This window comes from Cyclopterus lumpus, chromosome 9 (genome assembly GCF_009769545.1).
Source record: "Cyclopterus lumpus isolate fCycLum1 chromosome 9, fCycLum1.pri, whole genome shotgun sequence".
Classification (NCBI taxonomy): Eukaryota; Metazoa; Chordata; class Actinopteri; order Perciformes; family Cyclopteridae; genus Cyclopterus; species Cyclopterus lumpus.
Genome location: NC_046974.1, coordinates 4688445 through 4755360, shown reverse-complemented (window position 1 = coordinate 4755360; position 66916 = coordinate 4688445). Strand labels below are relative to the sequence as shown.

Here is a 66916-nt window from a genome sequence, read left to right as displayed (position 1 = left end):
GGGTTGCAGGGTGGGGGGTTGCACGGTGCAGGGTGGAGTGTTGCAGGGTGCAGGGTGGAGGGTTGCAAGGTGGAGGGTTGCAGGGTGGGGGGTTGCAGGGTGCTGGCTTACACCCAGCACAGTGCTGGGTGGGGGGTTACAGGGTGGGGGGTTGTGCCTGTTTGGCTGCACGGTGCTGGGTGGGGGGTTGCAGTGTGGAGGGTTGCAGGGTGCAGGGTTGCAGGGTGGAGGGTTGCAGGGTGGAGATTGGAGGGTGGAGGGTTGCAGGGTGGAGGGTTGCAGGGTGCAGGGTTGCAGGGTGGAAGGTTGCAGGGTGGAGGGTTGCAGGGTGGGGGGTTGCAGGGTGGAGGGTTGCAGGGTGGAGGGTTGCAGGGTGCAGGGTGGAGGGTTGCATGGTTGGGGGGTTACAGGGTGGGGGGTTGCAGGGTGCAGGGTGCAGAATGGAGGGTGGAGGGTTGCAGGGTGCAGGGTGGAGGGTTGCAGGGTGGGGGATTGCAGGGTGCAGGGTTGCAGGGTGGAGGGTTGCAGGGTGGAGGGTTGCAGGGAGGGGGGTTGCAGGGTGGAGGGTTGCAGGGTGGAGGGTTGCAGGGTGGGGGGTGGGGGGTTACAGGGTGGGGGGTTGCATGGTGCAGGGTTGCAGGGTGGAGGGTTGCAGGGTGCAGGGTGCAGGGTGGAGGGTTGCAGGGTGGGGGGTTGCAGGGTGCAGGATGCAGGGTTGCAGGGTGGAGGGGTGCAGGGTGGAGGGTTGCAGGGTGGGGGTTGCAGGGTGGGGGGTTGCAGGGTGGAGGGTTGCAGGGTGGAGGGTTGCAGGGTGCAGGGTCGAGGGTGGAGGGTTGCAGGGTGGAGGGTTGCAGGGTGGGGGGTTGCACGGTTCAGGGTGGAGTGTTGCAGGGTGCAGGGTGGAGGGTTGCAGGGTGGAGGGTTGCAGGGTGGGGGATTGCAGGGTGCTGGGTTACAGGGTGGGGGTTTGCAGGGTGCAGGGTTGCAGGGTGGAAGGTTGCATGGTGCAGGGTGGAGGGTTGCAGAGTGGGGGGTTGCACAGTGCAGGGTGGAGGGTTGCAGGGTGGGGGGTTGCAGGGTGCTGGGTGGGGGGTTACAGGGTGGAGGGTTGCAGGGTGCAGGGTTGCAGGGTGGAGGGTTGCAGGGTGCAGGGTGCAGGGTGGAGGGTTGCAGGGTGGGGGGTTGCAGGGTGCAGGGTGGAGGGTTGCAGGGTGGGGGGTTGCAGGATGCAGGGTTGCAGGGTGGAGGGTTGCAGGGTGCAGGGTGGAGGGTTGCAGGGTGGGGGGTTGCAGGGTGGGGGGTTGCAGGGTGGAGGGTTGCAGGGTTGCAGGGTGGAGGGTTGCAGGGTGCAGGGTCGAGGGTGGAGGGTTGCAGGGTGGGGGGTTGCAGAGTGGAGGGTTGCAGTGTGCAGGGTTGCAGGGTGGAAGGTTGCAGGGTGCAGGGTGGAGGGCCGGTGAGGTTTATTTTGGGGTTGCAGTGTGGAGGGTTGCAGGGTGCAGGGTGGGAAGTTGCAGGGTGCAGGGTTGCAAGGTGGAGGGTTGCACGGTGGGGGGTTGCAGGGTGCAGGGTGCAGGGTGGAGGGTGGAGGGTTGCAGGGTGCAGGGTGGAGGGTTGCAGGGTGGGGGATTGCAGGGTGGGGGGTTGCAGGGTGGGGGGTTGCAGTGTGGAGGGTTGCAGGGTGCAGGGTTGCAGGGTGGAAGGTTGCAGGGTGCAGGGTGAAGGGTGGAGGGTTGCAGGGTGGGGGTTGCAGGGTGGGGGGTTACAGGGTGGAGGGTTGCAGGGTGGAGGGTTGCAGGGTGGGGGGTTGCACGGTGAAGGGTGGAGTGTTGCAGGGTTGGGGGGTTACAGGGTGGGAGGTTGCAGGGTGCAGGGTTGCAGGGTGGAGGGTTGCAGGGTGCAGGGTGGAGGGTTGCAGGGTGGGGGGTTGCAGGGTGCAGGGTGCAGGGTGGAGGGTGGGGGGTTGCAGGGTGGGGGGTTGCAGTGTGGAGGGTTGCAGGGTGCAGGGTTGCAGGGTGGAAGGTTGCAGGTTGGGGGGTTGCACGGCGCAGGGTGGAGGGTTGCAGGGTGCAGGGTGGAGGGTTGCAGGGTGGGGGGTTGCACGGTGCTGGGTGGGGGGTTACAGGGTGGGGGGTTGTGCCTGTTTGGCTGCCGGTGGTCAAACTCTGCCACAGCCTCTGTGTCTCCAACACCGTCTCTGGGCCGGTGAGGTTTATTTTGCTTCACACATCTGGAGTTGGAGGGTGCAGGGTGGGGGGTTGCAGGGTGGAGGGTTGCAGGGTGAAAGGTTGCAGGGTGCAGGGTGGAGGGTTGCAGGGTGGGGCGTTGCAGGGTGGGGGGTTGCAGTGTGGAGGGTTGCAGGGTGCAGGGTTGCAGGGTGGAGGGTTGCAGGGTCGAGGGTGGAGGGTTGCAGGGTGCAGGGTGGAGGGTTGCAGGGTGCAGGGTTGCAGGGTGGGGGGTTGAGGGTGGGGGGTTGCAGGGTGGAGGGTTGCAGGGTGCAGGGTGGAGGGTTGCAGGGTGGGGGGTTGCACGGTGCAGGGTGGAGGGTGGAGGGTTGCAGGGTGCATGGTAGGGGGTTGCAGGGTGGGGGGTTGCAGGGTGGAGGGTGGAGGGTTGCAGGGTGCAGGGTGGAGGGTTGCAGGGTGGGGGGTTGCAGGGTGGAGGGTTGCAGGGTGAAGGGTGGTGGGGTTGCAGGGTGGGGGGTTGCACGGTGAAGGGTGGAGTGTTGCAGGGTTGGGGGGTTACAGGGTGGGAGGTTGCAGGGTGCAGGGTTGCAGGGTGGAGGGTTGCAGGGTGCAGGGTGGAGGGTTGCAGGGTGGGGGGTTGCAGGGTGCAGGGTGCAGGGTGGAGGGTGGGGGGTTGCAGGGTGGGGGGTTGCAGTGTGGAGGGTTGCAGGGTGCAGGGTTGCAGGGTGGAAGGTTGCAGGGTGGGGGGTTGCACGGCGCAGGGTGGAGGGTTGCAGGGTGCAGGGTGGAGGGTTGCAGGGTGGGGGGTTGCAGGGTGCTGGGTGGGGGGTTACAGGGTGGGGGGTTGTGCCTGTTTGGCTGCCGGTGGTCAAACTCTGCCACAGCCTCTGTGTCTCCAACACCGTCTCTGGGCCGGTGAGGTTTATTTTGCTTCACACATCTGGAGTTGGAGGGTGCAGGGTGGGGGGTTGCAGGGTGCAGGGTGGAGGGTTGCAGGGTGGGGCGTTGCAGGGTGGGGGGTTGCAGTGTGGAGGGTTGCAGGGTGCAGGGTTGCAGGGTGGAGGGTTGCAGGGTCGAGGGTGGAGGGTTGCAGGGTGCAGAGTGGAGGGTTGCAGGGTGCAGGGTTGCAGGGTGGGGGGTTGAGGGTGGGGGGTTGCAGGGTGGAGGGTTGCAGGGTGCAGGGTGGAGGGTTGCAGGGTGGGGGGTTGCACGGTGCAGGGTGGAGGGTGGAGGGTTGCAGGGTGCAGGGTAGGGGGTTGCAGGGTGGGGGGTTGCAGGGTGGAGGGTGGAGGGTTGCAGGGTGCAGGGTGGAGGGTTGCAGGGTGGGGGGTTGCAGGGTGGAGGGTTGCAGGGTGAAGGGTGGTGGGGTTGTGCCTGTTTGGCTGCCGGTGGTCAAACTCTGCCACAGCCTCTGTGTCTCCAACACCGTCTCTGGGCCGTTGAGGTTTATTTTGCTTCACACATCTGGGGTTGGAGGGTGCAGGGTGGGGGGTTGCAGGGTGGAGGGTTGCAGGGTGGAAGGTTGCAGGGTGCAGGGTGGAGGGTTGCAGGGTGGGGGCTTGCAGGGTGCAGGGTGGAGGGTTGCAGGGTGGGGGGTTGCAGGGTGCAGGGTGGAGGGTTGCAGGGTGGAGGGTTGCAGGGTGGGGGGTTGCAGGATGCAGGGTTGCAGTGTGGAGGGTTGCAGGGTGCAGGGTGAAGGGTTGCAGGGTGGGGGGTTGTAGGGTGCAGGGTGGAGGGTGGAGGGTTGCAGGGTGCAGGGTGGGGGGTTGCAGGGTGGGGGTTTGCAGGGTGGAGGGTTGCAGGGTGCAGGGTGGAGGGTTGCAGGGTGGGGGGTTGCACGGTGCAGGGTGGAGGGTTGCAGGGTGCAGGGTGGAGGGTTGCAGGGTGCAGGGTGGGGGGTTGCAGGGTGGGGGATTGCAGGGTGGAGGGTTGCAGGGTGCAGGGTGCAGGGTGGAGGGTGGAGGGTTGCAGGGTGCAGGGTTTTAGGCTGGAGGGTTGCAGGGTGCAGGGTGGAGGGTGGAGGGTTGCAGGGTGCAGGGTGGGGGGTTGCAGGGTGGGGGATTGCAGGGTGGAGGGTTGCAGGGTGCAGGGTGCAGGGTGGAGGGTTACAGGGTGCAGGGTTTTAGGGTGGAGGGTTGCAGGGTGCAGGGTGGAGGGTGGAGGGTTGCAGGGTGCAGGGTGGGGGGTTGCAGGGTGGGGGGTTGCACGGTGCAGGGTGGAGGGTTGCAGGGTGGGGGGTTGCAGGGTGCTGGGTGGGGGGTTGCAGGGTGGGGGGTTACAGGGTGGGGGGTTGTGCCTGTTTGGCTGCACGGTGCTGGGTGGGGGGTTGCAGTGTGGAGGGTTGCAGGGTGCAGGGTTGCAGGGTGGAGGGTTGCAGGGTGGAGATTGGAGGGTGGAGGGTTGCAGGGTGCAGGGTGGAGGGTTGCAGGGTGGAGGGTTGCAGGGTGGGGGGTTGCAGGGTGCTGGGTGGGGGGTTACAGGGTGGGGGGTTGCAGGGTGCAGGGTTGCAGGGTGGAGGGTTGCAGGGTGCAGGGTGCAGGGTTGCAGGGTGGAGGGTTGCAGGGTGGAGATTGGAGGGTGGAGGGTTGCAGGGTGCAGGGTGGAGGGTTGCAGGGTGCAGGGTGGAGGGTTGCAGGGTGGGAGGTTGCACGGTGCAGGGTGGAGGGTAGCAGGGTGCAGGGTGGAGGGTTTCAGGGTGGGGGGTTGCACGGTGCTGGGTGGGGGGGTTACAGGGTGGGGGTTGTGCCTGTTTGGCTGCACGGTGCTGGGTGGGGGGTTGCAGTGTGGAGGGTTGCAGGATGCAGGGTTGCAGGGTGGAGGGTTGCAGGGTGGGGTGTTGCAGGATGCAGGGTAGAGGGTGCAGGGTGGAGGGTTGCAGGGTGGGGGGGGGTTGCAGGGTGCAGGGTGGAGGGTTGCAAGGTGGGGGGTTGCAGGATGCAGGGTGGAGGGTTGCAGGGTGCAGGGTGGAGGGTTGCAGGGTGGGGGGTTGCAGGGTGGGGGGTTGCAGTGTGGAGGGTTGCAGGGTGCAGGGTTGCAGGGTGGAGGGTTGCAGGGTGGAGGGTTGCAGGGTGCAGGGTGGAGGGTTGCAGGGTGCAGGGTTGCAGGGTGGAAGGTTGCAGGGTGCAGGGTGGAGGGTTGCAGGGTGCAGGGTTTTAATGTGGAGGGTTGCAGGGTGGAGGATTGCAGGGTGCAGGGTGGAGGGTGGAGGGTTGCAGGGTGGGGGGTTGCAGGGTGCAGGGTTGCAGGGTGGGTGGTTGCAGGATGCAGGGTGGAGGGTTGCAGGATGCATGGTTGCAGGATGCAGGGTGGAGGGTTGCAGGGTGCAGGGTGGAGGGTTGCAGGGTGGAGGGTTGCAGGGTGGAGGGTGGAGGGCCGGTGAGGTTTATTTTGCTTCACACATCTGGAGTTGGAGGGTGCAGGGTGGTGGGTTGCAGGGTGGGGGGTTGCAGGGTGCAGGGTTGCAGGGTGGAGGGTTGCAGGGTGCAGGGTGGGGGGGTTGGAGGGTGGAGGGTTGCAGGGTGCAGGGTGGAGGGTTGCAGGGTGGGGGGTTGCAGGGGGGTTGCAGGGTGGAGGGTTGCAGGGTGCAGGGTGGAGGGTGGAGGGTGGAAGGTTGCAGGGTGGAGGGTTGCAGGGTGGAGGGTGGAGGGTTGCAGGGTGGGGGGTTGCAGGGTGGGGGGTTGCAGGGTGGAGGGTGGAGGGTTGCAGGGTGGAGGGTTGCAGGGTGGGGGATTGCACGGTGCTGGGTGGGGGGTTACAGGGCCCACCCTGTAACCCCCCAGGGTGTGCCTGTTTGGCTGCCGGTGGTTGCAGGGTTGCAGGGTGGAGGGTTGCAGGGTGCAGGGTGGAGGGTTGCAGGGTGGGGGGTTGCAGGGTGGGGGGTTGCAGGGTGGAGGGTTGCAGGGTGGGGGGTTGCACGGTGCAGGGTGGAGGGTTGCAGGGTGGGGGGTTGCAGGGTGGAGGGTTGCAGGGTGGAGGGTTGCAGGGTGCAGGGTGGAGGGTGGAGGGTGGAAGGTTGCAGGGTGGAGGGTTGCAGGGTGGGGGGTTGCAGGGTGGAGGGTGGAGGGTTGCAGGGTGCAGGGTTGCAGTGTGGAGGGTTGCAGGGTGGAGGGTTGCAGGGTGGGGGGTTGCAGGCTGCAGGCTGGAGGGTTGCATGGTGGGGGGTTGCAGGGTTGAGGGTTGCAGGGTGCAGGGTGGAGGGTTGCAGGGTGGGGGGTTGCAGGGTGGGGGGTTGCAGGGTGGGGGGTTGCAGTGTGGAGGTTTGCAGGGTGCAGGGTTGCAGGGTGGAGGTTTGCAGGGTGCATGGTGGAGGGTGGAGGGTTGCAGGGTGCAGGGTGGAGGGTTGCAGGGTTGCAGGGTGGAAGGTTGCAGGGTGCAGGGTTGCAGTGTGCAGGGTTGCAGGGTGGAAGGTTGCAGTGTGCAGGGTGGAGGGCCGGTGAGGTTTATTTTGGGGTTGCAGTGTGGAGGGTTGCAGGGTGCAGGGTTGCAGGGTGGGGGGTTGCAGGGTGGGGGGTTGCAAGGTGGAGGGTGGAGGGTTGCAGGGTGGAAGGTTGCAGGGTGCAGGGTGGAGGGTGCAGGGTGGAGGGTTGCAGGGTGGGGGGTTACAGGGATGGGGGGTTGCAGTGTGGAGGGTTGCAGGGTGCAGGGTTGCAGGGTGGAAGGTTGCAGGGTGCAGGGTGGAGGGTGGAGGGTTGCAGGGTGGGGGGTTTTAGGGTGGGGGGTTGCAGGGTGGAGGGTTGCAGGGTGGGGGGTTGCACGGTGCAGGGTGGAGTGTTGCAGGGTGCAGGGTGGAGGGTTGCAAGGTGGAGGGTTGCAGGGTGGGGGGTTGCAGGGTGCTGGCTTACAGGGTGGGGGGTTGCAGGGTGCAGGGTTGCAGGGTGGAGGGTTGCAGGGTGCAGGGTGGAGGGTTGCAGGGCGTGGGGTTGCACGGTGCAGGGTGGAGGGTTGCAGGGTGCAGGGTGGAGGGTTGCAGGGTTGCACGGTGCTGGGTGGGGGGTTACAGGGTGGGGGGTTGTGCCTGTTTGGCTGCACGGTGCTGGGTGGGGGGTTGCAGTGTGGAGGGTTGCAGGGTGCAGGGTTGCAGGGTGGAGGGTTGCAGGGTGGAGATTGGAGGGTGGAGGGTTGCAGGGTGCAGGGTTGCACGGTGCAGGGTGGAGTGTTGCAGGGTGCAGGGTGGAGGGTTGCAAGGTGGAGGGTTGCAGGGTGGGGGGTTGCAGGGTGGAGGGTTGCAGGGTGCAGGGTGGAGGGTGGAGGGTTGCAGGGTGGTGGGTTGCACGGTGCAGGGTGGAGGGTTGCAGGGTTGGGGGGTTACAGGGTGGGGGGTTGCAGGGTGCAGGGTGGAGGGTTGCAGGGTGGGGGGGTTGCAGGGTGCAGGGTGCAGGGTGGAGGGTTGCAGGGTGCAGGGTGGAGGGTTGCAGGGTGGGGGATTGCAGGGTGCAGGGTTGCAGGGTGGAGGGTTGCAGGGTGGAGGGTGCAGGGAGGGGGGTTGCAGGGTGGAGGGTTGCAGGGTGGAGGGTTGCAGGGTGGGGGGTTGCAGGATGCAGGGTTGCAGGGTGGAGGGTTGCAGGATGGGGGGGTTGCAGGGTGCAGGGTGCAGGGTGGAGGGTGGAGGGTTGCAGGGTGGGGGGTTGCAGGGTGGGGGGTTGCAGGGTGGAGGGTTGCAGGGTGGGGGGTTGCACGGTGCAGGGTGGAGTGTTGCAGGGTGCAGGGTGGAGGGTTGCAGGGTGGAGGGTTGCAGGGTGCAGGGTGGAGGGTTGCAGGGTGCAGGGTGGAGGGTTGCAGGGTGGGGGGTTGCACAGTGCTGGGTGGGGGGTTACAGGGTGGGGGGTTGTGCCTGTTTGGCTGCACGGTGCTGGGTGGGGGGTTGCAGTGTGGAGGGTTGCAGGGTGCAGGGTTGCAGGGTGGAGGGTTGCAGGGTGGAGATTGGAGGGTGGAGGGTTGCAGGGTGGAGGGTTGCAGGGTGCAGGGTTGCAGGGTGGAAGGTTGCAGGGTGGAGGGTTGCAGGGTGGGGGGTTGCAGGGTGGAGGGTTGCAGGGTGGAGGGTTGCAGGGTGCAGGGTGGAGGGTTGCATGGTTGGGGGGTTACAGGGTGGGGGGTTGCAGGGTGCAGGGTGGAGGGTTGCAGGGTGGGGGGGTTGCAGGGTGCAGGGTGCAGAATGGAGGGTGGAGGGTTGCAGGGTGCAGGGTGGAGGGTTGCAGGGTGGGGGATTGCAGGGTGCAGGGTTGCAGGGTGGAGGGTTGCAGGGTGCAGGGTGGAGGGTTGCAGGGAGGGGGGTTGCAGGGTGCAGGGTGGAGGGTTGCAGGGTGGAGGGTTGCAGGGTGGGGGGTGGGGGGTTACAGGGTGGGGGGTTGCATGGTGCAGGGTTGCAGGGTGGAGGGTTGCAGGGTGCAGGGTGGAGGGTTGCAGGGTGGGGGGTTGCAGGGTGCAGGATGCAGGGTTGCAGGGTGGAGGGGTGCAGGGTGGAGGGTTGCAGGGTGGGGGTTGCAGGGTGGGGGGTTGCAGGGTGGAGGGTTGCAGGGTGGAGGGTTGCAGGGTGCAGGGTCGAGGGTGGAGGGTTGCAGGGTGGAGGGTTGCAGGGTGGGGGGTTGCACGGTTCAGGGTGGAGTGTTGCAGGGTGCAGGGTGGAGGGTTGCAGGGTGGAGGGTTGCAGGGTGGGGGGTTGCAGGGTGCTGGGTTACAGGGTGGGGGTTTGCAGGGTGCAGGGTTGCAGGGTGGAAGGTTGCATGGTGCAGGGTGGAGGGTTGCAGAGTGGGGGGTTGCACAGTGCAGGGTGGAGGGTTGCAGGGTGGGGGGTTGCAGGGTGCTGGGTGGGGGGTTACAGGGTGGAGGGTTGCAGGGTGCAGGGTTGCAGGGTGGAGGGTTGCAGGGTGCAGGGTGCAGGGTGGAGGGTTGCAGGGTGGGGGGTTGCAGGGTGCAGGGTGGAGGGTTGCAGGGTGGGGGGTTGCAGGATGCAGGGTTGCAGGGTGGAGGGTTGCAGGGTGCAGGGTGGAGGGTTGCAGGGTGGGGGGTTGCAGGGTGGGGGGTTGCAGGGTGGAGGGTTGCAGGGTTGCAGGGTGGAGGGTTGCAGGGTGCAGGGTCGAGGGTGGAGGGTTGCAGGGTGGGGGGTTGCAGAGTGGAGGGTTGCAGTGTGCAGGGTTGCAGGGTGGAAGGTTGCAGGGTGCAGGGTGGAGGGCCGGTGAGGTTTATTTTGGGGTTGCAGTGTGGAGGGTTGCAGGGTGCAGGGTGGGAGGTTGCAGGGTGCAGGGTTGCAGGGTGGAGGGTTGCACGGTGGGGGGTTGCAGGGTGCAGGGTGCAGGGTGGAGGGTGGAGGGTTGCAGGGTGGGGGTTGCAGGGTGGGGGATTGCAGGGTGGGGGGTTGCAGGGTGGGGGGTTGCAGTGTGGAGGGTTGCAGGGTGCAGGGTTGCAGGGTGGAAGGTTGCAGGGTGCAGGGTGGAGGGTTGCAGGGTGGGGGTTGCAGGGTGGGGGGTTACAGGGTGGAGGGTTGCAGGGTGGAGGGTTGCAGGGTGGGGGGTTGCACGGTGAAGGGTGGAGTGTTGCAGGGTTGGGGGGTTACAGGGTGGGAGGTTGCAGGGTGCAGGGTTGCAGGGTGGAGGGTTGCAGGGTGCAGGGTGGAGGGTTGCAGGGTGGGGGGTTGCAGGGTGCAGGGTGCAGGGTGGAGGGTGGAGGGTTGCAGGGTGCAGGGTGGAGGGTTGCAGGGTGGGGGATTGCAGGGTGGGGGGTTGCAGGGTGGGGGGTTGCAGTGTGGAGGGTTGCAGGGTGCAGGGTTGCAGGGTGGAAGGTTGCAGGGTGGGGGGTTGCACGGCGCAGGGTGGAGGGTTGCAGGGTGCAGGGTGGAGGGTTGCAGGGTGGGGGGTTGCACGGTGCTGGGTGGGGGGTTACAGGGTGGGGGGTTGTGCCTGTTTGGCTGCCGGTGGTCAAACTCTGCCACAGCCTCTGTGTCTCCAACACCGTCTCTGGGCCGGTGAGGTTTATTTTGCTTCACACATCTGGAGTTGGAGGGTGCAGGGTGGGGGGTTGCAGGGTGGAGGGTTGCAGGGTGAAAGGTTGCAGGGTGCAGGGTGGAGGGTTGCAGGGTGGGGCGTTGCAGGGTGGGGGGTTGCAGTGTGGAGGGTTGCAGGGTGCAGGGTTGCAGGGTGGAGGGTTGCAGGGTGGAGGGTGGAGGGTTGCAGGGTGCAGGGTGGAGGGTTGCAGGGTGCAGGGTTGCAGGGTGGGGGGTTGAGGGTGGGGGGTTGCAGGGTGGAGGCTTGCAGGGTGCAGGGTGGAGGGTTGCAGGGTGGGGGGTTGCACGGTGCAGGGTGGAGGGTGGAGGGTTGCAGGGTGCATGGTAGGGGGTTGCAGGGTGGGGGGTTGCAGGGTGGAGGGTGGAGGGTTGCAGGGTGCAGGGTGGAGGGTTGCAGGGTGGGGGGTTGCAGGGTGGAGGGTTGCAGGGTGAAGGGTGGTGGGGTTGTGCCTGTTTGGCTGCCGGTGGTCAAACTCTGCCACAGCCTCTGTGTCTCCAACACCGTCTCTGGGCCGTTGAGGTTTATTTTGCTTCACACATCTGGGGTTGGAGGGTGCAGGGTGGGGGGTTGCAGGGTGGAGGGTTGCAGGGTGGAAGGTTGCAGGGTGCAGGGTGGAGGGTTGCAGGGTGGGGGCTTGCAGGGTGCAGGGTGGAGGGTTGCAGGGTGGGGGGTTGCAGGGTGCAGGGTGGAGGGTTGCAGGGTGGAGGGTTGCAGGGTGGGGGGTTGCAGGATGCAGGGTTGCAGTGTGGAGGGTTGCAGGGTGCAGGGTGAAGGGTTGCAGGGTGGGGGGTTGTAGGGTGCAGGGTGGAGGGTGGAGGGTTGCAGGGTGCAGGGTGGGGGGTTGCAGGGTGGGGGTTTGCAGGGTGGAGGGTTGCAGGGTGCAGGGTGGAGGGTTGCAGGGTGGGGGGTTGCACGGTGCAGGGTGGAGGGTTGCAGGGTGCAGGGTGGAGGGTTGCAGGGTGCAGGGTGGGGGGTTGCAGGGTGGGGGATTGCAGGGTGGAGGGTTGCAGGGTGCAGGGTGCAGGGTGGAGGGTGGAGGGTTGCAGGGTGCAGGGTTGCAGGCTGGAGGGTTGCAGGGTGCAGGGTGGAGGGTGGAGGGTTGCAGGGTGCAGGGTGGGGGGTTGCAGGGTGGGGGATTGCAGGGTGGAGGGTTGCAGGGTGCAGGGTGGAGGGTTACAGGGTGCAGGGTTTTAGGGTGGAGGGTTGCAGGGTGCAGGGTGGAGGGTGGAGGGTTGCAGGGTGCAGGGTGGGGGGTTGCAGGGTGGGGGGTTGCACGGTGCAGGGTGGAGGGTTGCAGGGTGGGGGGTTGCAGGGTGCTGGGTGGGGGGTTGCAGGGTGGGGGGTTACAGGGTGGGGGGTTGTGCCTGTTTGGCTGCACGGTGCTGGGTGGGGGGTTGCAGTGTGGAGGGTTGCAGGGTGCAGGGTTGCAGGGTGGAGGGTTGCAGGGTGGAGATTGGAGGGTGGAGGGTTGCAGGGTGCAGGGTGGAGGGTTGCAGGGTGGAGGGTTGCAGGGTGGGGGGTTGCAGGGTGCTGGGTGGGGGGTTACAGGGTGGGGGGTTGCAGGGTGCAGGGTTGCAGGGTGGAGGGTTGCAGGGTGCAGGGTGGAGGGTTGCAGGGTGGGGGGTTGCAGGGTGCAGGGTGGAGGGTTGCAGGGTGGAGGGTTGCTTCACACATCTGGAGTTTTGTCGGTGGAGGAATTAATTAGTAGTCACGGGACTTTACTGAAGAACATCTGACTTAATTCAGCTGGACTGTCCAGAGATGTTGACGTTGGAGGAGTTTGTCAATGTGATAATGAAAAAAATGTGATTTAAAGTTTTAAAATTAATTATTGTCTTTTGTTATAAACTGGTTGTATAATTATTTTTTCATGATTTGTATTCTTAGTAATTTGTCTCATGAATATTTCACAGATGTTTGTAAAGAAACAACCTCACACAGAAGATTCAGATTAAATTGTTTTTATTTACACGTCATTAATCATCATCCAACTGATGCACATTTATAAAGATATAGTTGATTAAATGAAAAAATATTTTTTTTAACTAAATGATCAGAAACATTGTTATATATCGTTTATGTCACTGCTCATGTAAAAACTACAAAAATCAACATAAACAGTATAAAGAATTACAGACTGAATAAAAACCCATTTACATTTTTATGATTCATAAAGTTAACCTGATTTTAGAATTGTATATGCTGTACGTATTTTGGATTTTAAGATATTATATTTACACTTTACACTTGTTAAACATCAATTTCCATCAGAATGAATAAAGTTTGATCTAATCTTAAAATAAAACTCAATTAAAACAGTTCTTTTTACACAGAATAAAACAAGGTAAAATATATAATATCATAAAACAATATAATGACCAGATTACTACACACTTTTATATTTAAAGTTATATGATGATGTCATACAGTTAACATTTATTTTTTTAATAGATTGATTTTTTAATCATTTGTTTAACAACAGATCCTTAAAACTTAATTTCTTAATTTATTTAGAAAGATATATTTCAGATTAAAATAATATTTTGTTTTTTTACAGTAAATTGCATGCAAAGAATAAAAACAAATTATTAATTTGCAACATTAGAGACAATAAAGAAAAACATTTTAAATCATAAAGATATAATAAAACAGTCAGAATGTGTTTTGATTCTCTGAACCTCTGAGACTCTGAGTGTAAAGTGTAAAACACTGAAGTTATTACATTTAAAATGAAATAAGTCAACAGAAATAAATCTTATAGATTAAAACTGATGTCTGATGATGATCAAAGTTAAAGAAACACAACTGGAAACAAAGTATTTGGTTTAGTGGATTCACTAAATGTGAGATTGAGTTCTGATGAAACAAGATGCTGATTTAGTTATTATTGAATAATCATTTGTTTCTGTGTGGAAGTTTATGATCTGATGATGTGATACAGTTTGAGTATTACATATATCAGTTTATGTTATAACTGTTGATTGTATTGATTATATCAATGAGATGTTGACACACAGTGAAGTCTAAATAAACACAAACATGTCTGAACATCACAGAGAAATATCAGTTTGACAGATTTTGATTTCAGCAGTTTTAGCATCACCAGCATTTCCAATAATAAAATATGGGAAGAGTTCCCCATTGAAAGTGTCTCTGAGAGTGTAGATGTGAGTCATGTCTTCAGGGTTGTAGAAGGACACCTCCCCCCTGTCATAGTCCAGCTGGACTCTGATCCTCTGGAGACTCTTCTTCACTCTGAGAGTCTTACGAGCTCCATTAGTGTATTTTCCATTGTTATGAAATAAACACCAGAATCCATATGCTGGAGAAGCAGATATCTCTCCGTTCCTGTCAACTGACTCTTTAACCAAACCTACAAACCAGAAAGGATGGTCTCCCACCTCCACATCCCAGCTGTGTTTCCCTGAGCTGAAGCCCTCAGATCCCAGAACGTTAACATACTCAGTGAATCTCTCTGGATTGTCAGGAAGCTTCTGGTCTGTGTCTCCACATCTCACACTGGTCAGATCATCAGACAGATGGAGAAAGGGCTGTGCAGTGTTTGGGTCCAGAATGACAGGACTGAAGTGGACCTTGTCCTTCATCTTCTCCCAGACTCTGAAGGACAGGTTGCCCAGGTGTTTGGCCACATCTATCAGCACTCCTGAGACCAGCTGTGGATCTGACCGTGAGCTCTGGACTCTGGCTCTGGTCTGAGTGGGTTTATAACTGCTGAGGAAGGACACGTTGTGTTTCTGCAGGTCTTCTTCAACAGCAGAGATGCTGTCTGACAGAGAGGAGATCTGCTCCTGAATCATCTTCATCTCTCTGCTGATGGTCTTCCCCTTCTGCTCCTCTTCCTCCCTCAGAGCTGCCAGTCTGGACTCCTCTTCCTCTTTCAGGAACTGGTGGAGCTTGTTGAACTCTGCTCTGATCTGCCTCTCTGTGGACAACAGCTGCTCCTTGGAGTGTTGAATCACTTCCTGGTATGTTTCCTCCACTTCTTCATATTCGTCCCTCTTGTCCTGCAGAGACTCCAAGTCAGATCTCAGCTGGTCCTTCAGGTCACTGACTGCTTGTTCTAGAGGAACCACCTTGTGACTCTGGTGGAGATGAAACTCACAGACAGGACACACAACTTTCTGCTCGTCCTCACAGAACAGTTGAGTCTCTTCTCCATTTTTACTACACACCACCTCCACCTTCTTCTCTCCTTCTTCTGTCTCAGAGGATTCCGTTTTATGTCTCTCAGCAAAGGAGTCAGCCAGTTCCTTCAGTATTAAGTTCGGAGGTGGATCTTTTGAGGATTTTCTTTTACAAATGGGACAGTTTTTGTTTCCAGCTTGTTTCCAGAATAGTTCCAGGCAGCTTGAACAGAAGCTGTGGTTGCAGCTCAGAGACACAGGATCTCTGAACGTCTCTGAACAAACGTTACAGTTCAGGTATCTTTCAAAAAGAACTATTTTCTCAGCCATTTGTCTCGGTATATAAATGATCCTTCAATATCAAGACTCACCAGGTTACTGTCCCGTCTCTTCACTGCTTTAAATACTCCGACCGTGTGTTTTCCAGCAGAGATCTCAGTCCCTGTAATGGCGTCTCAGCTCTGTTCAACTATGACAACATCTACTTTTATTTTCAATAACCTGTGTGACAGGTTTAATTAACAGGAAGAAATGCTGCTATGTCATGTAGTCACCAGCAGGTGGAGTCATGATGTCTTTCTGAGGTAAACTTTCTCTTATGATTAAATACAAATTCCATATTTAAGCAGTTGTTGTTTTAAAGTTGAACTCAAAACTAATTTCTAGTTTTTTGTTCCACTAAATAAAATGATAACTGATCATAAAATGCCACAAACAAGGAGAAGAGTGTTGTGTTGAGGACTGAACATGTCAACAGGCTCACTGACACTAAACCAGTTTCACAGCATATTTCATTTTTTCAGCAGCTATAAGATGTTCTGATAAAATGTCTAAAAGACTGTGTTCATTTCCTCCAGGTGGACTAAATACTGATCACACTCTTCACCTGCACTTATAAGAACCAACGCTGAGGTTTTAATCTGATTTGCTTATCTCATATTCCATATTATTTAAAGTCAAAGGGGCCAAATGTTTAGTGTGATTTATTTAGTGAGTATTTTTTTTAAAACATGAGATCAAACTCAGTAATATGACTATTGGTTTTCAACATTGTGTTTCAGTTAATGTACAAAAAGCAATCATGAAATATACGTAGTCTAAAGTCTTTAAACCTGAATTAGTTTTAACTTTCTCTCTCATTAATTCATTCACTCTATTACTGACATTAAAAGACTTTATCTCATCACGCATTAGTTGATATTATTTTCACAAGATGAACTAAAATATATCAATAATCAATACAAAAACAGATCCCACCTCATCCCTAATTGTCACTATGAATAAACAGAGAGACTCCCCCTCCAGATCTGTTCCCTCTTACATGGTGAGCTGAGTTATATTTTGGTATTTTAAAGATGTCTCTTGAGTCCTCAGTCAGCCATGTTTCTGAAAAATCACGTTTCAGTGACGATAAATAATGAATTAATTGTGTCATAATTGACTTCTCATATTCAGATGAAAAGTAGAGAACGTATTCCGTGGCAGAGAAACACATAAGTTATTAAGATGAATTCCATCATAAAAACTACAGAGGTTAAACATCAAGTGATGAAAAAAAAAAATGTAAATCTGTGTCAACATAACAAATTCCAAGAGTCACTGGTAAAAGGATCAAAAGGCATAAAGGTCTGGCCTTCCAGATGAGATGTGTTGTAGACCATAGTGCATGTAAAGAATCATGTATACAAAATATATATTTTTTTTTCCTGAGGATGCAGCACAACATGTGGCTGCTGCTGTGGCCCAGTTCCCTCAGAAGGTCGTCTGGAGGCCACACTGGGAAGAGACGGTCTTCAGGTTCAGGTTCAGTGTTGATCTGTATCTCGTACAAGAGAGTTTTGACGATGACGGTACAGCAGCACTAAAGAAACGTCGGCCTCTCAAGAGCGGAAATAATTCAGTCTGAATAACGTCTTTGAGCTGAACGTCAGCTCCATCACCAAGAAGCCTCAGCAGAGGATGTTCTTCCTGAGGCAGCTGAAGAAGTTCAACCTGCCAAAGACCACGATGGTGCACTTCTACACCTCCATCATCGAGTCCATCCTCTGCTCCTCCGTCAGCGTCTGGTACGCTGCAGCCACTAACAAGGACCAGGCCGACTGCAGCGCCTCATCCGCTCTGCTGGGAGGCGATTGGCTGCAGTCTGCCTTCCCTCCGTGACTTGTTTGCCTCCAGGACCCCGAAGAGGGCAAGAAGGATTGTAACCGACCGCTCTCACCCTGCACACACACTGTTGGAGTCCCTTCCCTCTGGCAGGAGGCTGCGGTCCATCAGGACCAAGACCTCACGCCTCAAGAACAGCTTCTTTCCAGCTGCAGTGGGGTTCATGAACAAAGCCCGGGACCCCCACTGACTGACTGAGTCTCACATCCCCAGGACTGTTTCCTTCAACACCCTTGAACATCTTTCCTTTGTTATAATACACTTGTTACTTTATAATATATACTTGTTATCTGTTTGTTGTTTACCATATTTATCTTTAAATTATGTCTCGATGTTTACTGTTTTTTATGATATTTATTGTTTTCAAAGACTCACGCATGACAAACTGCTGAGAGGTGCTACTGGTGATCCACCTGTGCAGCAACGAATAACGTGGACTTTGTCTCCATCTTGTGCCGTTTACAGGAAGTGAAACGTGTCCGTGCCATCACTTCCTGTGATACACAACAATGTGTTTGTGTACAACCCTCAGTGATTTCTGTTTCTAATGTGGAGAACACACACACAGCGAGGTGTGTGATGGTAATTAACCTTTCCAATCTCCCTCAGAGAAAACAAGTGCAATGTCGAAACACTTAAATGTCTTTAAGTATTTATTAAACAGAAACTTGTAATAATTCAACTGAATGACCAGGGCTCCGTCCCACAAACGGTTAGGAGGTCTGCCCCAGAAAAGATAGTGCGACCTAGTTTCATGGAGTCATAGTTATTGATGAAGTGTTGCCCCTCTTCCCTCCTCCCCCTCCTGCTCCGTCCTCCTTCTCACGGCGTCCATGTGAACAGGTTCTGTCTGCTTTCCCAGATGGTGTTGTGGTGCGTTCCACAGTTACATGATGGAAAAACACTAATGGTACATCTTCACCACACATATCTGTGACAGAGAAACAAAAGCTGTGCACGTGACAGTCGGCGGCTTCTCGTCGTAACTTGGCAACGTGTCAGCGCGCCTCTCATCTCCACCAGGAAGTGTTCTACAAACTCTCACTAACACGCCTCAGTTGGGTCGCGTGTTTCAATCGATGCGCTGACATGTCAAAGCTGCAGTGACGGGGATCTGTTTCACGAGTCTGTTCAGAGAGAGAGGGTCACTCCTGAAGGACGACCTTTGACCCACGTGTTGCACAACAGTCAGCGGGAGGCTTGCGAGTCACACGGTGGTGTCTGTGCTGAGGGGAGGTCGTCCCTCAGGGAGACGGACAGAGAGCACTGGGTCCAAACAAATGAAAAGCAGAAGGTCTTCTAACATGGAGGGCGGCCGATACGGCACTGCATCTTGTTTTCACCGCTGGAAGGGAAACCATAGAGTTACCTTGTAAGGGTTTGGTTGACGAGTTTCCAATCAGAAGGTTCTGTGTGACGAACCATCTGGAGGGTCTGGTTCCTCCGTAGAGGGCCCTGCATCATGTGTTCTTGCCCACTGGGCCAAGAGGTCCACCAGTGTCTGGAGGCATACTGGGAAGACCCCGTCCACGAGGACACAAAGACCGTTTGAGGCCCCCTGAGGCACCGACAGAGTCCATCTCAGCCTCTGGACCGAGCCGTGATCTGGATCCAGTTTGTCATGAGACACAAGGGAGTTGCTCACTAAAGGACCGACTCCTACGAGACGTCCTGGAACCAGCAGCACTCCATCGATGTGATCACACTCTCCTCTGTGAGGATGTGAATGAAGAAAAAGAGAAGTTGACTAACATAATAGTGGAGGCCTGTGTATAAAACCCTGTTTCAGGCCAGACTTGGACTCTTCCATTTCACCCCTATCAGTGGCAGCGATGGACTTTTCATTTGATTTGCTTACGGGACACGGGGAGCTGGAGTCGGCCGGGGCGGCGAGCACGGAGGTGACAGCAGCAACCAGCGCGGTCTGCGGCGCGGAGTCGGCCTATCTGTAACTGCTTCAACCTTAGCTGGCTCCATTTGCACATTGCCCTCCGACACAATTAACCCCAGGAACGAGACAGTGGACACGTGAAACTCACACTTCTCAGCTTCCACAAAGAGCTGGTGGTCAAGAAGGCACCGGAGAACCTGTCTGAGATGGATCCGGTGAGCCTCCTTTTCGGGGGGGGAGATAAGAATATCGTCCAAATAAATGAAAACAGAGATGTTGAGCAGGTCCCGGAGGACATCATTCGCCAGGGCCTGGAAAACAGCTGGAGCATTAGTTAGTCCAAAGGGCATTACGAGATATTCGTAAGGCCCACTAGGGGTGTTGAAAGCAGTCTTTCATTCGTCCCCCTCCCTTATTCTGACCAGATGATAAGCATTTCTTAAGTCGAGCTTAGTAAAGACCTTAGCACCTTGTAACAGATAAAATGCCGATGAAATAAGAGGGAGGGGGTACCTGTTCTTGATGGTGATGTCGTTCAAACCCCTGTAATCGATACAGGGGCGAAGATCTTGTCCTTCTTCTTGTCCTTCTCTGGAGACGATGGTGGTCGGATCAGACCTGCAGCCAACGAGGAGGTCACATACTCCTTCATCGACTGTGTCTCAGGCGCAGACAGGGAGTAGAGTCTTCCCCTTGGAGGAGAGGATCCTGGGAGCAGATCGATGGCGCAATCATACTCCCGATGTGGAGGCAGAGAAGTGGCTCTGGTTTTATTAAACACCTCCTTATGGTCATGGTAGCATGCCGGCACCATAGAAAGGTCCGGGTAGTCGGAATCCAGCGGAGACACCGACTGAGGCGCAGGTGGTGGAAAGACCAGAGATGACCTTGTGGCAAGGCATACCTCTGAACACTCCTTGCGCCATGCGATCATTGTCCCCAAAGCCCAGCCCATATGGGGGTTGTGTAGGGACAGCCAGGGGTAGCCCAAAATGAGGGGGTGTTGCGGGGATTGGAACAGGTGAAAACAGATAGTCTCTGTGTGGTGGTCAGGGAAGGTTAACTGTACAGGGGATGTGTGGTGAGTTATCCGGCAGAGTAGACGCCCATCGTATACGTTAAACTATGTTTATTGTTCTGCACTTTTCAGCTCGTCTAACTCCTCGTATGTGGAACGTTCTCGGTCAAATAAACGACCTCCAGGTCAATGACGTTCAGCCAGGAAGACTTTTCTGTATTCAAGCCTGTAGTTCATCAAATTACACTTCGTCCTCCTCGCGAAGCCCAAAGGTTTCCCTTCTGTCGGTCGTTGCCACCTGAAAGCGAACCAGCTCTCTCAGACATCTCAGAGATCCATCGGGAGCGGCGACACGTTTTGCTGTAGTTCCCTTTTGATAAAAAAAACGGTACAAAATAACATGCTTGGAGCACGAGTCGTGAAGTTTTCTAACCTCGTCTTGGGGGCGGATGAGCAAACGAGAGACGGATCGCGAGCCGCCTTTCAGTTCTCTCGTGGCGACAGATGTGCAAGATGAGAGCTTTCAACGCCTTTGGAAGCAGCACGCCGCTGTCCGGCTTCTCCAACATCGGCCATCTTGAAAGTACCGAGCTGTCCGTCAGAGGGCCGGATCTCGGATGGTCCTGTACATCTGCAGCGACGTCACCTCCACATCCGAGACCTTGGCGTTCTGGGGGCGTCCTGTTGGGCTGGAGCCAGCCGATCGGCCCATGGGGCTGAAGCTGGTGGTGGTGCGACCAGCGTGCGAGAAACCCGAAGAGCGCGGCAAGGCGGGAGGCCGCAGGAAGCGGCCCGACGTCACCAGGTCCCCGTAGCCCTGCGCGTGCGAGAAGGCGTAGCCGGAGCGGCGGGAGCTGGTGCGGCGGATGCGGGTGCGGCGAGGCGGAGGGGGAGGCGTGGCTTTGGCCTGACGCACTTTGAACATCACCTGTAAAATATACCTTTAAATGTGTACTTCCGGGTCATGGCGTGTTACTTCTGAAACACAATATCTCCCAGAAGGCCGCATGATAAAAAATAAAGACGCATATAATCAATGAATAAAACAAAAAGGTGCACTGTAATTGTCTTAAAGTAAGTAACACACACAGTTTCATCATAGTTAATTTCATCATGATTTAATACAGATCAGTGTTTTTTAATAATTGTGCCACGAATATCAGTTTTGTTGTTTTTCTTGGCAAATAAAAAAAAGAAACCCAACAACAACAACAACAACCTTTAATAAATGCAGCACAATGACATTATTTTAATATTACGCAGTAATAATTGGAGACGTGAGGCTGCAGATTATAGTTTCTAAATATGACACACTGTATTTAATCTCCTGTCCCTTTTGCTCATCTTCTTCTTTGTCCTACTGACACAGGCTGCAGATTATATTTACTGTAATAATCAATTAATGTGGCCTCATATAAATATATTTTACCCATCTTTCCAGCTCCGCTAGAGATTAACACAAAGGTGGATTTTGAGAGAACGCTGATACGTGAACGCTGATTAGCAAGAACTGTAAAGTGCATTTGACTTTATTTATTCCTGCTTATTGACCAAAGCTTCACACTGACTCTCTCTTTACGGATTATAATACAGACTAACGGCCGTAAGAGAACCATGAAGGTAAACACGAGGTTCTAAAAGCTTTTTATGCTCCGTTATCAAACACATTTAAACATTTGCACAGTGGAGGGGGGATGGGGGGGGGAAACATACCAGATTGGGAGCAAACTTAATTCTGATTAACGCATTTGGTGTTTCTTATTTTACCGTTTGACTTCGAAGAGGAAATGCAAACAGCAGTCGATTAACGAAACCTTTAAAGCATTTCTGAGAGATGAATAATAATAATGCTCCTGGGCCGAAAACACTTGAAGCGAGAGTCAGTTTTTCTTTTTTTTGCGAGAATTGCACATGTCATACCCGTAGTAGGCCGAGGGCGGAGGGTGGAGGGTTGCAGGGTACAGGGTGGAGGGTTGCAGGGTGGGGGGTTGCAGGGTGGAGGGTGGAGGGTTGCAGGGTGGAGGGTTGCTGGGTGCAGGGTTTTAGGGTGGAGGGTTTTAGGGTGGAGGGTTTTAGGGTGGAGGGTTGCAGGGTGCAGGGTGGAGGGTGGAGGGTTGCAGGGTGGGGGGTTGCAGGGTGGAGGGTTGCAGGGTGCAGGGTGGAGGGTTGCAGGGTGGGGGGTTGCACAGTGCAGGGTGGAGGGTTGCAGGGTGCAGGGTGGAGGGTTGCAGGGTGGAGGGTTGCACGGTGCTGGGTGGGGGGTTACAGGGTGGGGGGTTGTGCCTGTTTGGCTGCCGGTGGTCAAACTCTGCCACAGCCTCTGTGTCTCCAACACCGTCTCTGGGCCGGTGAGGTTTATTTTGATTCACACATCTGGAGTTGGAGGGTGCAGGGTGGGGGGTTGCAGGGTGGGGGGTTGCAGGGTGGAGGGTTTTAGGGTGGAGGGTTTTAGGGTGGAGGGTTGCAGGGTGCAGGGTGGAGGGTGGAGGGTTGCAGGGTGCAGGGTGGGGGGTTGCAGGGTGGAGGGTGGAGGGTTGCATGGTGCAGGGTGGAGGGTTGCAGGGTGGGGGGTTGCACGGTGCAGGGTGGAGGGTTGCAGGGTGGGGGGTTGCACGGTGCTGGGTGGGGGGTTACAGGGTGGGGGGTTGTGCCTGTTTGGCTGCCGGTGGTCAAACTCTGCCACAGCCTCTGTGTCTCCAACACCGTCTCTGGGCCGGTGAGGTTTATTTTGCTTCACACATCTGGAGTTGGAGGGTGCAGGGTGGGGGGTTGCAGGGTGGGGGGTTGCAGGGTGGAGGGTGGAGGGTTGCAGGGTGGAAGGGTGGGGGGTTGCAGGGTGGAGGGTGGAGGGTTGCAGGGTGCAGGGTGGAGGGTTGCAGGGTGGGGGGTTGCACAGTGCAGGGTGGAGGGTTGCAGGGTGCAGGGTGGAGGGTTGCACGGTGCTGGGAGGGGGGTTGCAGGGTGGGGGGTTGCAGGGTGGAGGGTTGCAGGGTGGAAGGTTGCAGGGTGCAGGGTGGAGGGTTGCAGGGTGGGGGGATGCAGGGTGGAGGGTGGAGGGTTGCTGGGTGCAGGGTTGCAGGGTGCAGGGTGGAGGGTTGCATGGTGGAGGGTTGCAGGGTGGGGGGTTGCAGGGTGGAGGGTGAAGGGTTGCAGGGTGCAGGGTGGAGGGTTGCAGGGTGCAGGGTTGCAGGGTGGAAGGTTGCAGGGTGCAGGGTGGAGGGTGGAGGGTTGCAGGGTGGGGGGTTGCAGGGTGGAGGGTTGCAGGGTGGGGGGTTGCACGGTGCAGGGTGCAGGGTGGAGGGTTGCAGGGTGCAGGGTGGAGGGTTGCAGGGTGGGGGTTTGCAGGGTGGAGGGTTGCTGGGTGCAGGGTTTTAGGGTGGAGGGTTGCAGGGTGCAGGGTGGAGGGTGGAGGGTTGCAGGGTGCAGGGTGGGGGGTTGCAGGGTGGGGGGTTGCAGGGTGGGGGGTTGCAGGGTGGAGGGTGGAGGGTTGCAGGGTGCAGGGTGGAGGGTTGCAGGGTGGGGGGTTGCACAGTGCAGGGTGGAGGGTTGCAGGGTGCAGGGTGGGGAGTTGCAGGGTGCAGGGTGGACGGTTGCAGGGTGCAGGGTGGGGGGTTGCAGGGTGGAGGGTTGCAGGGTGGAGGGTTGCAGGGTGCAGGGTGGAGGGTTGCAGGGTGCAGGGTGGGGGGTTGCAGGGTGGGGGATTACAGGGTGCTGGGTGGGGGGTTGCAGGGTGGGGGGTTGCAAGGTGGAGGGTTGCAGGGTAAAGGGTTGCAGGGTGCTGGGTGGGGGGTTGCAGGTTGCAGGGTGCAGGGTGGAGGGTTGCAGGGTGCAGGGTGGAGGGTTGCAGGGTGCAGGGTGGGGGGTTGCAGGGTGGAGGGTTGCAGGGTGCAGGGTGGAGGGTTGCAGGGTGGGGGGTTGCAGGGTGGAGGGTTGCAGGGTAGGGAGTTGCAGGGTGCTGGGTGGAGGGTTGCAGGGTGGGTGATTGCAGGGTGCAGGGTGGAGGGTTGCAGGGTGGAGGGTTGCAGGGTGGGGGGTTGCAGGGTGCTGGGTGGGGGGTTACAGGGTGCAGGGTGGAGGGTTGCAGGGTGCAGGGTGGAGGGTTGCAGGGTGGGGGGTTGCAGGGTGGGGGGTTGCAGGGTGGAGGGTTGCAGGGTGGAGGGTTGCAGGGTGCTGGGTGGGAGGTTGCAGGGTGCAGGGTTGCAGGGTGCAGGGTGGAGGGTTGCAGGGTGCAGGGTGGAGGGTTGCAGGGTGCAGGGTGGGGGGTTGCAGGGTGGAGGGGTGCAGGGTGGAGGGTTGCAGGGTGCAGGGTGGGGGGTTGTGCCTGTTTGGCTGCCGGTGGTCAAACTCTGCCACAGCCTCTGTGTCTCCAACACCGTCTCTGGGCCGGTGAGGTTTATTTTGCTTCACACATCTGGAGTTGGAGGGTGCAGGGTGGGGGGTTGCAGGGTGGAGGGTGGAGGGTTGCAGGGTGGAAGGTTGCAGGGTGCAGGGTGGAGGGTTGCAGGGTGCAGGGTTGCAGGGTGGAGGGTTGCAGGGTGCAGGGTGGAGGGTTGCAGGGTGCAGGGTGGAGGGTTGCAGGGTGGAGGGTGGAGGGTTGCAGGGTGCAGGGTTTTAGGGTGGAGGGTTGCAGGGTGGGGGGTTGCAGGATGCAGGGTTGCAGGGTGGAAGGTTGCAGGGTGCAGGGTGGAGGGTTGCAGGATGCATGGTTTCAGGGTGGAGGGTTGCAGGGTGCAGGGTGGAGGGTTGCAGGGTGGGGGGTTGCAGGGTGGGGTGTTGCAGGATGCAGGGTGGGGGGTTGCAGGGTGCAGGGTCGCAGGGTGGAGGGTTGCAGGGTGGGGGGTTGCAGGATGCAGGGTTGCAGGGTGGAAGGTTGCAGGGTGCAGGGTGCAGGGTGGAGGGTGGAGGGTTGCAGGGTGGAGGGTTGCAGGGTGGAGGGTTGCAGGATGCATGGTTTCAGGGTGGAGGGTTGCAGGGTGCAGGGTGGAGGGTTGCAGGGTGGGGGGTTGCAGGGTGCAGGGTCGCAGGGTGGAGGGTTGCAGGGTGCAGGGTGGAGGGTTGCAGGGTGGGGGATTGCAGGGTGGGGGATTGCAGGGTGCAGGGTTGCAGGGTGTAGGGTTGCAGGGTGGAAGGTTGCAGGGTGCAGGATGGAGGGTTGCAGGGTGCAGGATTTTAGGGTGGAGGGTTTTAGGGTGGAGCGTTGCAGGGTGCAGGGTGGAGGGTTGCAGGGTGCAGGGTGGAGGGTTGCAGGGTGGAGGGTTGCAGGGTGCAGGGTGGGGTGTTGCAGGGTGGGGGGTTGCACGGTGGGGGGTTGCACGGTGCTGGGTGTGGGGTTACAGGGTGGGGGGTTGTGCCTGTTTGGCTGCCGGTGGTCAAACTCTGCCACAGCCTCTGTGTCTCCAACACCGTCTCTGGGCCGGTGAGGTTTATTTTGCTTCACACATCTGGAGTTGGAGGGTGCAGGGTGGGGGGTTGCAGGGTGGGGGGTTGCAGGGTGGCGGGTGGAGGGTTGCAGGGTGCAGGTTGGAGGGTTGCAGGGTGCTGGGTGGGGGGTTGCAGGGTGCAGGGTTGCAGGGTGGAGGGTTGCAGGGTGGAGGGTGGAGGGTTGCAGGGTGAGGGGTTGCAGGGTGGAGGGTTGCAGGGTGCAGGGTGGAGGGTTGCAGGGTGGGGGGTTGCAGGGTTGCAGGGTGGAGGGTTGCAGGGTGGAGGGTTGCAGGGTGCAGGGTGGAGGGTTGCAGGGTGGGGGGTTGCAGGGTGCAGGGTGGAGGGTTGCAGGGTGGGGGGTTGCACGGTGCTGGGTGGGGGGTTGCAGTGTGCAGGGTTGCAGGGTGGGGGGTTGCAGGGAGCAGGGTTGCAGGGTGGAGGGTTGCAGGGTGCAAGGTGGAGGGTTGCAGGGTGCAGGGTTGCAGGGTGGAAGGTTGCAGGGTGCAGGGTCGCAGGGTGGAGGGTTGCAGGGTGCAGGGTGGAGGGTTGCAGGGTGGAGGGTTGCAGGGTGGGGGATTGCAGGGTGGGGGATTGCAGGGTGGAGGGTTGCAGGGTGCAGGGTTGCAGGGTGGAAGGTTGCAGGGTGCAGGGTGGAGGGTGGAGGGTTGCAGGGTGCAGGGTTTTAGGGTTGAGGGTTTTAGGGTGGAGGGTTGCAGGGTGCAGGGTCGCAGGGTGGAGGGTTGCAGGGTGGAGGGTGGAAGGTTGTAGGGTGGAGGGTTGCAGGGTGCAGGGTTTTAGGGTAGAGGGTTTTAGGGTGGAGGGTTGCAGGGTGCAGGGTGGGGGGTTGCAGGGTGGGGGGTTGCAGGGTGGAGGGTGGAGGGTTGCAGGGTGCGGGTGGAGGGTTGCAGGGTGGGGGGTTGCAGGGTGGAGGGTTGCAGGGTGGAGGGTTTTAGGGTGGAGGGTTTTAGGGTGGGGGGTTGCAGGGTGCAGGGTCGCAGGGTGGAGGGTTGCAGGGTGCAGGGTGGAGGGTTGCAGGGTGCAGGGTGGAGGGTTGCAGGGTGGGGGATTGCAGGGTGGGGGATTGCAGGGTGGAGGGTTGCAGGGTGCAGGGTTGCAGGGTGGAAGGTTGTAGGGTGCAGGGTGGAGGGTTGCAGGGTGCAGGGTTTTAGGGTAGAGGGTTTTAGGGTGGAGGGTTGCAGGGTGCAGGGTGGGGGGTTGCAGGGTGGGGGGTTGCAGGGTGGAGGGTGGAGGGTTGCAGGGTGCGGGTGGAGGGTTGCAGGGTGGGGGGTTGCAGGGTGGAGGGTTGCAGGGTGGAGGGTTGCAGGGTGCAGGGTGGAGGGTGGAGGGTTGCAGGGTGCAGGGTGGGGGGTTGCAGGGTGGGGGATTGCAGGGTGCTGGGTGGGGGGTTACAGGGTGGGGGGTTGCAGGGTGCAGGGTTGCAGGGTGGAGGGTTGCAGGGTGCAGGGTGGGGGGTTGCAGGGTGCAGGGTTGCAGGGTGGAGGGTTGCAGGGTGCAGGGTGGAGGGTTGCAGGGTGGAGGGTTGCAGGGTGGGGGGTTGCAGGATGCAGGGTTGCAGGGTGGAAGGTTGCAGGGTGCAGGGTGGAGGGTGGAGGGTTGCAGGGTGCAGGGTGGAGGGTGGAGGGTTGCAGGGTGGAGGGTTGCAGGGTGGGGGGTTGCAGGGTGCAGGGTGGAGGGTGGAGGGTTGCAGGATGCATGGTTTCAGGGTGGAGGGTTGCAGGTTTCAGGGTGGAGGGTTGCAGGGTGGGGGGTTGCAGGGTGCAGGGTCGCAGGGTGGAGGGTTGCAGGGTGCAGGGTGGAGGGTTGCAGGGTGGGGGATTGCAGGGTGGGGGATTGCAGGGTGGAGGGTTGCAGGGTGCAGGGTTGCAGGGTGCAGGGTGGGGGGTTGCAGGGTGGGGGATTGCAGGGTGCTGGGTGGGGGGTTACAGGGTGGGGGGTTGCAGGGTGCAGGGTTGCAGGGTGGAGGGTTGCAGGGTGCAGGGTGGGGGGTTGCAGGGTGCAGGGTTGCAGGGTGGAGGGTTGCAGGGTGCAGGGTGGAGGGTTGCAGGGTGGAGGGTTGCAGGGTGGGGGGTTGCAGGATGCAGGGTTGCAGGGTGGAAGGTTGCAGGGTGCAGGGTGGAGGGTGGAGGGTTGCAGGGTGGAGGGTTGCAGGGTGGGGGGTTGCAGGGTGCAGGGTGGAGGGTTGCAGGATGCATGGTTTCAGGGTGGAGGGTTGCAGGGTGCAGGGTGGAGGGTTGCAGGGTGGGGGGTTGCAGGGTGCAGGGTCGCAGGGTGGAGGGTTGCAGGGTGCAGGGTGGAGGGTTGCAGGGTGGGGGATTGCAGGGTGGGGGATTGCAGGGTGGAGGGTTGCAGGGTGCAGGGTTGCAGGGTGGAAGGTTGCAGGGTGCAGGGTGGAGGGTTGCAGGGTGCAGGGTTGCAGGGTGCAGGGTGGAGGGTTGCAGGGTGCAGGGTTGCAGGGTGCAGGGTGGAGGGTTGCAGGGTGGGGGGTTGCAGGGTGGAGGGTTGCAGGGTGGAGGGTTGCAGGGTGGGGGGTTGCAGGATGCAGGGTTGCAGGGTGGAGGGTTGCAGGAAGCAGGGTGGAGGGTTGTAGGGTGGGGGGTTGCAGGGTGGGGGGTTGTAGGGTGGAGGGTTGCAGGGTTGCAGGGTGGAGGGTTGCAGGGTGCAGGGTGGAGGGTTGCAGGGTGCAGGGTGGAGGGTTGCAGGGTGCAGGGTTGCAGGGTGGGGGGTTGCAGGGTGGAGGGTTGCAGGGTGGAGGGTTGCAGGATGCAGGGTTGCAGGGTGGAGGGTTGCAGGAAGCAGGGTGGAGGGTTGTAGGGTGGGGGGTTGCAGGGTGGGGGGTTGTAGGGTGGAGGGTTGCAGGGTTGCAGGGTGGAGGGTTGCAGGGTGCATGGTGGAGGGTGGAGGGTTGCAGGGTGCAGGGTGGGGGGTTGCAGGGTGGAGGGTTGCAGGGTGCAGGGTGGAGGGTTGCAGGGTGGAGGGTTGCAGGGTGCAGGGTGGGGGGTTGCAGGCTGCAGGGTGGAGGGTTGCATGGTGGGGGGTTGCAGGGTGGAGGGTTGCAGGGTGGGGGGTTGCAGGGTGGAGGGTTGCAGGGTGGGGTGTTGCAGGATGCAGGGTGGAGGGTTGCAGGGTGGGGGGTGGAGGGTTGCAGGGTGGAGGGTTGCAGGGTGGGGGGTTGCAGGATGCAGGGTTGCAGGGTGGAGGGTTGCAGGGTGCAGGGTGGAGGGTTGCAGGGTGGGGGGTTGCAGGGTGGGGGGTTGCAGTGTGGAGGGTTGCAGGGTTGCAGGGTGCAGGGTGGGGGGTTGCAGGGTGGAGAGGGAGGGTTGCAGGGTGCAGGGTGGAGGGTTGCAGGGTTGGGGGTTGCACAGTGCAGGGTGGAGGGTTGCAGGGTGCAGGGTGGAGGGTTGCAGGGTGGAGGGTTGCACGGTGCTGGGTGGGGGGTTACAGGGTGGGGGGTTGTGCCTGTTTGGCTGCCGATGGTCAAACTCTGCCACAGCCTCTGTGTCTCCAACACCGTCTCTGGGCCGGTGAGGTTTATTTTGCTTCACACATCTGGAGTTGGAGGGTGCAGGGTCGGGGGTTGCAGGGTGGGGGGTTGCAGGGTGGGGGGTTGCAGGGTGGAGGGTTGCAGGGTGGAAGGTTGCAGGGTGCAGGGTGGAGGGTGGAGGGTTGCAGGATGCAGGGTTGCAGGGTGGAGGGTTGCAGGGTGCAGGGTGGGGGGTTGTGCCTGTTTGGCTGTCGGTGGTCAAACTCTGCCACAGCCTCTGTGTCTCCAACACCGTCTCTGGGCCGGTGAGGTTTATTTTGCTTCACACATCTGGAGTTGGAGGGTGCAGGGTGGGGGGTTGCAGGGTGGAGGGTTGCAGGGTGGAAGGTTGCAGGGTGCAGGGTGGAGGGTTGCAGGGTGCAGGGTTGCAGGGTGGAGGGTTGCAGGGTGCAGGGTGGAGGGTTGCAGGGTGCAGGGTGGAGGGTTGCAGGGTGGAGGGTGGAGGGTTGCAGGGTGCAGGGTTTTAGGGTGGAGGGTTGCAGGGTGCAGGGTGGAGGGTTGCAGGGTGCAGGGTGGAGGGTTGCAGGGTGCAGGGTGGGGGGTTGCAGGGTGGGGGGTTGCAGGGTGGAGGGTGGAGGGTTGCATGGTGCAGGGTGGAGGGTTGCAGGGTGGGGGGTTGCACAGTGCAGGGTGGAGGGTTGCAGGGTGGGGGGTTGCACGGTGCTGGGTGGAGGGTTACAGGGTGGGGGGTTGTGCCTGTTTGGCTGCCGGTGGTCAAACTCTGCCACAGCCTCTGTGTCTCCAACACCGTCTCTGGGCCGGTGAGGTTTATTTTGCTTCACACATCTGGAGTTGGAGGGTGCAGGGTGGGGGGTTGCAGGGTGGGGGGTTGCAGGGTGGAGGGTTGCAGGGTGGAAGGTTGCAGGGTGCAGGGTGGAGGGTTGCAGGGTGCAGGGTTGCAGGGTGGAGGGTTGCAGGGTGCAGGGTGGAGGGTTGCAGGGTGGGGGGTTGCAGGGTGGAGGGTTGCAGGGTTGGGGGTTGCAGGGTGGAGGGTGGAGGGTTGCAGGGTGCAGGGTGGAGGGTTGCAGTGTGGAGGGTTGCAGGGTGGAGGGTTGCAGGGTGCAGGGTTGCAGGCTGCAGGGTGGAGGGTTGCATGGTGGGGGGTTGCAGGGTGGAGGGTTGCAGGGTGGGGGGTTGCAGGGTGGAGGAGTTGCAGGGTGCTGGGTGGAGGTTTGCAGGGTGCAGGGTGGAGGGTTGCAGGGTGGGGGGTTGCAGGGTGGGGGGTTGCAAGGTGGAGGGTTGCAGGGTGGGGGGTTGCAGGTTGCAGGGTGCAGGGTGGAGGGTTGCAGGGTGCAGGGTGGAGGGTTGCAGGGTGCAGGGTGGGGGGTTGCAGGGTGGAGGGTTGCAGGGTGCAGGGTGGAGGGTTGCAGGGTGGGGGGTTGCAGGGTGGAGGGTTGCAGGGTAGGGAGTTGCAGGGTGCTGGGTGGAGGGTTGCAGGGTGGGTGATTGCAGGGTGCAGGGTGGAGGGTTGCAGGGTGGAGGGTTGCAGGGTGGGGGGTTGCAGGGTGCTGGGTGGGGGGTTACAGGGTGCAGGGTGGAGGGTTGCAGGGTGCAGGGTGGAGGGTTGCAGGGTGGGGGGTTGCAGGGTGGGGGGTTGCAAGGTGGAGGGTTGCAGGGTTGCATGGTGGAGGGTTGCAGGGTGCTGGGTGGGAGGTTGCAGGGTGCAGGGTTGCAGGGTGCAGGGTGGAGGGTTGCAGGGTGCAGGGTGGAGGGTTGCAGGGTGCAGGGTGGGGGGTTGCAGGGTGAAGGGGTGCAGGGTGGAGGGTTGCAGGGTGCAGGGTGGGGGGTTGTGCCTGTTTGGCTGCCGGTGGTCAAACTCTGCCACAGCCTCTGTGTCTCCAACACCGTCTCTGGGCCGGTGAGGTTTATTTTGCTTCACACATCTGGAGTTGGAGGGTGCAGGGTGGAGGGTTGCAGGGTGGAAGGTTGCAGGGTGCAGGGTGGAGGGTTGCAGGGTGCAGGGTTGCAGGGTGGAGGGTTGCAGGGTGCAGGGTGGAGGGTTGCAGGGTGCAGGGTGGAGGGTTGCAGGGTGGAGGGTGGAGGGTTGCAGGGTGCAGGGTTTTAGGGTGGAGGGTTGCAGGGTGCAGGGTGGAGGGTTGCAGGGTGCAGGGTGGAGGGTTGCAGGGTGCAGGGTGGGGGGTTGCAGGGTGGAGGGTGGAGGGTTGCATGGTGCAGGGTGGAGGGTTGCAGGGTGGGGGGTTGCACAGTGCAGGGTGGAGGGTTGCAGGGTGGGGGGTTGCACGGTGCTGGGTGGGGGGTTACAGGGTGGGGGGTTGTGCCTGTTTGGCTGCCGGTGGTCAAACTCTGCCACAGCCTCTGTGTCTCCAACACCGTCTCTGGGCCGGTGAGGTTTATTTTGCTTCACACATCTGGAGTTGGAGGGTGCAGGGTGGGGGGTTGCAGGGTTGGGGGTTGCAGGGTGGAGGGTTGCAGGGTGGAAGGTTGCAGGGTGCAGGGTGGAGGGTTGCAGGGTGCAGGGTTGCAGGGTGGAGGGTTGCAGGGTGCAGGGTGGAGGGTTGCAGGGTGGGGGGTTGCAGGGTGGAGGGTGGAGGGTTGCAGGGTTGGGGGTTGCAGGGTGGAGGGTGGAGGGTTGCAGGGTGCAGGGTGGAGGGTTGCAGTGTGGAGGGTTGCAGGGTGGAGGGTTGCAGGGTGCAGGGTGGAGGGTTGCAGGGTGGGGGGTTGCAGGGTGGAGGGTGGAGGGTTGCAGGGTTGGGGGTTGCAGGGTGGAGGGTGGAGGGTTGCAGGGTGCAGGGTGGAGGGTTGCAGTGTGGAGGGTTGCAGGGTGGAGGGTTGCAGGGTGCAGGGTTGCAGGCTGCAGGGTGGAGGGTTGCATGGTGGGGGGTTGCAGGGTGGAGGGTTGCAGGGTGGGGGGTTGCAGGGTGGGGGGTTGCAAGGTGAAGGGTTGCAGGGTTGCAGGGTGGAGGGTTGCAGGGTGCTGGGTGGGGGGTTGCAGGTTGCAGGGTGCAGGGTGGAGGGTTGCAGGGTGCAGGGTGGAGGGTTGCAGGGTGCAGGGTGGGGGGTTGCAGGGTGGAGGGTTGCAGGGTGCAGGGTGGAGGGTTGCAGGGTGGGGGGTTGCAGGGTGGAGGGTTGCAGGGTAAGGAGTTGCAGGGTGCTGGGTGGAGGGTTGCAGGGTGGGTGATTGCAGGGTGCAGGGTGGAGGGTTGCAGGGTGGAGGGTTGCAGGGTGGGGGGTTGCAGGGTGCTGGGTGGGGGGTTACAGGGTGCAGGGTGGAGGGTTGCAGGGTGCAGGGTGGAGGGTTGCAGGGTGGGGGGTTGCAGGGTGGGGGGTTGCAAGGTGGAGGGTTGCAGGGTTGCAGGGTGGAGGGTTGCAGGGTGCTGGGTGGGAGGTTGCAGGGTGCAGGGTTGCAGGGTGCAGGGTGGAGGGTTGCAGGGTGCAGGGTGGAGGGTTGCAGGGTGCAGGGTGGGGGGTTGCAGGGTGGAGGGGTGCAGGGTGGAGGGTTGCAGGGTGGGGGGTTGCACGGTGCTGGGTGGGGGGTTGCAGGGTGGAGGGTTGCAGGGTGGAGGGTTGCAGGGTGGGGGGTTGCAGGGTGGAGGGTTGCAGGGTGGAGGGTTGCAGGGTGCAGGGTGGAGGGTTGCAGGGTGGGGGGTTGCAGGGTGGGGGGTTGCAGGGTGGAGGGTTGCAGGGTGGAGGGTTGCAGGGTGCAGGGTGGAGGGTTGCAGGGTGCAGGGTGGAGGGTTGCAGGGTGGGGGGTTGCAGGGTGGGGGGTTGCAGGGTGGAGGGTTGCAGGATGGAGGGTTGCAGGGTGCAGGGTGGAGGGTTGCAGGGTGGGGGATTGCAGGGTGCAGGGTGGAGGGTTGCAGGGTGGAGGGTTGCAGGGTGGGGGGTTGCATGATGCAGGGTTGTAGGGTGGAGGGTTGCAGGGTGGGGAGTTGCAGGGTGCTGGGTGGAGGGTTGCAGGGTGGGGGGTTGCAGGATGGAGGGTTGCAGGGTAGGGAGTTGCAGGGTGCTGGGTGGAGGGTTGCAGGGTGGGTGATTGCAGGGTGCAGGGTGGAGGGTTGCAGGGTGAAGGGTTGCAGGGTGGGGGGTTGCAGGGTGCTGGGTGGGGGGTTACAGGGTGCAGGGTGGAGGGTTGCAGGGTGCAGGGTGGAGGGTTGCAGGGTGGGGGGTTGCAGGGTGGGGGGTTGCAAGGTGGAGGGTTGCAGTGTTGCAGGGTGGAGGGTTGCAGGGTGCTGGGTGGGAGGTTGCAGGGTGCAGGGTTGCAGGGTGCAGGGTGGAGGGTTGCAGGGTGCAGGGTGGAGGGTTGCAGGGTGCAGGGTGGGGGGTTGCAGGGTGAAGGGGTGCAGGGTGGAGGGTTGCAGGGTGGGGGGTTGCACGGTGCTGGGTGGGGGGTTGCAGGGTGGAGGGTTGCAGGGTGGAGGGTTGCAGGGTGGGGGGTTGCAGGGTGGAGGGTTGCAGGGTGGAGGGTTGCAGGGTGCAGGGTGGAGGGTTGCAGGGTGGGGGGTTGCAGGGTGGGGGGTTGCAGGGTGGAGGGTTGCAGGGTGGAGGGTTGCAGGGTGCAGGGTGGAGGGTTGCAGGGTGCAGGGTGGAGGGTTGCAGGGTTGGGGGTTGCAGGGTGGGGGGTTGCAGGGTGGAGGGTTGCAGGGTGCAGGGTGGAGGGTTGCAGGGTGGGGGATTGCAGGGTGCAGGGTGGAGGGTTGCAGGGTGGAGGGTTGCAGGGTGGGGGGTTGCATGATGCAGGGTTGTAGGGTGGAGGGTTGCAGGGTGGGGAGTTGCAGGGTGCTGGGTGGAGGGTTGCAGGGTGGGGGGTTGCAGGATGGAGGGTTGCAGGGTAGGGAGTTGCAGGGTGCAGGGTGGAGGGTTGCAGGGTGGGGGGTTGCAGGGTGGGGGGTTGCAGGGTGGAGGGTTGCAGGGTTGCAGGGTGGAGGGTTGCAGGGTGCTGGGTGGGGGGTTGCAGGGTGGAGGGTTGCAGGGTGGAGGGTTGCAGGGTGGGGGGTTGCAGGGTGGAGGGTTGCAGGGTGGAGGGTTGCAGGGTGCAGGGTGGAGGGTTGCAGGGTGGGGGGTTGCAGGGTGGGGGGTTGCAGGGTGGAGGGTTGCAGGGTGGAGGGTTGCAGGGTGCAGGGTGGAGGGTTGCAGGGTGCAGGGTGGAGGGTTGCAGGGTGGGGGGTTGCAGGGTGGGGGGTTGCAGGGTGGAGGGTTGCAGGGTGGAGGGTTGCAGGGTGCAGGGTGGAGGGTTGCAGGGTGGGGGATTGCAGGGTGCAGGGTGCCTGTTTGTGCCTGTTTGGCTGCCGGTGGTCAAACTCTGCCACAGCCTCTGTGTCTCCAACACCGTCTCTGGGCCGGTGAGGTTTATTTTGCTTCACACATCTGGAGTTGGAGGGTGCAGGGTGGGGGGTTGCAGGGTGGAGGGTGGAGGGTTGCAGGGTGGAAGGTTGCAGGGTGCAGGGTGGAGGGTTGCAGGGTGGAGGGTTGCAGGGTGCAGGGTGGAGGGTTGCAGGGTGCAGGGTGGAGGGTTGCAGGGTTGCAGGGTGGAGGGTTGCAGGTTGCAGGGTGGGGGGTTGCAGGCTGCAGGGTGGAGGGTTGCAGGGTGGAGGGTTGCAGGGTGGGGGGTTGCAGGATGCAGGGTTGCAGGGTGGAGGGTTGCAGGGTGCAGGGTGGAGGGTGGAGGGTTGCAGGGTGGAGGGTTGCAGGGTGGGGGGTTGCAGGGTGGAGGGTTGCAGGCTGCAGGGTGGGGGGTTGCAGGGTGGAGGATGGAGGGTTGCAGGGTGCAGGGTGGAGGGTTGCACGGTGCAGGGTGGGGGGTTGCAGGCTGCAGGGTGGAGGGTTGCAGGGTGGGGGGTTGCAGGATGCAGGGTTGCAGGGTGGAGGGGTGCAGGGTGGAGGGTGGAGGGTTGCAGGGTGGGGGGTTGCAGGGTGGGGGGTTGCAGGGTGGAGGTGGAGGGTGGAGGGTTGCAGGGTGCAGGGTGGGGGGTTGCAGGGTGGAGGGTTGCAGGGTGCAGGGTGGGGGGTTGCACAGTGCAGGGTGGAGGGTTGCAGGGTGCAGGGTGGAGGGTTGCACTGTGCTGGGTGGGGGGTTGCACTATGCCACAGCCTCTGTGTCTCCAACACCGTCTCTGGGCCGGTGAGGTTTATTTTGCTTCACACATCTGGAGTTGGAGGGTGCAGGGTGGGGGGTTGCAGGTTGGGGGGTTGCAGGGTGGAGGGTTGCAGGGTGGAAGGTTGCAGGGTGCAGGGTGGAGGGTGGAGGGTTGCAGGGTGCAGGGTTGCAGGGTGGAGGGTGGAGGGTTGCAGGGTGGAGGGTTGCAGGGTGGGGGGTTGCAGGGTGGAGGGTGGAGGTTTGCAGGGTGCAGGGTGGAGGGTTGCAGTGTGGAGGGTTGCAGGGTGGAGGGTTGCAGGGTGCAGGGTGGGGGGTTGCAGGCTGCAGGGTGGAGGGTTGCAGGGTGCAGGGTTGCAGGGTGGAGGGTTGCAGGGTGGAGGGTTGCAGGGTGCAGGGTTGCAGGGTGGAAGGTTGCAGGGTGCAGGGTGGATTGTTGCAGGGTGGGGGGTTGCAGGGTGGAGGGTTGCAGGGTGGGGGGTTGCACGGTGCAGGGTGGAGGGTTGCAGGGTGCAGGGTGGAGGGTTGCAGGGTGGAGGGTTGCAGGGTGCTGGGTGGGGGGTTACAGGGTGCAGGGTGCAGGGTTGCAGGGTGCAGGGTGGAGGGTTGCAGGGTGGGGGGTTGCAGGGTGGGGGGTTGCAGGGTGGAGGGTTGCAGGGTTGCAGGGTGGAGGGTTGCAGGGTGGAGGGTGGAGGGTTGCAGGGTGGAGGGTTGCAGGGTGCAGGGTTGCAGGGTTGCAGGGTGGAGGGTTGCAGGGTGGAGTGTTGCAGGGTGGGGAGTTGCACGGTGCAGGGTGGAGGGTGGCAGGGTGCAGGGTGGAGGGTTGCAGGGTGGGGGGTTGCACGGTGCTGGGTGGGGGGTTACAGGGTGGGGGGTTGTGCCTGATTGGCTGCCGGTGGTCAAACTCTGCCACAGCCTCTGTGTCTCCAACACCGTCTCTGGGCCGGTGAGGTTTAGGGTGGAAGGGTGGAAGGTTGCAGGGTGCAGGGTGGAGGGTTGCAGGGTGCAGGGTTTTAGGGTGGAGGGTTGCAGGGTGGAGGGTTGAGGGTTGCAGGGTGCAGGGTTGCAGGGTGGAGGGGTGCAGGGTGGAGGGTGGAGGGTTGCAGGGTGCAGGGTGGAGGGTGGAGGGTTGCAGGGTGCAGGGTTGCAGGGTGGGGGATTGCAGGGTGCTGGGTGGGGGATTACAGGGTGGGGGGTTGCAGGATGCAGGGTTGCAGGGTGGAGTGTTGCAGGGTGCAGGGTGGAGGGTTGCAGGGTGGGGGGTTGCAGGTTGGGGGGTTGCAGTGTGGAGGGTTGCAGGGTGCAGGGTTGCAGGGTGGAGGGTTGCAGGGTGGTGGGTTGCAGGGTGCAGGGTGGAGGGTTGCAGGGTGCAGGGTGGAGGGTGGAGGGTTGCAGGGTGCAGGGTGGGGGGTTGCAGGCTGCAGGGTGGAGGGTTGCATGGTGGGGGGTTGCAGGGTGGAGGGTTGCAGGGTGGGGGGTTGCAGGGTGGAGGGTTGCAGGGTGGAGGGTTGCAGGATGCAGGGTTGCAGGGTGGAGGGTTGCAGGGTGGAGGGTTGCAGGGTGGAGGGTTGCAGGGTGGAGGGTTGCAGGTTGCAGGGTTGCAGGGTGGAGGGTTGCAGGGTGGAGGGTTGCAGGGTGCAAGGTGGAGGGTTGCAGGGTGCAGGGTTGCAGGGTGGAAGGTTGCAGGGTGCAGGGTGGAGGGTGGAGGGTTGCAGGGTGGAGGGTGCAGGGTTGCAGGGTGCAGGGTGGAGGGTTGCAGGGTGGGGGGTTGCAGGGTGCAGGGTTGCAGGGTGGATGGGTGCAGGGTGGAGGGTTGCAGGGTGCAGGGTGGAGGGTGGAGGGTTGCAGGGTGCAGGGTGGGGGGTTGCAGGGTGGGGGATTGCAGGGTTCTGGGTGGGGGGTTACAGGGTGGGGGGTTGCAGGGTGCAGGGTTGCAGGGTGGAGGGTTGCAGGGTGGAGGGTGGGGGGTTGCAGGCTGAAGGGTGGAGGGTTGCAGGGTGGGGGGTTGCAGGGTGGAGGGTTGCAGGGTGGAAGGTTGCAGGGTGCAGGGTGGAGGGTTGCAGGGTGCAGGGTGGAGGGTTGCAGGGTGGAGGGTTGCAGGGTGGGGGGTTGCAGGGTGGAGGGTTGCAGGATGCATGGTTGCAGGGGGGAGGGTTGCAGGGTGCAGGGTGGAGGGTTGCAGGGTGGGGGGTTGCAGGGTGGAGGGTTGCAGGATGCAGGGTCGCAGGGTGGAGGGTTGCAGGGTGCAGGGTGGAGGGTTGCAGGGTGCAGGGTGGAGGGTTGCAGGGTGGGGGATTGCAGGGTGAGGGATTGCAGGGTGGAGGGTTGCAGGGTGCAGGGTTGCAGGGTGGAAGGTTGCAGGGTGGAGGGTGGAGGGTTGCAGGGTGCAGGGTTGCAGTGTGGAGGGTTGCAGGGTGGAGGGTTGCAGGGTGCAGGGTGGGGGGTTGCAGGCTGCAGGGTGGAGGGTTGCATGGTGGGGGGTTGCAGGGTGGAGGGTTGCAGGGTGGGGGGTTGCAGGGTGGAGGGTTGCAGGGTGGGGTGTTGCAGGATGCAGGGTGGAGGGTTGCAGGGTGGGGGGTTGCAGGGGGCAGGGTGGAGGGTTGCATGGTGGAGGGTGGAGGGTTGCAGGGTGGAGGGTTGCAGGGTGGGGGGTTGCAGGATGCAGGGTTGCAGGGTGGAGGGTTGCAGGGTGCAGGGTGGAGGGTTGCAGGTTGGGGGGTTGCAGGGTGCAGGGTGGAGGGTTGCAGGGTGCAGGTTGGAGGGTTGCAGGGTGCAGGGTTGCAGGGTGGAAGGTTGCAGGGTGCAGGGTGCAGGGTGGAGGGTGGAGGGTTGCAGGGTGGAGGGTTGCAGGGTGCAGGGTGGAGGGTTGCAGGGTGCAGGGTGGAGGGTTGCAGGGTGCAGGGTTGCAGGGTGGAAGGTTGCAGGGTGCAGGGTGGATGGTGGAGGGTTGCAGGGTGCAGGGTGGAGGGTGGAGGGTTGCAGGGTGGAGGGTTGCAGGGTGGGGGGTTGCAGGGTGCAGGGTGGAGGGTTGCAGGGTGGGGGGTTGCAGGATGCAGGGTGGAGGGTTGCAGGATGCATGGTTGCAGGGTGGAGGGTTGCAGGGTGCAGGGTGGAGGGTTGCAGGGTGGGGGGTTGCAGGGTGGAGGGTTGCAGGGTGCAGGGTCGCAGGGTGGAGGGTTGCAGGGTGCAGGGTGGAGGGTTGCAGGGTGGGGATTGCAGGGTGGGGGATTGCAGGGTGGAGGGTTGCAGGGTGCAGGGTTGCAGGGTGGAAGGTTGCAGGGTGCAGGGTGGAGGGTGGAGGGTTGCAGGGTGCAGGGTTTTAGGGTGGAGGGTTTTAGGGTGGAGGGTTGCAGGGTGCAGGGTGGAGGGTTGCAGGGTGCAGGGTGGGGGGTTGCAGGGTGGGGGGTTGCAGGGTGGAGGGTAGAGGGTTGCAGGGTGCAGGGTGGGGGGTTGCAGGGTGGGGGGTTGCAGGGTGGAGGGTGGAGGGTTGCAGGGTGCAGGGTGGAGGGTTGCAGGGTGGGGGGTTGCAGGGTGGAGGGTTGCAGGGTCGCAGGGTGGAGGGTTGCAGGGTGGAGGGTTGCAGGGTGCAGGGTGGGGGGTTGCAGGGTGGGGGATTGCAGGGTGCTGGGTGGGGGGTTACAGGGTGGGGGGTTGCAGGGTGCAGGGTTGCAGGGTGGAGGGTTGCAGGGTGGAGGGTTGCAGGGTGCAGGGTGGAGGGTTGCAGGGTGCAGGGTGGAGGGTTGCAGGGTGCAGGGTTGCAGGGTGGAAGGTTGCAGGTTGCAGGGTGCAGGGTGGAGGGTGGAGGGTTGCAGGGTGCAGGGTGGAGGGTGGAGGGTTGCAGGGTGGAGGGTTGCAGGGTGGGGGGTTGCAGGGTGCAGGGTGGAGGGTTGCAGGGTGGGGGGTTGCAGGATGCAGGGTGGAGGGTTGCAGGATGCATGGTTGCAGGGTGGAGGGTTGCAGGGTGCAGGGTGGAGGGTTGCAGGGTGGGGGTTGCAGGGTGGAGGGTTGCAGGGTGCAGGGTCGCAGGGTGGAGGGTTGCAGGGTGCAGGGTGGAGGGTTGCAGGGTGGGGGATTGCAGGGTGGGGGATTGCAGGGTGGAGGGTAGCAGGGTGCAGGGTTGCAGGGTGGAAGGTTGCAGGGTGCAGGGTGGAGGGTTGCAGGGTGCAGGGTTTTAGGGTGGAGGGTTTTAGGGTGGAGGGTTGCAGGGTGCAGGGTGGAGGGTTGCAGGGTGCAGGGTGGGGGGTTGCAGGGTGGGGGGTTGCAGGGTGGAGGGTAGAGGGTTGCAGGGTGCAGGGTGGGGGGTTGCAGGGTGGGGGGTTGCAGGGTGGAGGGTTGCAGGGTCGCAGGGTGGAGGGTTGCAGGGTGGAGGGTTGCAGGGTGCAGGGTGGAGGGTTGCAGGGTGCAGGGTGGGGGGTTGCAGGGTGGGGGATTGCAGGGTGCTGGGTGGGGGGTTACAGGGTGGGGGGTTGCAGGGTGCAGGGTTGCAGGGTGGAGGGTTGCAGGGTGGGGGGTTGCAGGATGCAGGGTTGCAGGGTGGAAGGTTGCAGGGTGCAGGGTGGAGGGTTGCAGGGTGGAGGGTGGAGGGTTGCAGGGTGGAGGGTTGCAGGGTGGGGGGTTGCAGGGTGGAGGGTTGCAGGATGCATGGTTGCAGGGGGGAGGGTTGCAGGGTGCAGGGTGGAGGGTTGCAGGGTGGGGGGTTGCAGGGTGGAGGGTTGCAGGGTGCAGGGTCGCAGGGTGGAGGGTTGCAGGGTGCAGGGTGGAGGGTTGCAGGGTGGGGGATTGCAGGGTGAGGGATTGCAGGGTGGAGGGTTGCAGGGTGCAGGGTTGCAGGGTTGAAGGTTGCAGGGTGGAGGGTGGAGGGTTGCAGGGTGCAGGGTTGCAGTGTGGAGGGTTGCAGGGTGGAGGGTTGCAGGGTGCAGGGTGGGGGGTTGCAGGCTGCAGGGTGGAGGGTTGCATGGTGGGGGGTTGCAGGGTGGAGGGTTGCAGGGTGGGGGTTGCAGGGTGGAGGGTTGCAGGGTGGGGTGTTGCAGGATGCAGGGTGGAGGGTTGCAGGGTGGGGGGTTGCAGGGGGCAGGGTGGAGGGTTGCATGGTGGAGGGTGGAGGGTTGCAGGGTGGAGGGTTGCAGGGTGGGGGGTTGCAGGATGCAGGGTTGCAGGGTGGAGGGTTGCAGGGTGCAGGGTGGAGGGTTGCAGGGTGGGGGGTTTCAGGGTGGGGGGTTGCAGTGTGGAGGGTTGCAGGGTGCAGGGTTGCAGGGTGGAGGGTTGCAGGGTGGAGGGTTGCAGGGTGCAGGGTGGAGGGTTGCAGGGTGCAGGGTGGAGGGTTGCAGGGTGCAGGGTTGCAGGGTGGAAGGTTGCAGGGTGCAGGGTGCAAGGTGGAGAGTTACAGGGTGGGGGGTTGTGCCTGTTTGGCTGCCGGTGGTCAAACTGTGCCACAGCCTCTGTGTCTCCAACACCGTCTCTGGGCCGGTGAGGTTTATTTTGCTTCACACATCTGGAGTTTTGTCGGTGGAGGAATTAATTAGTAGTCACGGGACTTTACTGAAGAACATCTGACTTAATTCAGCTGGACTGTCCAGAGATGTTGACGTTGGAGGAGTTTGTCAATGTGATAATGAAAAAAATGTGATTTAAAGTTTTAAAATTAATTATTGTCTTTTGTTATAAACTGGTTGCATAATTATTTTTTAATGATTTGTATTCTTAGTAATTTGTCTCATGAATATTTCACAGATGTTTGTAAAGAAACAACCTCACACAGAAGATTCAGATTAAAATTTTTTTTATTTACACGTCATTAATCATCATCCAACTGATGCACATTTATAAAGATATAGTTGATTAAATGAAAAAATATTTTTTTTAACTAAATGATCAGAAACATTGTTATATATCGTTTATGTCACTGCTCATGTAAAAACTACAAAAATCAACATAAACAGTATAAATAATTACAGACTGAATAAAAACCCATTTACATTTTTATGATTCATACTGTTAACCTGATTTTAGAATTGTATATGCTGTACGTATTTTGGATTTTAAGATATTATATTTACACTTTACACTTGTTAAACATCAATTTCCATCAGAATGAATAAAGTTTGATCTAATCTTAAAATAAAACTCAATTAAAACAGTTCTTTTTACACAGAATAAAACAAGGTAAAATATATAATATCATAAAACAATATAATGACCAGATTACTACACACTTTTATATTTAAAGTTATATGATGATGTCATACAGTTAACATTTATTTTTATAGATTGATTTTTTAATCATTTGTTTAACAACAGATCCTTAAAACTTAATTTCTTAATTTATTTAGAAAGATATATTTCAGATTAAAATAATATTTAGTTTTTTTACAGTAAATTGCATGCAAAGAATAAAAACAAATTATTAATTTGCAACATTAGAGACAATAAAGAAAAACATTTTAAATCATAAAGATATAATAAAACAGTCAGAATGTGTTTTGATTCTCTGAACCTCTGAGACTCTGAGTGTAAAGTGTAAAACACTGAAGTTATTACATTTAAAATGAAATAAGTCAACAGAAATAAATCTTATAGATTAAAACTGATGTCTGATGATGATCAAAGTTAAAGAAACACAACTGGAAACAAAGTATTTGGTTTAGTGGATTCACTAAATGTGAGATTGAGTTCTGATGAAACAAGATGCTGATTTAGTTATTATTGAATAATCATTTGTTTCTGTGTGGAAGTTTATGATCTGATGATGTGATACAGTTTGAGTATTACATATATCAGTTTTGTCACAACCGTCACTAGACGGTAGTGCTTTTATTTTTGTTGTCTTGTCACTTCCTGTTTTACTTTGAAATCATCCTCCTGTGTCATGTTTGCTGTCTTTACTTCCTCATATGTGATTACCTCTCCCTGCCCTGATGTGTTTCACCTGTGTCTCGTTAACTCCCCTCCCAGTGTGTATATATACTCTGTGCTTCACTTGTCTCGTTGCCAGTTCGTTTTTCTTCACCTGAGAGTGAACTTACCAGCGTTTTTCCTGCCTGATATCCTGTTCTGATTCCGACGTCCCTTCGTTTCCGAGTAAGCCCGATCCCTGCCTGTACCTCTGCCGAGTTTGACTGCCTTCCTGTGAATGACCCTGGACTGTTTACGTTGACGATTCTACTCTCCCCTGAGTGAGACAGCTGCTCTCACCACAGCGGGTCATAGCCTTGCTGACCGGCCTCAGTCCCTCCCCAGTTACATCGGGAGAACCTTCGGCGGTCCTTCTCCAGAGACTCTATCCTGTTACAATATTACCTTTATCAATAAAGGAATCCTTGTGAACTTTACTCTCTGCCTCGGGTCGTGCATTTGGGTTCTTTCATTAGTGCTCCGGCATGACAAGTTTATGTTATAACTGTTGATTGTATTGATTATATCAATGAGATGTTGACACACAGTGAAGTCTAAATAAACACAAACATGTCTGAACATCACAGAGAAATATCAGTTTGACAGATTTTGATTTCAGCAGTTTTAGCATCACCAGCATTTCCAATAATAAAATATGGGAAGAGTTCCCCATTGAAAGTGTCTCTGAGTGTGGATGTGAGTCATGTCTTCAGGGTTGTAGAAGGACACCTCCCCCCTGTCATAGTCCAGCTGGACTCTGATCCTCTGGAGACTCTTCTTCACTCTGAGAGTCTGACCAGCTCCATTAGTGTATTTACCATTGTTATGAAATAAACACCAGAATCCATCTTCTGGAGAAGCAGATATCTCTCCGTTCCTGTCAACTGACTCTTTAACCAAACCTACAAACCAGAAAGGATGGTCTCCCACCTCCACATCCCAGCTGTGTTTCCCTGAGCTGAAGCCCTCAGATCCCAGAACCTCTGAATACTTAGTGGACCTTTCTGGATTGTCAGGAAGTTTCTGCTTTGTGTCTCCACGTCTCACACTGGTCAGATCATCAGACAGATGGAGAAAGGGCTGTGCAGTGTTTGGGTCCAGAATGACAGGACTGAAGTGGACCTTGTCCTTCATCTTCTCCCAGACTCTGAAGGACAGGTTGCCCAGGTGTTTGGCCACATCTATCAGCACTCCTGAGACCAGCTGTGGATCTGACCGTGAGCTCTGGACTCTGGCTCTGGTCTGAGTGGGTTTATAACTGCTGAGGAAGGACACGTTGTGTTTCTGCAGGTCTTCTTCAACAGCAGAGATGCTGTCTGACAGAGAGGAGATCTGCTCCTGAATCATCTCCATCTCTCTGCTGATGGTCTTCCTCTTCTGCTCCTCTTCCTCCCTCAGAGCTGCCAGTCTGAACTCCTCTTCCTCTTTCAGGAACTGGTGGAGCTTGTTGAACTCTGCTCTGATCTGCCTCTCTGTGGACAACAGCTGCTCCTTGGAGTGTTGAATCACTTCCTGGTATGTTTCCTCCACTTCTTCATATTCGTCCCTCTTGTCCTGCAGAGACTCCAAGTCAGATCTCAGCTGGTCCTTCAGGTCACTGACTGCTTGTTCTAGAGGAACCACCTTGTGACTCTGGTGGAGATGAAACTCACAGACAGGACACACAGCTTTCTGCTCGTCCTCACAGAACAGTTGAGTCTCTTCTCCATGTTTACTACACACCACCTCCACCTTCTTCTCTCCTTCTTCTGTCTCAGAGGATACAGTTTTATATCTCTCAGCAAAGGAGTCAGCCAGTTGCTTGAGTACAAAGTTCACATGTGTATCCTTTGAGGATTTCCTTTTACAAATGGGACAGTTTGTGTTTCCAGCTTGTTTCCAGAATAGTTCCAGGCAGCTTGAACAGAAGCTGTGGTTGCAGCTCAGAGACACAGGATCTCTGAACGTCTCTGAACAAACGTGACAGTTCAGGTATCTTTCAAAAAGAACTATTTTCTGAGCCATTTGTCTCGGTATATAAATGATCCTTCAATATCAAGACTCACCAGGTTACTGTCCCGTCTCTTCACTGCTTTAAATACTCCGACCGTGTGTTTTCCAGCAGAGATCTCAGTCCCTGTATTGGCGTCTCAGCTCTGTTCAACAATGACAACATCTACTTTTATTTTCAATAACCTGTGTGACAGGTTTAATTAACAGGAAGAAATGCTGCTATGTCATGTAGTCATCAGCAGGTGGAGTCATGATGTCTTTCTGAGGTAAACTTTCTCTTATGATTAAATACAAATTCCATATTTAAGCAGTTGTTGTTTTAAAGTTGAACTCAAAACTAATTTCTAGTTTTTTGTTCCACTAAATAAAATGATAACTGATCATAAAATGCCACAAACAAGGAGAAGAGTGTTGTGTTGAGGACTGAACATGTCAACAGGCTCACTGACACTAAACCAGTTTCACAGCATATTTCATTTTTTCAGCAGCTGTAAGATGTTCTGATAAAATGTCTAAAAGACTGTGTTCATTTCCTCCAGGTGGACTAAATACTGATCACACTCTTCACCTGCACTTATAAGAACCAACGCTGAGGTTTTAATCTGATTTGCTTATCTCATATTCTATATTCATCAAAGTCAAAGGGGCCAAATGTTTAGTGTGATTTATTTAGTGAGTATTTATAAAAACATGAGATCAAACTCACTAATATGACTATTGGTTTTCAACATTGTCTTTCAGTTAATGTACAAAAAGCAATCATGAAATATACGTAGTCTAAAGTCTTTAAACCTGAATTAGTTTTAACTTTCTGTCTCATTAATTCATTCACTCTATTACTGACATTAAGAGTTAAAAGACTTTATCTCATCACGCATTAGTTGATATTATTTTCACAAGATGAACTAAAATATCTAAATAATCAATAAAAAAACAGATCCCACCTCATCCCTAATTGTCACTATGAATAAACAGAGAGACTCCCCCTCCAGATCTGTTCCCTCTTACATGGTGAGCTGAGTTATATTTTGGTATTTTAAAGATGTCTCTTGAGTCCTCAGTCAGCCATGTTTCTGAAAAATCACGTTTCAGTGACGATAAATAATGAATTAATTGTGTCATAATTGACTTCTCATATTCAGATGAAAAGTAGAGAACGTATTCCGTCGCAGAGAAACACATAAGTTATTAAGATGAGTTCCATCATAAAAACTACAGAGGTTAAACATCAAGTGATGAAAAAAAAAATGTAAAACTGCAGATTATATTTACTGTAATAATCAATTAATGTGGCATCATATAAATATATTTTACCCATCTTTCCAGCTCCGCTAGAGATTAACACAAAGGTGGATTTTGAGAGAACGCTGATACGTGAACGCTGATTAGCAAGAACTGTAAAGTGCATTTGACTTTATTTATTCCTGCTTATTGACCAAAGCTTCACACTGACTCTCTCTTTACGGATTATAATACAGAGTAACGGCCGTTAGAGAACCATGAAGGTATACACGAGGTTCTAAAAGCTTTTTATGCTCCGTTATCAAACACATTTAAACATTTGCACAGTGGAGGGGGGATGGGGGGGGGGGGGGAACAAACATACCAGATTGGGAGCAAACTTAATTCTGATAAACGCATTTGGTGTTTCTTATTTTATGGAGGGTTGCACGGTGGGGGGTTGCAAGGTGGAGGGTTGCAGGGTGGGGGGATGCAGGGTGGGGGGTTGCAGGGTGGAGGGTTGTGCCTGTTTGGCTGCCGGTGGTCAAACTCTGACACAGCCTCTGTGTCTCCAACACCGTCTCTGGGCCGGTGAGGTTTATTTTGCTTCACACATCTGGAGTTGGAGGGTGGGGGTTTGCAGGGTGGAGGGTGGAGGGTTGCAGGGTGGAAGGTTGCAGGGTGCAGGGTGGAGGGTGGAGGGTTGCAGGGTGCAGGGTTGCAGGGTGGAGGGTTGCAGGGTGGGGGGTTGCAGGGTGGAGGGTTGCAGGGTGGGGGGTTGCAGGGTGCAGGGTGGAGGGTTGCAGGGTGGGGGGTTGCAGGGTGCAGGGTGGAGGGTTGCAGTGTGGAGGGTTGCAGGGTGGAGGGTTGCAGGGTGCAGGGTGGGGGGTTGCAGGCTGCAGGGTGGAGGGTTGCATGGTGGGGGGTTGCAGGCTGCAGGGTGGAGGGTTGCTGGGTGGGGGGTTGCAGGGTGGAGGGTTGCAGGGTGGGGTGTTGCAGGATGCAGGGTGGAGGGTTGCATGGTGGGGGGTTGCAGGGTGGAGGGTTGCTGAGTGGGGGGTTGCAGGTTGCAGGCTGCAGGGTGGAGGGTTGCATGGTGGGGGGTTGCAGGGTGGAGGGTTGCAGGGTGGGGGGTTGCAGGGTGGGGGGTTGCAGGATGCAGGGTGGAGGGTTGCACGGTGCAGGGTGGAGGGTTGCAGGGTGGAGGGTTGCAGGGTGCAAGGTGGAGGGTTGCAGGGTTGCAGGGTTGCTGCGTAGGGGGTTGCAGGGTGGAGGGTTGCAGGGTGGGGTGTTGCAGGATGCAGGGTGGAGGGTTGCATGGTGGGGGGTTGCAGGGTGGAGGGTTGCAGGGTTCAGTGTGGGGGGTTGCAGGCTGCAGGGTGGAGGGTTGCAGGGTGGAGGGTTGCAGGGTGCAAGGTGGAGGGTTGCAGGGTTGCAGGGTGCAGGGTGGAGGGTTGCAGGGTGCAGGGTTGCAGGGTGGAAGTTTGCAGGGTGCAGTGTGGAGGGTTGCAGGGTGGAGGGTTGCAGGGTGCAGGGTGGAGGGTGGAGGGTTGCAGGGTGCAGGGTGGAGGGTTGCAGGGTGGGGGGTTGCAGGGTGGAGGGTGGAGGGTTGCAGGGTGCAGGGTGGAGGGTTGCAGTGTAAAGGGTTGCAGGGTGGAGGGTTGCAGAGTGCAGGGTGGGGGGTTGCAGGCTGCAGGGTAGAGGGTTGCACGGTGGGGGGTTGCAGGGTGGAGGGTTGCAGGGTGGGGGGATGCAGGGTGGGGGGTTGCAGGGTGGGGGGTTGCAGGGTGGAGGGTTGCAGGGTGGGGTGTTGCAGGGTGGAGGGTGGAGGGTTGCAGTGTGGAGGGTTGCAGGGTGGAGGGTGGAGGGTTGCAGGGTGGGGGGTTGCAGGGTGCAGGGTGGAGGGTTGCATGGTGGGGGGTTGCAGGATGCAGGGTGGAGGGTTGCAGGATGCATGGTTGCAGGGTGGAGGGTTGCAGGGTGGAGGGTTGCAGGGTGGGGGGTTGTAGGGTGGAGGGTTGCAGGGTGCAGGGTTGCAGGGTGGAGGGTTGCAGGGTGTTTGGCTGCCGGTGGTCAAACTCTTCCACAGCCTCTGTGTCTCCAACACCGTCTCTTGGCCGGTGAGGTTTATTTTGCTTCACACATCTGGAGTTGGAGGGTGAAGGGTGGGGGGTTGCAGGGTGGAGGGTGGAGGGTTGCAGGGTGGAAGGTTGCAGGGTGGAGGTTGGAGGGTTGCAGGGTGGAGGGTTGCAGGGTGCAGGGTGGAGGGTGGAGGGTTGCAGGGTGCAGGGTGGAGGGTTGCAGGGTGGGGGGTTGCAGGGTGGAGGGTTGCAGGGTGGAGGGTGGAGGGTTGCAGGGTTTTAGGGTGGAGGGTTTTAGGGTGGAGGTTGGAGGGTTGCAGGGTACAGGGTTGCAGGGTGGAGGGTTGCAGGGTGCAGGGTGGAGGGTGGAGGGTTGCAGGGTGCAGGGTGGAGGGTTGCAGGGTGGAGAGTTGCAGGGTGTTTGGCTGCCGGTGGTCAAACTCTGCCACAGCCTCTCTGTCTCCAACACCGTCTCTGGGCCGGTGAGGTTTATTTTGCTTCAAACATCTGGAGTTGGAGGGTGCAGGGTGGGGGGTTGCAGGGTGGAGGGTGGAGGGTTGCAGGGTGGAAGGTTGCAGGGTGGAGGTTGGAGGGTTGCAGGGTGCAGGGTGGAGGGTTGCAGGGTGGGGGGTTGCAGGGTGGAGGGTGGAGGGTTGCAGGGTGGAGGGTGGAGGGTTGCAGGGTGCAAGGTGGAGGGTTGCAGGGTGGGGGGTTGCAGGGTGGAGGGTTGCAGGGTGCAGGGTTGCAGGGTGCATGGTGGAGGGTTGCAGGGTGCAGGGTGGAAGGTTGCATGCTGGGGGGTTGCAGGGTGGAGGGTTGCTGGGTGGGGGGTTGCAGGGTGGAGGGTTGCAGGGTGGGGTGTTGCAGGGTGCAGGGTGGAGGGTTGCAGGGTGGAGGGTTGCAGGGTGCAGTGTGGAGGGTGGAGGGTTGCAGGGTGCAGGGTGGAGGGTTGCAGGGTGCAGGGTTGCAGGGTGGAAGGTTGCATGCTGGGGGGTTGCAGGGTGGAGGGTTGCTGGGTGGGGGGTTGCAGGGTGGATGGTTGCAGGGTGGGGTGTTGCAGGGTGCAGGGTGGAGGGTTGCAGGGTGGAGGGTTGCAGGGTGCAGGGTGGAGGGTGGAGGGTTGCAGGGTGCAGGGTGGAGGGTTGCAGGGTGCAGGGTTGCAGGGTGCAGGGTTGCAGGGTGGAAGGTTGCAGGGTGCAGGGTGCAGGGTGGAGGGTTGCAGGGTGCAGGGTTTTAGGGTGGAGGGTTGCAGGGTGGAGGGTTGCAGGGTGCAGGGTGGAGGGTTGCAGGGTGGGGGGTTGCAGGGTGCAGGGTCGAGGGTTGCAGGTTGGGGGGGTGCAGGATGCAGGTTGGAGGGTTTTTAGGATGCATGGTTGAAGGGTGGAGGGTTGCAGGGTGAGGGGTTGCAGGGTGGGGGGTTGCAGGGTGGAGGGTGGAGGGTTGCAGGGTGGAAGGTTGCAGGGTGGAGGTTGGAGGGTTGCAGGGTGCAGGGTTGCGGGGTGGAGGGTTGCAGGGTACAGGGTGGAGGGTTGCAGGGTGCAGGGTGGAGGGTTGCAGGGTGGGGGTTGCAGGGTGGAGGGTGGAGGGTTTCAGGGTGGAGGGTTGCAGGGTGGGGGGTTGCAGGGTGCAGGGTGGAGGGTTGCATGGTGGGGGGTTGCAAGATGCAGGGTGGAGGGTGGAGGGTTGCAGGATGCATGGTTGCAGGGTGGAGGGTTGCAGGGTGCAGGGTGGAGGGTTGCAGGGTGGGGGGTTGCAGGGTGGAGGGTTGCAGGGTGCAGGGTTGCAGGGTGGAGGGTTGCAGGGTGTTTGGCTGCCGGTGGTTAAACTCTCCCACAGCCTCTGTGTCTCCAACACCGTCTCTTGGCCGGTGAGGTTTATTTTGCTTCAAACATCTGGAGTTGGAGGGTGCAGGTTGGGGGGTTGCAGGGTGGGGGGTTGCAGGGTGGAGGGTGGAGGGTTGCAGGGTGGAAGGTTGCAGGGTGGAGGTTGGAGGGTTGCAGGGTGCAGGGTTGCAGGGTGCAGGGTGGAGGGTTGCAGGGTGCAGGGTGGAGGGTTGCAGGGTGGGGGGTTGCAGGGTGGAGGGTTGCAGGGTGGAGGGTGGAGGGTTGCAGGGTGCAGGGTGGAGGGTTGCAGGGTGCAGGGTTGCAGGGTGGAGGGTTGCAGGGTGGAGGGTTGCAGGGTGGGGTGTTGCAGGATGCAGGGTGGAGGGTTGCATGGTGGGGGGTTGCAGGGTGGAGGGTTGCAGGGTTCAGTGTGGGGGGTTGCAGGCTGCAGGGTGGAGGGTTGCAGGGTGGAGGGTTGCAGGGTGCAAGGTGGAGGGTTGCAGGTTGGGGGGGTGCAGGATGCAGGTTGGAGGGTTTTTAGGATGCATGGTTGAAGGGTGGAGGGTTGCAGGGTGAGGGGTTGCAGGGTGGGGGGTTGCAGGGTGGAGGGTGGAGGGTTGCAGGGTGGAAGGTTGCAGGGTGGAGGTTGGAGGGTTGCAGGGTGCAGGGTTGCGGGGTGGAGGGTTGCAGGGTACAGGGTGGAGGGTTGCAGGGTGCAGGGTGGAGGGTTGCAGGGTGGGGGGTTGCAGGGTGGAGGGTGGAGGGTTGCAGGGTGGGGGGTTGCAGGGTGCAGGGTGGAGGGTTGCATGGTGGGGGGTTGCAAGATGCAGGGTGGAGGGTTGCAGGATGCATGGTTGCAGGGTGGAGGGTTGCAGGGTGCAGGGTGGAGGGTTGCAGGGTGGGGGGTTGCAGGGTGGAGGGTTGCAGGGTGCAGGGTTGCAGGGTGGAGGGTTGCAGGGTGTTTGGCTGCCGGTGGTTAAACTCTCCCACAGCCTCTGTGTCTCCAACACCGTCTCTTGGCCGGTGAGGTTTATTTTGCTTCACACATCTGGAGTTGGAGGGTGCAGGGTGGGGGGTTGCAGGGTGGAGGGTTGCAGGGTGGAAGGTTGCAGGGTGGAGGTTGGAGGGTTGCAGGGTGCAGGGTTGCAGGGTGGAGGGTTGCAGGGTGCAGGGTGGAGGGTTGCAGGGTGGGGGGTTGCAGGGTGGAGGGTGGAGGGTTGCAGGGTGCAGGGTTTTAGGGTGGAGGGTTTTAGTGTGGAGGGTTGCAGGGTGGAGGGTGGAGGGTTTGCAGGGTGCAGGGTGCAGGGTGGAGGGTGGATGGTTTCAGGTTGGAAAGTTGCAGGGTGCAGGGTGGAGGGGTGGAGGGTTGCAGGGTGCAGGGTGGAGGGTTGCAGGGTGCAGGGTTGCAGGGTGCAGGGTGGAGGGTTGCAGGGTGCAGGGTGGAGGGTTGCAGGGTGGGGGGTTGCAGGGTGGAGGGTTGCAGGGTGGAGGGTGGAGGGTTGCAGGGTGCAGGGTGGAGGGTTGCAGGGTGCAGGGTTGCAGGGTGGAGGGTTGCAGGGTGCAGGGTGGAGGGTGGAGGGTTGCAGGGTGCAGGGTGGAGGGTGGAGGGTTGCAGGGTGCAGGGTTTTAGGGTGGAGGGTTTTAGTGTGGAGGGTTGCAGGGTGCAGGGTGGAGGGTGGAGGGTTTGCAGGGTGCAGGGTGCAGGGTGGAGGGTGGATGGTTTCAGGTTGGAAAGTTGCAGGGTGCAGGGTGGAGGGGTGGAGGGTTGCAGGGTGCAGGGTGGAGTGTTGCAGGGTGGGGGGTTGCAGGGTGGAGGGTTGCAGGGTGCAGGGTTGCAGGGTGGAGAGTTGCAGGGTGTTTGGCTGCCGGTGGTCAAACTCTGCCACAGCCTCTGTGTCTCCAACACCGTCTCTGGGCCGGTGAGGTTTATTTTGCTTCAAACATCTGGAGTTGGAGGGTGCAGGGTGGGGGGTTGCAGGGTGGGGGGTTGCAGGGTGGAGGGTGGAGGGTTGCAGGGTGGAAGGTTGCAGGGTGGAGGTTGGAGGGTTGCAGGGTGCAGGGTTGCAGGGTGCAGGGTGGAGGGTTGCAGGGTGCAGGGTGGAGGGTTGCAGGGTGGGGGGTTGCAGGGTGGAGGGTTGCAGGGTGGAGGGTGGAGGGTTGCAGGGTGCAGGGTGGAGGGTTGCAGGGTGCAGGGTTGCAGGGTGGAGGGTTGCAGGGTGCAGGGTGGAGGGTGGAGGGTTGCAGGGTGCAGGGTGGAGGGTTGCAGGGTGGGGGGTTGCAGGGTGGAGGGTGGAGGGTTGCAGGGTGCAGGGTGGAGGGTTGCAGTGTGGAGGTTTGCAGGGTGGAGGGTTGCAGGGTGCAGGGTGGGGGGTTGCAGGCTGCAGGGTAGAGGGTTGCACGGTGGGGGGTTGCAGGGTGGAGGGTTGCAGGATGGGGGGATGCAGGGTGGGGGGTTGCAGGGTGGGGGGTTGCAGGGTGGAGGGTTGCAGGGTGGGGTGTTGCAGGGTGGAGGGTGGAGGGTTGCAGTGTGGAGGGTTGCAGGGTGGAGGGTGGAGGGTTGCAGGGTGGAGGGTTGCAGGTTGGGGGGGTTGCAGGGTGGGGGATTGCAGGGTGGGGGATTGCAGGGTGGAGATTGCAGGGTGGAGGGTTGCAGGGTGCAGGGTTCATTCACTCTCCTCTGTGAGGATGCGAATGAAGAAAAAGAGAAGTTGACTAACATAATAGTGGAGGCCTGTGTATAAAACCCTGTTTCAGCCCAGACTTGGACTCTTCCGTTGCACCCCTATCAGTGCGCCGCCGCTGTCCCCCTGACTGCAGTGATGAACCGCCAGTTGATCCACCGCCAGAGTGATGGCGGCCTCCAGCGACGTGGGGCCATGACAGCGGACCCACTTCGATGTTCTGGCCGGCAACCCCTCCTTGAACTGCACCAAGACGACCTTGTCCACATGGGCTCCAGTGTAACAACTCCTGTCACAATCCCCGGGTTCCCCCCCCCCAGCACCATTTGGATCTCTGCTCTGCCCGTCCCCTGCTCCATCTCCATCGCACCTGATAAAGGGGCGAGACACATTACCCCTGATCCCCTACAACTGAGGCTAATTAAGCCCCTTCCCAGCACCTGTTCTCTGAGCCACTCCTCCACTCCCCCCCCCCAACCACGCCCCAGCCGTCACAGTAACCAATCCCAGATAATAATAGATAGGACATCATTGGTCTTTTAGATCTTTTTTTGTATTGCAGTAAAAAGTTGAAGTACAAAACGATACAAAATGGTTATCAGGGAGAGCTGAGCTGAAAGAATAGACATTTTTGTCATATTTGAGAAACAGTTTCAGTCTTCAGGGATAGAGATACAATGACAGTAATACATTGATAAATATCTTATGCTTTCATTGACTTAGGAAACACACTCGTGGGCCGCGTAGTGGCCTCTCTGAGTGAACCGCTCGGATGAATGGGACTCTGTGTGGACGCTGTGTCTACGATGACCGTAGCCCTGCGCGTGCGAGAAGGCGTAGCCGGAGCGGCGGGAGCGGGTGCGGCCGATGCGGGTGCGGCGAGGCGGAGGGGGAGGCGTGGCTTTGGCCTGACGCACCTTGAACATCACCTGTAAAATATACCTTTAAATGTGTACTTCCGGGTCATGGCGTGTTACTTCTGAAACACAATATCTCCCAGAAGGCCGCATGATAAAAAATAAAGACGCATATAATAAAAGAATAAAACAAAAAGGTGCACTGTAATTGTCTTAAAGTAAGTAACACACACAGTTTCATCATAGTTCATTTCATCATGATTTAATACAGATCAGTGTTTTTTAATAATTGTGCCACGAATATCAGTTTTGTTGTTTTTCTTGGCAAATAAAAAAAAGAAACCCAACAACAACAACAACAACCTTTAATAAATGCAGCACAATTACATTATTTTAATATTACGCAGTAATAATTGGAGACGTGAGGCTGCAGATTATAGTTTCTAAATATGACACACTGTATTTAATCTCCTGTCCCTTTTGCTCATCTTCTTCTTTGTCCTACTGACACAGGCTGCAGATTATATTTACTGTAATAATCAATTAATGTGGCCTCATATAAATATATTTTACCCATCTTTCCAGCTCCGCTAGAGATTAACACAAAGGTGGATTTTGAGAGAACGCTGATACGTGAACGCTGATTAGCAAGAACTGTAAAGTGCATTTGACTTTATTTATTCCTGCTTATTGACCAAAGCTTCACACTGACTCTCTCTTTACGGATTATAATACAGAGTAACGGCCGTTAGAGAACCATGAAGGTATACACGAGGTTCTAAAAGCTTTTTATGCTCCGTTATCAAACACATTTAAACATTTGCACAGTGGAGGGGGGATGGGGGGGGGGGGGGAACAAACATACCAGATTGGGAGCAAACTTAATTCTGATTAACGCATTTGGTGTTTCTTATTTTATGGAGGGTTGCACGGTGCTGGGTTACAGGGTGGGGGGTTGTGCCTGTTTGGCTGCCGGTGGTCAAACTCTGCCACAGCCTCTGTGTCTCCAACACCGTCTCTGGGCCGGTGAGGTTTATTTTGCTTCACACATCTGGAGTTGGAGGGTGCAGGGTGGGGGGTTGCAGGGTGAGGGGTTGCAGGGTGGAGGGTGGAGGGTTGCAGGGTGGAAGGTTGCAGGGTGCAGGGTGGAGGGTGGAGGGTTGCAGGGTGCAGGGTTGCTGGAAGGTTGCAGGGTGGGGGGTTGCACGGTGCAGGGTGGAGGGTTGCAGGGTGGGGGGTTGCAGGGTGCAGGGTGGGGGGTTGCAGGCTGCAGGGTGGAGGGTTGCATGGTGGGGGGTTGCAGGGTGGAGGGTTGCAGGGTGGGGGGTTGCAGGGTGGGGTGTTGCAGGATGCAGGGTGGAGGGTTGCAGAGTGGGGGGTTGCAGGGTGGAGGGTTGCAGGGTGGAGGGTGGAGGGTTGCAGGGTGGAGGGTTGCAGGGTGGGGGGATGCAGGGTGGGGGGTTGCAGGGTGGAGGGTTGCAAGGGTGGAGGGTGGAGGGTTGCAGGGTGCAGGGTTTTAGGGTGTCTGGTTTTAGGGTGGAAGTTGCAGGGTGGAGGGTTGCAGGGTGCAGGGTTGCAGGGTGGAGGGTTGCAGGGTGTTTGGCTGCCGGTGTTCAAACTCTGCCACAGCCTCTGTGTCTCCAACACCGTCTCTGGGCCGGTGAGGTTTATTTTGCTTCACACATCTGGAGTTGGAGGGTGCAGGGTGGGGGGTTGCAGGGTGGGGGGTTGCAGGGTGGAGGGTTGCAGGGTGGAAGGTTGCAGGGTGGAGGTTGGAGGGTTGCAGGGTGCAGGGTGGAGGGTGGAGGGTTGCAGGGTGCAGGGTGGAGGGTGGAGGGTTGCAGGGTGCAGGGTGGAGGGTTGCAGGGTGGGGGGTTGCAGGGTGGAGGGTGGAGGGTTGCAGGGTGCAGGGTTTTAGGGTGGAGGGTTTTAGGGTGGAGGTTGGAGGGTTGCAGGGTGCAGGGTTGCAGGGTGGAGGGTGGAGGGTTGCAGGGTTGCAGGGTGCAGGGTTGCAGGGTGGAGGGTGGAGGGTTGCAGGGTTGCAGGGTGGAGGGTTGCAGGGTGGAGGGTTGCAGGGTGGAAGGTTGCAGGGTGGAGGTTGGAGGGTTGCAGGGTGCAGGGTTGCAGGGTGGAGGGTTGCAGGGTGCAGGGTGGAGGGTTGCAGGGTGGGGGGGTTGCAGGGTGGAGGGTGGAGGGTTGCAGGGTGCAGGGTGGAGGGTTGCAGGGTGGGGGGTTGCAGGGTGGAGGGTTGCAGGGTGCAGGGTGGAGGGTTGCAGGGTGCAGGGTGGAGGGTTGCAGGGTGCAGGGTGGAAGGTTGCATGCTGGGGGGTTGCAGGGTGGAGGGTTGCTGGGTGGGGGGTTGCAGGGTGGAGGGTTGCAGGGTGGGGTGTTGCAGGGTGCAGGGTGGAGGGTTGCAGGGTGGAGGGTTGCAGGGTGCAGTGTGGAGGGTGGAGGGTTGCAGGGTGCAGGGTGGAGGGTTGCAGGGTGCAGGGTTGCAGGGTGGAAGGTTGCATGCTGGGGGGTTGCAGGGTGGAGGGTTGCTGGGTGGGGGGTTGCAGGGTGGATGGTTGCAGGGTGGGGTGTTGCAGGTTGCAGGGTGGAGGGTTGCAGGGTGCAGGGTGGAGGGTTGCAGGGTGCAGGGTGGAGGGTTGCAGGGTGCAGGGTTGCAGGGTGCAGGGTTGCAGGGTGGAAGGTTGCAGGGTGCAGGGTGCAGGGTGGAGGGTGGAGGGTTGCAGGGTGCAGGGTTTTAGGGTTGCAGGGTGGAGGGTTGCAGGGTGCAGGGTGGAGGGTTTTAGGGTGCAGGGTGGGGGGTTGCAGGGTGCAGGGTGGGGGGTTGCAGGTTGGGGGGTTGCAGGGTTGAGGGTGGAGGGTTGAGGGTGGAGGGTTGCAGGGTGCAGGGTGGAGGGTTGCAGGGTGGGCGGTTGCACAGTGCAGGGTGGAGGGTTGCAGGGTGCAGGGTGGAGGGTTGCATGGTGGAGGGTTGCAGGGTGGGGGGTTACAGGGTGCAGGGTGCAGGGTGGAGGGTTGCAGGGTGGGGGGTTGCAGGGTGGGGGGTTGCAGTATGGAGGGTTGCAGGGTGCAGTGTTGCAGGGTGGAGGGTTGCAGGGTGGAGGGTGGATGGTGGAGGGTTGCAGGGTTGCAGGGTGGGGGGTTGCAGGGTGGAGGGTTGCAGGGTGCAGGGTGGAGGGTTGCAGGGTGGGGGGTTGCAGGGTGAAGGGTGGAGGGTTGCAGGGTGGAGGGTTGCAGGATGCAGGGTTGCAGAGTGGAGGGTTGCAGGGTGCAGGGTGGAGGGTTGCAGGGTGGGGGGTTGCAGGGTGGGGGGTTGCATGTTGGAGGGTTGCAGGGTGGGGGGTTGCAGGGTGTTGGGTGGGGGGTTACAGGGTGCAGGGTGGAGGGTTGCAGGGTGGGGGTTTGCAGGGTGGGGGGTTGCATGGTGGAGGGTTGCAGGGTGGGGGGGTTGCAGGGTGTTGGGTGGGGGGTTACAGGGTGCAGGGTGGAGGGTTGCATGGTGGAGGGTTGCAGGGTGGGGGGTTGCAGGGTGTTGGGTGGGGGGTTACAGGGTGCAGGGTGGAGGGTTGCAGGGTGGGGGGTTGCAGGATGCAGGGTGGAGGGTTGCAGGGTGGAGGGTTGCAGGGTGGGGGGTTGCAGGGTGGAGGGTTGCAGGGTGCAGGGTGGAGGGTTGCAGGGTGGGGGGTTGCAGGGTGGGGGGGTTGCAGTGTGGAGGGTTGCAGGGTTGCAGGGTGGAGGGTGGAGGGTTGCAGGGTGCAGTGTTGCAGGGTGGAAGGTTGCAGGGTGCAGGGTGGAGGGTTGCAGGGTGGGGGGTTGCAAGGTGCAGGGTGGAGGGTTGCAGGGTGCAGGGTGAAGGGTTGCAGGGTGGGGAGTTGTAGGGTGCTGGGTGGGGGGTTACAGGGTGCAGGGTGCAGGGTGGAGGGTTGCAGGGTGGGGGGTTGCAGGATGCAGGGTTGCAGGGTGGAGGGTTGCAGGGTGGGGGGTTGCAGGGTGGGTGGTTGCAGGGTGGATGGTTGCAGGGTGGAGGGTTGCAGGGTGCAGGGTGGAGGGTGGAGGGTTGCAGGGTGCAGGGTGGGGGGTTGCAGGGTGGGGGATTGCATGTTGCTGGGTGGGGGGGTTGCAGGGTGGGGGGTTGCAGGGTGGAGGGTTGCAGGGTGGAAGGTTGCAGGGTGCAGGGTGGAGGGTGGAGGGTTGCATCCTACCCAGTGTGTGAAGCTTTGCCCGCAGGTCCAGGATGTATTGGATTTCGTTTTTACTGGTGAGAGTCCTGCCGAACAACAGTTCAAAGAGAGAAAATCCCGTGGAGGCCTGAGGGACCTCCCGTACTGCAAACAACAGAGAATCAAACCATTTATCCCAATTACGTTCATCGTCATTAATAAGTTTAAGGATCATGGACTTATTCAGACGCTCTACCAGATCGTCGGTGACCTGAAACATGTTGCGCAACAGCACTGCCTCCGGATATCGTGTTGCGTAATTCACGAGGACTAACACAAAGCAATATCCGCGTGCACTCTGGTGAAATGGCCCTATGAGGTCCATAGCGATTCGCTCGAATGGTACCTCCATTAATGGCAGAGCACGCAAAGGCGCCCTCGGAATGGCCGGGTGGTTTACCAATTGACACTCTGCGTCAGGAACTGGCTCGGCCGAGCCGGAGCCAGTGCGCCGCCGCTGTCCCCCTGACTGCAGTGATGAACCGCCAGTTGATCCACCGCCAGAGTGATGGCGGCCTCCAGCGACGTGGGGCCATGACAGCGGACCCACTTCGATGTTCTGGCCGGCAACCCCTCCTTGAACTGCTCCAAGACGACCTTGTCCACATGGGCTCCAGTGTAACAACTCCTGTCACAATCCCCGGGTTCCCCCCCCCCCAGCACCATTTGGATCTCTGCTCTGCCCGTCCCCTGCTCCATCTCCATCGCACCTGATAAAGGGGCGAGACACATTACCCCTGATCCCCTACAACTGAGGCTAATTAAGCCCCTTCCCAGCACCTGTTCTCTGAGCCACTCCTCCACTCCCCCCCCCAACCACGCCCCAGAGTCAGTTTTTCTTTTTTTTGCGAGAATTGCACATGTCATACCCGTAGTAGGCCGAGGGCTATTTGAATAATATTCTTATAATAAAGGCAACAATTGTGGGATTTGGCCAGATATGTAGATATACGTATATATATATATATATATATGTCACTGAGTAAAATAAAGGAGGATTATCTCTTTGGTAAGTGGGAACAACTTGAAGGTCAGAGGTCACCACGATAGGTTTGATCTGCAGAAAGTCCTGTGACACTTTCTAAGAGAAGAGCTAGACTACCCTCTGCTGGCAAGAGCTGCACATAACACGTTGGCTCCTGTTTGGTCCATATTCTGTGAAACCTCACCAGCTGTGACTTCATTAAACCTGTTGTGTTTTTCGGATTGGACTCTAGTTTTGTGTGTCTGTCTCTTTAAAAAAGACCTTAATGTCCAGTGTGTGAGTTTCATGGAAACTGGCACCTTTGAGAATGTGGTGGTATCCAGAAAATCTACAGAGGTCAAACTACCAGCAGATTTGAGTTCGAATGAGACATCGTGCTTCTTCAAAGATGTCAAAATCAGTGGGGCCACTCTGGAGGAGCAGTAGATGTTCTTTCTGTGTGAAGTCCCTCCAGGTCCATCTCCTTCACCATGTCCTGGTCCTCACACAGGGAGAACACTCTGGAGGAGCTGTAGATGTTCTTTCCCAAGGTAGGGTGGAGGGTTGCAGGGTGGAGGGTTGCAGGCTGGAGGGTTGCAGGGTGGGGAGTTGCAGGGTGCTGGGTGGGGGGTTACAGGGTGGAGGGTTGCAGGGTGCAGGGTGGAGGGTTGCAGGGTGCAGGGTGGAGGGTTGCAGGGTGGGGGGTTGCAGGGTGGAGGGTGGAGGGTTGCAGGGTGGAGGGTTGCAGGATGCAGGGTGGAGGGTTGCAGGGTGGAGTGGCGCAGGGTGAAGCGTTGCAGGGTGGAGGGTTGCAGGGTGCAGGGTGGAGGGTTGCAGGGTGGGGGATTGCAGGGTGGGGGGTTGCAGGGTGGAGGGTTGCAGGGTGGGGGGTTGCAGGGTGGAGGGTTGCAGGGTGGAGGGTTGCAGGGTGGAGGGTTGCAGGGTGCAGGGTGGAGGGTTGCAGGGTGGAGGGTTGCAGGATGCAGGGTGGAGGGTTGCAGGGTGGAGGGGTGCACGGTGGAGCGTTGTAGGGTGGAGGGTTGCAGGGTGGGGGGTTGCAGGGTGGAGGGTTGCAGGGTGGAGGGTTGCAGGGTGCAGGGTGGAGGGTTTGCAGGGTTGCAGGGTGCAGGGTGGAGCGTTGCAGGGTTGCAGGGTGCAGGGTGGTGGGTTGCAGGGTGGAAGGTGGGGGGTAGCTGGGTGGGGGGTTGCAGGATGGAGGGTTGCAGGGTGCAGGGTTGCAGGGTGGAGGGTTGCAGGGTGGAGGGTTGCAGGGTGAAGGGTTGCAGGGTGGAGGGTTGCAGGGTGCAGGGTGGGGGGTTGCAGGGTTGCAGGGTGGAGGGTGGAGGGTTGCAGGGTGGAGGGTTGCAGGGTGGAGGGTTGCAGGGTGCAGGATGGAGGGTTGCAGGGTGGAGAGTTGCAGGGTGCAGGGTGGGGGGTTGCACGCTGCAGGGTGGAGGGTTGCATGGTGGGGGTTTGCAGGGTGGAGGGTTGCAGGGTGGAGGGTTGCATATGTATATATATATATGTCACTGAGTAAAATAAAGGAGGATTATCTCTTTGGTAAGTGGGAACAACTTGAAGGTCAGAGGTCACCACGATAGGTTTGATCTGCAGAAAGTCCTGTGACACTTTCTAAGAGAAGAGCTAGACTACCCTCTGCTGGCAAGAGCTGCACATAACACGTTGGCTCCTGTTTGGTCCATATTCTGTGAAACCTCACCATCTGTGACTTCATTAAACCTGTTGTGTTTTTCGGATTGGACTCTAGTTTTGTGTGTCTGTCTCTTTAAAAAAAGACCTTGCAGGGTGGGTGGTTGCAGGATGCAGGGTGGAGGGTGGAGTGTTGCAGGATGCATGGTTGCAGGGTGGAGGGTTGCAGGGTGGGGGATTGCAGGGTGGGGGATTGCAGGGTGGAGGGTTGCAGGGTGCAGGGTTGCAGGGTGGAAGGTTGCAGGGTGCAGGGTGGAGGGTGGAGGGTTGCAGGGTGCAGGGTTTTAGGGTGGAGGGTTGCAGGGTGGAGGGTTGCAGGGTGCAGGGTGGGGGGTTGCAGGCTGCAGGGTGGAGGGTTGCATTGTGGGGGGTTGCAGGGTGCAGGGTTGCAGGGTGGAAGTTTGCAGGGTGGAGGGTTGCAGGGTGGGGGGTTGCAGGGTGGGGGGTTGCAGGGTGCAGGGTTGCAGGGTGGAGGGTTGCAGGGTGCAGGGTGGAGGGTTGCAGGGTGGGGGGTTGCAGGGTGCAGGGTGGAGGGTTGCAGGGTGGGGGGTTGCAGGGTGGGGGATTGCAGGGTGGAGGGTTGCAGGGTGCAGGGTTGCAGGGTGGAAGGTTGCAGGGTGCAGGGTGCAGGGTTTTAGGGTGGAGGGTTTTAGGGTGGAGGGTTGCAGGGTGCAGGGTGGGGGGTTGCAGGGTGGAGGGTGGAGGGTTGCAGGGTGCAGGGTGGAGGGTTGGAGGGTGGGGGGTTGCACGGTGCAGGGTGGAGGGTTACAGGGTGCAGGGTGGAGGGTTGCAGGGTGGAGGGTTGCATGGTGGGGGGTTGCAGGGTGGAGGGTTGCAGGGTGGGGGGATGCAGGGTGGGGGGTTGCATGGTGGAGGGTTGCAGGGTGGGGTGTTGCAGGATGCAGGGTGGAGGGTTGCAGGGTGCAGGGTGGAGGGTTGCAGGGTGGGGGGTTGCAGGGTGCAGGGTGGAGGGTTGCAGGGTGGAGGGTTGCATGGTGGGGGGTTGCAGGGTGGAGGGTTGCAGGGTGGGGGGTTGCAGGGTGGGGGGTTGCATGGTGGAGGGTTGCAGGGTGGGGTGTTGCAGAATGCAGGGTGGAGGGTTGCAGGGTGCAGGTTGGAGGGTTGCAGGGTGGGGGGTTGCAGGGTGCAGGGTGGAGGGTTGCAGGGTGGGGGGTTGCAGGGTGCAGGGTGGAGGGTTGCAGGGTGCAGGGTTGCAGTGTGGAGGGTTGCAGGGTGGAGGGTTGCATGGTGGGGGGTTGCAGGGTGGAGGGTTGCAGGGTGGGGGGGATGCAGGGTGGGGGGTTGCAGGGTGCAGGGTGGAGGGTTGCAGGGTGGAGGGTTGCAGGGTGGAGGGTTGCAGGGTGGAAGGTTGCAGGGTGCAGGGTGGAGGGTGGAGGGTTGCAGGGTGCAGGGTTGCAGGGTGCAGGGTGGAGGGTTGCAGGGTGCAGGGTGGAGGGTTGCAGGGTGGGGGGTTGCAGGGTGCAGGGTGGAGGGTTGCAGGGTGCAGGGTGGAGGGGTTGCAGGGTGGAGGGTTGCAGGGTGGAGGGTTGCAGGGTGGGGGTTTGCAGGGTGGGGGGTTGCAGGGTGGAGGGTTGCAGGGTAGGGGGTTGCACGGTGCAGGGTGGGGGGTTGCACAGTGCTGGGTGGGGGGTTACAGGGTGGGGGGTTGTGCCTGTTTGGCTGCCGGTGGTCAAACTCTGCCACAGCCTCTGTGTCTCCAACACCGTCTCTGTGCCGGTGAGGTTTATTTTGCTTCACACATCTGGAGTTGGAGGGTGCAGGGTGGGGGGTTGCAGGGTGGGGGGTTGCAGGGTGGAGGGTTGCAGGGTGGAAGGTTGCAGGGTGCAGGGTGGAGGGTTGCAGGGTGCAGGGTTGCAGGGTGGAGGGTTGCAGGTTGCAGGGTGCAGGGTGGAGGGTGGAGGGTTGCAGGGTGCAGGGTGGAGGGTTGCAGGGTGTGGGGTTGCAGGGTGGAGGGTGGGGGGTTGCAGGCTGCAGGGTGGAGGGTTGCATGGTGGGGGGTTGCAGGGTGGGGGGATGCAGGGTGGGGGGTTCCAGGGTGGAGGGTTGCAGGGTGGGGTGTTGCAGGATGCAGGGTGGAGGGTTGCAGGGTGGGGGGATGCAGGGTGGGGGGTTGCATGGTGGAGGGTTGCAGGGTGGGGTGTTGCAGGATGCAGGGTGGAGGGTTGCAGGGTGGGGGGTTGCAGGGTGGGGGGTTGCAGGGTGGGGGGGTTGCAGGGTGGGGGGTTGCAGGATGTAGGGTTGCAGGGTGTAGGGTTGCAGGGTGGAAGGTTGCAGGGTGCAGGGTGGAGAGTTGCAGGGTGCAGGGTGGAGGGTTGCAGGGTGGAGGGTTGCAGGGTGGGGGGTTGCAGGGTGGGGGGTTGCAGGGTGGGGGTTGCAGGATGTAGGGTTGCAGGGTGGAGGGTTGCAGGGTGCAGGGTGGAGGGTTGCAGGGTGCAGGGTTGCAGGGTGGAGGGTTGCAGGTTGCAGGGTGCAGGGTGGAGGGTTGCAGGGTGGGGGGGTTGCAGGGTGGAGGGTGGGGGGTTGCAGGCTGCAGGGTGGAGGGTTGCATGGTGGGGGGTTGCAGGGTGGGGGGATGCAGGGTGGGGGGTTCCAGGGTGGAGGGTTGCAGGGTGGGGGGTTGCAGGTTGGGGGGTTGCAGGATGTAGGGTTGCAGGGTGCAGGGTGGAGGGTTGCAGGGTGGGGGGTTGCAGGATGTAGGGTTGCAGGGTGCAGGGTTGCAGGGTGGAAGGTTGCAGTGTGCAGGGTGGAGGGTGGAGGGTGGGGGGATGCAGGGTGGGGGGTTGCATGGTGGAGGGTTGCAGGGTGCAGGGTGGAGGGTTGCAGGGTGGAGGGTTGCAGGGTGGAGGGTTGCAGGGTGGGGTGTTGCAGGATGCAGGGTGGAGGGTTGCATGGTGGGGGGTTGCAGGGTGGAGGGTTGCAGGGTGGGGGGATGCAGGGTGGGGGGTTGCATGGTGGAGGGTTGCAGGGTGCAGGGTGGAGGGTTGCAGGGTGCAGGGTGGAGGGTTGCAGGGTGGAGGGTTGCAGGGTGGAGGGTTGCAGGGTGGGGGGTTGCAGGTTGGGGGGTTGCAGGATGTAGGGTTGCAGGGTGCAGGGTGGAGGGTTGCAGGGTGGGGGGTTGCAGGGTGGGGGGTTGCAGGGTGGGGGGTTGCAGGATGTAGGGTTGCAGGGTGCAGGGTTGCAGGGTGGAAGGTTGCAGGGTGCAGGGTGGAGGGTGGAGGGTGGGGGGATGCAGGGTGGGGGGTTGCATGGTGGAGGGTTGCAGGGTGCAGGGTGGAGGGTTGCAGGGTGGAGGGTTGCAGGGTGGAGGGTTGCAGGGTGGGGGGTTGCAGGGTGGGGGGTTGCAGGTTGGGGGGTTGCATGATGTAGGGTTGCAGGGTGCAGGGTGGAGGGTTGCAGGGTGGGGGGTTGCAGGGTGGGGGGTTGCAGGGTGGGGGGTTGCAGGGTGGGGGGTTGCAGGATGTAGGGTTGCAGGGTGCAGGGTTGCAGGGTGGAAGGTTGCAGGGTGCAGGGTGGAGGGTGGAGGGTGGAGGGTTGCAGGGTGCAGGGTGGAGGGTGGAGGGTTGCAGGGTGCAGGGTGGAGGGTTGCAGGGTGGAGGGTTGCAGGGTGGAGGGTTGCAGGGTGGTGGGTTGCAGGGTGGTGGGTTGCAGGGTGGGGGGTTGCAGGGTGCAGGGTTGCAGGGTGGAGGGTTGCAGGGTGCAGGGTGGAGGGTTGCAGGGTGGGGGGTTGCAGGGCCCACCCTGCAGGGTGCAGGGGTTGCAGGGTTGCAGGGTGGAAGGTTGCAGGGTGCAGGGTGGAGGGTGGAGGGTGGAGGGTTGCAGGGTGCAGGGTTTTAGGGTGGAGGTTTGCAGGGTGGGGGGATGCAGGGGGGGGGGTTGCATGGTGGAGGGTTGCAGGGTGGGGTGTTGCAGGATGCAGGGTGGAGGGTTGCAGGGTGCAGGGTGGAGGGTTGCAGGGTGGGGGGTTGCAGGGTGCAGGGTGGAGGGTTGCAGGGTGCAGGGTGGAGGGTTGCAGGGTGGAGGGTTGCAGGGTGGAGGGTTGCAGGGTGGGGGGTTGCAGGGTGGGGGGTTGCAGGTTGGGGGGTTGCATGATGTAGGGTTGCAGGGTGCAGGGTGGAGGGTTGCAGGGTGGGGGGTTGCAGGGTGGGGGGTTGCAGGGTGGGTGGTTGCAGGGTGGGGGGTTGCAGGATGTAGGGTTGCAGGGTGCAGGGTTGCAGGGTGGAAGGTTGCAGGGTGCAGGGTGGAGGGTTGCAGGGTGCAGGGTTGCAGGGTGCAGGGTGGAGGGTTGCAGGGTGCAGGGTGGAGGGTTTGCAGGGTGGAGGGTTGCAGGGTGGAGGGTTGCAGGGTGGGGGGTTGCAGGGTGGGGGGTTGCAGGTTGGGGGGTTGCATGATGTAGGGTTGCAGGGTGCAGGGTGGAGGGTTGCAGGGTGGGGGGTTGCAGGGTGGGGGGTTGCAGGGTGGGTGGTTGCAGGGTGGGGGGTTGCAGGATGTAGGGTTGCAGGGTGCAGGGTTGCAGGGTGGAGGGTTGCAGGGTGCAGGGTGGAGGGTGGAGGGTGGAGGGTTGCAGGGTGCAGGGTGGAGGGTGGAGGGTTGCAGGGTGCAGGGTGGAGGGTTGCAGGGTGGAGGTTTGCAGGGTGGGGGGATGCAGGGTGGGGGGTTGCATGGTGGAGGGTTGCAGGGTGGGGTGTTGCAGGATGCAGGGTGGAGGGTTGCAGGGTGCAGGGTGGAGGGTTGCAGGGTGGGGGGTTGCAGGGTGCAGGGTGGAGGGTTGCAGGGTGGAGGGTTGCATGGTGGGGGGATGCAGGGTGGGGGGTTGCATGGTGGAGGGTTGCAGGGTGGGGTGTTGCAGAATGCAGGGTGGAGGGTTGCAGGGTGCAGGTTGGAGGGTTGCAGGGTGGGGGGTTGCAGGGTGCAGGGTGGAGGGTTGCAGGGTGGGGGGTTGCAGGGTGCAGGGTTGCAGGGTGGAGGGTTGCAGGGTGGAAGGTTGCAGGGTGCAGGGTGGAGGGTTGCAGGGTGCAGGGTTGCAGGGTGCAGGGTGGAGGGTTGCAGGGTGCAGGGTGGAGGGTTGCAGGGTGGGGGGTTGCAGGGTGCAGGGTGGAGGGTTGCAGGGTGCAGGGTGGAGGGTTGCAGGGTGGAGGGTTGCAGGGTGCAGGGTGTAGGGTTGCAACCCTCCACCATGCATCCTGCAACCCTCCACCCTGCATCCTGCAACCACCCTCCCTGCAACCCTCCACCCTGCACCCTGCAACCCTCCACCCTGCACTGTGCAACCCCCCACCCTGCAACCCCCCACCCTGCAACCCCCCACCCTCCACCTGCAACCCCCCACCCTGCAACCCCCCACCCAGCAACCCTCCACCCATCAACCCTCCACCCTCCACCCTGCAACCCCCCACCCTGCAACCCTCCACCCAGCACCATGCAACCCCCCACCCTGCAACCCTCCACCCTGCACCCTGCAACCCTCCACCCTGCACCCTGTAACCCTCCACCCTGCAACCCCCCACCCTGCAACCCTCCACCCTGCACCCTGCAATCCTCCACCCTGCAACCCTCCACCCTGCACCCTGCAACCCTCCACCCTGCAAGCCTGCACCCTGCAACCCCCCACCCTGTAACCCCCCACCCAGCACCCTGCAATCCCCCACCCTGCAACCCCCCACCCTGCACCCTGCAACCCTCCACCCTGCACCCTGCAACTCCCCACCCTGCAACCCCCCACCCTGCACCCTGCAACCCTCCACCCTAAAACCCTGCACCCTGCAACCCTCCACCCTCCACCCTCCACCCTCCACCCTGCACCCTGCACCCTGCAACCCCCCACCCTGCAACCCTCCACCCTGCACCCTGCAACCCTCCACCCTGCAACCCTGCACCCTGCAACCCCCCACCCTGTAACCCCCCACCCAGCACCCTGCAATCCCCAACCCTGCAACCCCCCACCCTGCACCCTGCAACCCTCCACCCTGCACCCTGCAACTCCCCACCCTGCAACCCCCCACCCTGCACCCTGCAACCCTCCACCCTGCACTGTGCAACCCCCCACCCTGCAACCCCCCACCCTGCAACCCCCCACCCATCAACCCTCCACCCTCCACCCTGCAACCCCCCACCCTGCAACCCCCCACCCAGCAACCCTCCACCCATCAACCCTCCACCCTCCACCCTGCAACCCCCCACCCTGCAACCCTCCACCCAGCACCATGCAACCCCCCACCCTGCAACCCTCCACCCTCCACCCTGCACCCTGCAACCCTCCACCCTGCACCCTGTAACCCTCCACCCTGCAACCCCCCACCCTGCAACCCTCCACCCTGCAACCCTCCACCCTGCAACCCCCCACCCTGCAATCCCCACCCTGCACCCTTCAACCCTCCACCCTCCACCCTGCACCCTGCAACCCTCCACCCTGCAACCCTCCACCCTAAAACCCTGCACCCTGCAACCCTCCACCCTCCACCCTCCACCCTGCACCCTGCAACCCTTCACCCTCCACCCTGCACCCTGTAACCCTCCACCCTGCAACTCTCCACCCTGCAACCCTGCACCCTGCAACCCTCCACCCTGCAACCCCCCACCCTGCAACCCTCCACCCTGCACCCTGCAATCCTCCACCCTGCAACCATGCATCCTGCAACCCTCCACCCTGCATCCTGCAACCACCCACCCTGCAACCCTCCAACCTGCACCCTGCAACCCTCCACCCTGCACCCTGCAACCCCTCCACCCAGCACCCTGCAACCCTCCACCCTGCACCCTGCAACCCTGCACCCTGCAACCCTCCACCCTGCAACCCTCCACCCTGCACCCTGCAACCCTCCACCCTGCAACCCTCCACCCTAAAACCCTGCACCCTGCAACCCTCCACCCTGCACCCTGCAACCTTCCACCCTGCAACCCTGCACCCTGCAACCCTCCACCCTCCACCCTGCACCCTGCAACCCTCCACCCTGCAACCCTCCACCCTGCAGCCTGCAACCCCCAACCTGCACCCTGCAACCCTCCACACTGCAACCCTCCACACTGCAACCCTCCACCCTGCACCCTGCAACCCTCCACCCTCCACCCTGCAACCCCCCACCCTGCAACCCTCCACCCTGCACCCTGCAACCCTCCACCCTCCACCCTGCACCCTGCAACCCTCCACCCTGCAACCCTGCACCCTGCAACCCTCCACCCTCCACCCTGCACCCTGCAACCTTCCACCCTGCAACCCTCCACCCTGCAAACTCCCACCCTGCAACCCCCCACCCTGCACCCTCCAACTCCAGATGTGTGAAGCAAAATAAATCTCACCGGCCCAGAGACGGTGTTGGAGACACAGAGGCTGTGGCAGAGTTTGACCACCGGCAGCCAAACAGGCACAACCCCTGCACCCTGCAACCCCTGCACCCTGCAACCCTCCACCCTGAAACCCCCCACCCTGAAACCCCCCACCCAGCACCGTGCAACCCCCCACCCTGCAACCCTCCACCCTGCACCCTGCAACCCTCCACCCTCCACCCTGCAACCCTCCACCCTGCAACCCCCCACCATGCAACCCCCCACCCTGCAACCCTCCACCCTGCACCCTGCAACCTTCCACCCTGCAACCCTGCACCCTGCAACCCTCCACCCTGCACCCGGCAACCCTCCACCCTCCACCCTGCAACCCTCCACCCTGCAACCCTGCACCCTGCAACCCTACACCCTCCACCCTGCACCCTGCAACCCTCCACCCTCCACCCTGCAACCCCCCACCCTGCAACCCCCCACCCTGCACCCTCCAACCCTCCACCCTCCACCCTGCACCCTGCAACCTTCCACCCTGCCACCCTCCACCCTGCAACCCCCCACCCTGTAACCCCCCACCCAGCACCGTGCAACCCCCCACCCTGCAACCCTCCCACCCTCCACCCTGCAACCCTCCACCCTGCAACCCTGCACCCTGCAACCCTCCACCCTGCACCCTGCAACCTTCCACCCTGCAACCCTCCACCCTCCACCCTGCAACCCCCCACCCTGCACCCTCCAACTC

General features: G+C 59.9%; 2 protein-coding genes across 2 annotated transcripts; both read right to left on the bottom strand.

The window, feature by feature from the left end:
• Positions 1–12356: 12356 nt before the first annotated feature.
• Positions 12357–14814, bottom strand: LOC117736691 (zinc-binding protein A33-like). The gene is made up of 2 exons (XM_034542194.1): positions 13168–14814; positions 12357–12412 (listed from the first exon to the last, which is right to left on the bottom strand). Exon 1 carries the CDS (start codon positions 14653–14655, stop codon positions 13231–13233), a length of 1425 nt encoding a protein of 474 aa, XP_034398085.1. The 5' UTR covers positions 14656–14814; the 3' UTR covers positions 12357–12412; positions 13168–13230.
• Positions 14815–40230: 25416 nt separating this feature from the next.
• LOC117736690 (zinc-binding protein A33-like) lies at positions 40231–43489 on the bottom strand. Its single transcript, XM_034542193.1, is given in 3 exon segments — positions 40231–40482; positions 41842–42016; positions 42018–43489. Coding segments are annotated over 2 exon segments (1422 nt in total). The 5' UTR covers positions 43328–43489; the 3' UTR covers positions 40231–40482; positions 41842–41904.
• Positions 43490–66916: the final 23427 nt, after the last annotated feature.

Coding starts and splice junctions, on each gene's coding strand:
- LOC117736691 (XM_034542194.1), bottom strand. CDS start 14,655: ATGGCTGAGAAAATAGTTCTTTTTGAAAGATACCTGAACTGTAACGTT.